At 38.5% G+C, this 72,089-nt stretch overlaps 1 long non-coding RNA gene across 1 annotated transcript; it reads right to left on the bottom strand.

The window, feature by feature from the left end:
- Positions 1–40,748: 40,748 nt before the first annotated feature.
- On the bottom strand, positions 40,749–50,117 carry LOC130458324 (uncharacterized). Its single transcript, XR_008917484.1, has 3 exons — positions 49,893–50,117; positions 47,385–47,481; positions 40,749–45,620 (listed from the first exon to the last, which is right to left on the bottom strand). It is a non-coding gene; the product is annotated as an uncharacterized LOC130458324 (long non-coding RNA).
- Between the last annotated feature and the right edge of the window lie 21,972 nt (positions 50,118–72,089).

Below are 72,089 nucleotides of genomic sequence, written 5' to 3'. Positions count from 1 at the left end.
TGGCCTATTATGAATTTATTCTTGTTTACTCAACATTTTATATATATACATATGTATATATTGATATTTTGATTCTGATTTTGAATTTTTTTCCTTTCTCCCAAAAGTTTAACTTCCTTCCATTTTTTCTTTATTTTTTTCTCTTCTTTTAATAATTGACTCATACACCCCCATAACTCAACCATGTATCCTGAGCTGAACTGGGGTTTCCTAACACGCACTTCAAGGGGTGGGGGATTGTATTTTAATAAAAAATCTAAAATTTAAAATTTTGTTCAAGAAAGATCTTCAAGGAAAGGAGCTTGCTAACTCCTAAATCCAGAGAATGAACTGTTGCAGCAAGATGCCAGAAAACCTACACTACATCAAGAAGATACAGAATGAACTTTGGGTGTGGTAGTTTAAACTGAAGGTTGATTGAACATTTTATTTAAATGCTTACTCTTATGCCAAAAGGGAACTTCCCTCCTAATTGGTTTTTGTCAATGGGCCCAGCAAACTGGTTTTGCTGTTTTTCTCTTTTTTATTCCCCTCTTCTCTCTAACTATTGTCGTTTCCTCTTAGAAGGGAAAATTTTGTGTGCACCTGCAGTTAGAAAATATAGAAGTGCAGAATGATTATGCTTAGTGATCAGTTGGGGAGACTAGTCCCCCAATCATCATCAGGGGGATTGTGAATTTTAGATTTTCTCTATCCTGATAAGTCTTTTAAATACTAGCAACCAGGAATGTATACATCCATCCTTAAGGATTAAGTGTTGAGGAAGATGGCCTATGACAGACATGTGCTAGCAAGTGACAAATCAGAAACAACTGACAGACCCCCTGAGCTGTCCTAAATCAAGCTTAAGCTACCATTGGTACATGTGAGACACAGGAAGTGATGTAAAGAGCAGTCTATATATTTCACATCACTTCCTCTCTCAGGGCTCTCTCATAGAGATGTGGCTCTCTCTCTCTCTGGCTCATGTTGCTCATGGCAGCATGCTGGGCGTCTTTGCGGTTTGGGGTTTGCAGCTTGCCAGTGAGGTGACTGGGAGAAGCTCTGTAGCATGGGTAAGCTGAGGCATCTTCCCTGAGGACCTTGGTGAGTGATTCCTCCTTTCCTCCTTTCCTTTACCTCCTAAAGCACTATCCTCTTAGGAGGCCCCTCATCTTGGAGTAGACCTTGTGGCTAGAAGCCAAGCTAGTTTTAATCTTCTGAGGAGGCCTCATGGCTGAGTTCTCTGAACTTCCCTTGGTTTAAGCTAGGCCGGAGAAAACTTATACCCCTTTCTCTCTCTTCTTCCTCTTCTTCCCTCTATTATAATTAAACCATCATAAAAATCCAAAACTGACTTGAGTGTTTTATTGGGATTGAATTAATCCCTGGCGACCACTAGTATAATATATTCAGTCAATAACCACTAATTTTACCCCTTACAACTCCTCCCTTGAAACCACAATTTTAAAAGAACATTGAGGGGGCAGCTAGATAGATAGCACAATAGATACAGCACCAGACCTGGAGTCAGGAGGTTCTGAGTTCAAATGTACCTCAAACATTTCCTAGATGTGTGATCCTTGGCAAATTGCTTAATCCTGAAAGGGTTAAATTGGGAGTTTTGACAAAATAAGCAAACAGCTTTTAACAATTCTACTTTTAATGAAAATAAAGTAAAGGAGTAAATTAGTATTATCCTTTTATGCCAGAGAAAAGAAAACTTCTAGCAGCTCTTAACAATTAACAATTTAGTTTAATTAAAATAGAGATAGTAAAACAATATAATAAAATGGATATAGTAAAGAAGAAAAATATAGGAAGGAGGTAGAGAACGAAAATTTCCTAATGTCTACACAAATTACCCTATAACTACCTATAATTACTACCTAAACCTATATTTAACTATAACTGTCTATAACTACTGCTAATAACAGCCATCACAAAGTTCCAACCCAATTCAGCCCAATCAAAACCCACCCAATCAGTGTTTAATCCTGCCCCAATTAGGTCTATCAACAAAGACTAGCCACCTTCCAAAAAGTTCAAGAAAGAAAAAAACCTCTAAAGGCTAAAGCCAAAAAGCCCTCTCAGTAGACTCAGGCCTGCCTTTATATTCCAGCAATTAAATGCCAACCACCAACCCAACACATTCCCAGAGGCCAACTTCCCTGAAACTGCTAGCCCCAATTGTCAGTAACTGACTCCCAACTGTCAACAACTTTTCCTACCTCCCTTTCCGTCTCTAGGGTTCCTCCTTCCTGTCTCTATGGTGTCTACTTCCTGTTACTCTGGGCTGGTTAATCCCTACACATCTCTATGCGTAAGAGGACCTCCAGGTCCCCCGTTAAATAAATTAAAGAATTCTTTTTTACAATCCTTGTTGCCTAACCCTTGCCACTCATCAGTCTTAGAATTGATACTAAGACAAAAGGTAAGAGCTTTAAAATTTAAGTAAATAAATAATAAAATAAAAAGAACATTGAAAAACTAGAGAATATTCATAGGAGGGCAACTAGGATGAAGAAGCTTGAGTCATTGATACCCACAAAGGATACTTCTCATGTCCTTTTAATTTTTTTTAATTCCTAACCTTCCATCTTAGAATTGATACTAAGTTTTGGTTCCAAGGTACAAATAGAAGTAAGGGCTAGGCAATTCTCAGGGTCACATGGCTAAGAAGTATCTGAGGCCAGATTTGAAGGCAGGTTTACCACACATACTCTAGGCCTGGTGCTCTATCCTCCCTGCTACCTAGTTGCCCCTCTCAGTCTCCGTTACAGGATTCCCATCTAGGTCATGCCCTTTAACCTTAGGTGTCCCATAGAGTTGAAAATTGAGCTCTCTCCTTCTTTTCTTTAATCTCTGACAATAAAGTAACTCTTCACATGCATCTGGTCCCAGACCCTTCCATCTTCTTCAGCAGATTGTTCCCCCTTTAAATCTTCAAATTCCCCTAACCATTGACTCTTTCTCTATTACTTTCTTCTTCTTCTTTTTCTAACCCTTACCTTCCATCTTAGAATCAATTCTGTGTATTGGTTCCAAGGCAGAAGAGTGGTAAGGGCTAGGAAATGGGGGTTAAGTGACTTGCCCAGGGTCACACAGCTAGAAAGTATTTGAGGCCAGATTGGAACCTAGGACCTCCTGTCTCTAGGCCTGGCTCTCAATCCACTTAGCCACCCAGCTGCCTCCTCTCTACTGCTTTCAAATATGCCCATCTTCCTCATTTAACCTTCAAAATAATTACACTAGATGCTCTTATCAATTATCTGTCAAATTCTTTGAAAAGGTAATTATTTTTACTGCCTCTACTTCCTCTCCTCTCATTTTTCTATCCTTTGCAATATGACTTTCACTCAATTACTCAAATAAAACCACTCTATAGAAAGTTGCAAATGATTTCTTAATTGTCAAATCAGATAATTTTCTTATGTCTTTATCTTTCTCAACTTATCTACTATATTTGACACTAATGACCATCCTCTCTTGAATACTCTCTCTTCTTTGGAGTCTCCTGACACTACCCCCATATTCTGCATTTCCTCCTACCCATCTAACCTCCTTATCTCAATTCTTCTTTGCAGTTTCATCATCCAAATCATTCCCTCTAACTGTGGATATTTTCCAGGGCTTTGTCCCAGGCCCTCTAATCCTCTCTTTCTACACCTAATCAGTTCTCATGAATTCAATTTTATCATGTCTGACACTGATCTATATATTCATCCCTAGTCTGTCTCCTAAGCTTCCATCCTACATCATCAATTACCTATTGGATATTTCAAACTGATTATCTCAGAGAAATCTCAACCTCAACAGAATTCATTACCCTTCCCATCAAAACCCACTCCTCTTCCAAATTTCCCCATTTCTATTGCCAAATCTTGCTGTACCTACCTCCCCTTCCCTGACCCCCAAACACCTTTTACATTCATCCCTTCTATCTACTCACACCACTTTAATTCAGGCCTATCACCTCTCACCTCAATTATTGTTGCAATGACCTCCTAATCTCACCAATCCTTAAGTCTCTCCCCATTTCAATTAATCTTTCATTCTACTGACACCTAAAGCATAAATTTGGCCCAGTCATTCTTCTCCACAAACTCTGGTGGTTTTCCATGGCCTCTAGAATAAAATATAATCCCTTCATTGGAATTAACTCTGTCACAATTTCAAAGAACTCATTATGAAAAATGCTATTCATCTCCAGAGAGATCTAATACTCTCTGAGTACAGTGAAGCATATTTTTTCCTTTTTTTTTCTGCTTTCCCCAACCCCTACCCCATGGGTGGCTAATGCGCAAATGTTTTGCATGATTTCCTATGTTTGAGTATCATATTTCTTGCCTTCTCAATGGGGAAGGGGGATGGAAGAAATTTCATAATTAAAATTAACTTTTTAAAGATTTACTATGGGGAAATGCTTTTAAAAAAAATCTGTCACAACTTTTCCTCACCTATCTTTCCAAAATCTTTGTGATATTACTCCCTCTCTTGCATTCTGTAGCCCAACCAAACTGGTTTTTTTTTATCTGATCCTCACAGAGGACACTACATCTCCTATCTCTGTACCATTTCAATAGGACTAATCTCTTTGCCTGGAATGTACTCCCTCCTTAACCTCTGCTTCATAGACACTCTCCTCAAGAGACAGCTCAGGGACCAACTTTTTACATGAAATGTAAAATGCCCTACCTTTCAAAGTAACTTTTCAAAAATATTTATTTTAAATTTCTTCTCTTTATATTTTTATTCTATATGCTTTGATAGATACTTGTAAGCTCCTTTCAAATAGGAACTTCTCCCTCTAATTTGTATTCTCACTTCAGAGTTCAAATATCTGACATATTGGAGATGCTTAATAAATACTTATTGATTGATATTTATCCTGGAGAAAAGAAGACTCAAGGAAACACACTAGCTATCGTCCAGCATTTGAATGGGTGTCTGGTAGAGAAGGAATTGTGTTTTTTTCTGTCTGATGGAGAAGGCAGAAATCAAGAGCAATGAATGGATAGAAATTGCAAAAAAAAGGCATATTTAGGCTTGAGTTCGGGAAGAGACGTCCTAACTAGTGGAACCATCTAAAAGGGATTCCATTTGAGTTGGCTCAAGAGATGGTAGGGCTTCCTTTTTGTTTAAGTAGAGGCTTGTCAAACGTTGAATGGGTTACTGTGGGGATTCGGTGAGACCTAGATGCCACTCAGATCCTTGTGAAGTCCTTGCAGGCAGGGACCGCCTTTCGTCTCTTTTTGTGCCTGGAACATAGTAGGCACTTAATAAACATTTATTATTATTGATTTACAGCTCTCAAATACTATGAATCCGACATAAATGGATGGATGGATGGAAACATTCTGGGACTTCGTTTTCTCATTCATAAAATAAGAAACTTTGATTAAATGAAATCAAACATCCCCTTCAAGTATGTTCACTAAGAGGACGGATATTCAACAGAAAACTAGAGCCCCAAGCTGCAGTTTCAAGACTAAAGAGAAGTACAAAGACCAGGAATTACCCGCTTTCTTCCCAGCCTCAGCCCACCCACACCAGCAGTCTTGGGTTCCAGCTCAAGGGCGGAGCCTTCTCAGCTCCCCCGGTCGGGCCGCTGCGAAAACCCGGAGCGGCATAATCCAGATGGCCCGAACTCTAAGTACTGCGCATGCCCAAGAACAGCTGCGTTGAAGATTTTTCTACCCCCCACCTCTCCCCTCAGCTCTTAAAGGGAGTTCGAATTCGAAAGCTACCGCCGGGGCGTGATCAGAAAGTAAAACTCCACCCCTAGTGTACACCCTCCCGCCACCCCACCCAGCGGGATGGACCTTAATCTGAATTGTCTCCTTACTCCACCCGCCCTAGGCAATGTCCCGCGGGGTAAGAGAGAAAGTGAAGTTCTCAGCCGGAACCTTAGGGGGTCAAGCAGACTGGTCTGCAGAGCGAGGGAGAGTGGGGGGAAACGGCAGGAAGTGACGCACGACTGAGGTGACGGTGGGGGCAGGGGAAAAAAACAGGTCGCGTTGCCTGGGAGACGATTCGGCTGGCCTGCGTATGGTGTGCGTCATTCGATTGCTCTGGCCCTGGTGGCCTCGGTGTTGTGACTGGTCTCAGGCTCCCCAGCCTCCACCAAGCCAAGGCTATTGTTAGGATCCGTGAGACCGTGGCAGGGAGGCGTCCTTGACCCAGAGAGATGTCTTATTGTGGTCCACACGGACGAGGACCCAGCAATGATGGTTTATCCAGCTCTTACCTTTAGAGTCGCTACTGGATGGCTAGTGCTGGACCTGAGTTCAAATTCACTTCAGAGGCTTTACTATGTTTGTCCCTGGGCAATTTACTAGATTTCTTTCAGCCTCCGTTTCCTCGTCTGTTTATAAAATCCTCGAGATAATAGCATCTACTTCATAGGGTTAATGAGATGACACGTAAGGCGTTTTGCAAAACTCGCATTCTATATAAATATATATGTCATCCCCTTTTTACAGACGAACTAAGGAGCACCTGAGGGGATGGGAGGAAAGGGCTCCAAGTGTTCCCTTTACGATTAGCTACCAACTTCCTTGTTTGTTGCTTAAAGCCCTTCACCGTCCAGTTCCAACTTACTGCATCCTTTCAAGGCTTATTAAATAACATATTATTCATCATAGAAAGGCGGGGGTGGGGATGGGAGGTGGGGGGGAGTAAGAGGAGGGGAAGGAAAGCAGTTCTGCTTAGAGTCTAATGAAGGGAAACCACATGCATGCAGACAACAATGCAAAGCAAGATATCCATCTTGATATATGAGACTTGTAGATCATCTTGGATGGAGAGGAATGGTTCTTGTAGACAACAGGATTTTACCCAGAACCTGAAGAAAGTCAGAGAGACCAGGAGATAGAGGAGGGAGACAACAGGGGGAACAGGCAGTGAAAATGCTCTGTTTGAGAAACAGCAAGAAGTAAAGTGACATTGATCACAGAATGGCGGGGGTGGGGGTGGGGAACTAGATTGTAAGAAGACTCAATTCCAGATAGGAAGGAACCAGGTTGTGAAGGACTATGAAAACTAAACATGGTTTTAATTTTAGGTCCTGGAAGTAATTGGATTCTATGATATGGTCAGACCTTAGTTTTAGAAAGATCAATTTGACAACTAAATGGAGGATGAGTTGGAGTGGGGAGAGACTTGATGGAGGGAAACCAGCAGGAGGAAATGTGATGATGGTCTAGAGTGGTGGCACTGCCAGAGGAGAAAAGAGAACATAGAGAGATTTATGAAGATAGAATCCACAGGACTTGGCAGTTAATTGTGAGAGAGTTGAGTTGAGGATGAGACGTAGGTTGGGAGTCTGGGTACCCTCTTAACAGTAATAGAGATTTTAGGGAGAAGGGATGGTTTTGGGGGGGAAATGAGTCCTGTTTATGTTTAGTTGTGGATGTCTATGAGATACCCACTTTGAAATGTCCAATAGGAAGCTGAAAATGCAAGATTGAAGGTCATAAAAGAGGTTAGGAACTGGAGAAGTAGATCTGAGAATCATCTACCTAGAGAAGACATGCATTTATCTCAAGGGCCACCTTCTTCATGAGGCCTTTTCTTCCCAATTATCCCAACTTCTGCCTCAGGAATCAACTTGTCTTGTCATTATATGTGTCTCTATCTCTGTGTTTATGTGTAAAATGTGTTATAAAAAGTATCTTGGTATAGTGAATAAAGAACCAATCCTGGAGTCAGGAAGACCTGGGTTCAAGTTTGTTTTCTAACACATTCAGGCTTTGTGACCCTGGAAAATTATTTAAGTTACAATGTCTTGGAAATATCCAAAGAGAGAATTAAGCTGGGTTCTGTAAAGTTGTTTTCTTTTTTAATATTGTGATAAATATTTCAAAACAATTGGTTGCCTTTGTAATCTTGTGCATTTTATTTTATTCATTTAAAAAACATTCTGAGAAGTGGTACATGAAATTTACTCCACTGCCGAAGGGGTACATGACACAAGGATAAGAGTTTTCCTCTAAGACTAAAGTTACAGAGAAGATGCCAACCTGCATCAATAGAGAATATTTGCTGTAGCAATGGATTGAAGATACAGTCTGAATGAAAACTTCTTGAGGCCAGGGAAGAATTCAATTTTGTCTCTGTAACACCTAGCAAAGTTCCTGGGTTGGGAGCCTGTGTGACCATCTACTGTGCTTGATTGGTGTTTTTTAATTGGTTGAAACTGGTACTAGTTGATAGGATTCATACTCAAATTGGTCTGTGATTAATTGATATGGGCATTTCATTGAACTATGCAAAATTATAGCCCATCCTGTGCCACATCAATTTGTGTATGACTGACCTCTGACTTTGTGATTTGTACACTCACAATAAAGTTAGACTAAGAAGATTTGGGCCCAGTCTTTTTCTTTACATGTATCACCTCACAAGATTCCCTGGGGGTCTGCCCAACATTCTGAAAGCTTTCTTTTCTTCCACTTGACAATAAGACTATATCAAGGAAGCATGCAGTTAGCTATCAGTTTTTCTTTGCTTGGAAACTGATGATCCTGATGGGTGTCCCTGCCTTTAATCTCTTCTGTTCTTCAATGCATCCTTCCTCCCAGCTGCAAGTCTTAAAGCATCAGTTTGAACATTTCAATCACTTGTCTCAAGAAGGCAGTGGCTTCCTATTGCCTATATAATGAAACAGTCTCCTCTCTGATATTTAAAGGTCTTCATAGATTAACTCCAGCCTATATCTTTCCAGGTTTATGATACATAATTCCCCTTTAGACTCCCTACATTGTGGCCAAAGTAGGATGTTGTCTTGTGACATAATATCCCATATCTTGTCTCAATGCTTTGCATAGACTGGCCCTCACCCCTGGAACATAGTTCCTGTTCACCACCATATCTTAGAATTCCTATTGTCATCTCAAAACCCAAGTACCAAGGCGATTGGATCCTCTTAGAAAGTAATTCCTCTCACCCTGGTCTATTTGGCTGGAGGTCAATAAATCAAGAGGCAAGACTCAGAAATACAAAATTTAATAGCATTAGCAGATAGGTAAGTTTGCCAGGGGGGTAGCAATTTTGCAGACAGAGGGTATTACATACATTCCTGTGTGTGTGTGTGAGTTTTCACATAGTAGCCTATCAAGTGAGGCTGTTTAGCTACTTTCCTACTTTCCTTATTTGGGAAGTTAGTTAAATTGGATAGGTGTCAGGTAATCTGGGGTGGAGGAAAATGTCTTTTTCAATACCATATGATTCCTCATGACCCCATTTGGGTTTTGTTGGGGGTTGGTCTTGGCAAAGATACAGGAGTACTTTGTCATTTCCTTCTCCATCTCATTTTATAGATGAGGAAACTGAGGCTAAGGGGGTTTAAGTAAATTGCCCAGGGTCACAGAGCTAGTGTCTTGAGGGGGGAGGGGCGGGGTTTGATCTTAAGAAGAAGGGTCTATTTGATTCAAAGACCAGCACTTTACCTACTTTACCCCTTAATTATCTTACTTTTCAAGTAAATTTGGTGTAGTTTAAGAACTGATCTGTTCAAAATAAGGGTGTTTCCTTATAATGTAGGTAGGACCTGAGATCCAAGATAGTGGAGGCCTCCCTTTAAGATGGAATTAAAATAGACTTTATTTACACAACCCTGCAGACATAGCACACAGGTTTTGTATATTTCCTATATAATGTCTTTCCTAATTATATACCCTCCTCAAAAATTATTTCATATTTATTTTTTATATTTTTAGTTTATGTGCATGAGTTATTTCTACACAATAGTTTATAAACCTCTTAAGGGAAGGAATAGGCTCATTTTTCTTTCTTTATCATCTGGGCATAGCATATGTCTACTATAATAATGAAAATAAATGTAATATGTAATAATTAAAATGCTACATGTACTATTTAGAAATTGGTTTTATTAAGTAATATTAGTAAAAAAATTGTTGTGGTTGCCATTTATAAAATTAACTCTTAAGTCACAAGGATGATAGTAGCTTTTAATAATTTAATTTAATATAAAATATAGTATAAGAAAGAGAGAAGGAAAGAAGGAAGTAGAAAATTTTTTCCTAGCCTACCACTCTAAAGTCTGATCTGTAGAATTTCAGCTCACTCCCTGACAAGGTTCTAATCTCTACATGGAAGTTCAGTAGTCTCTTCAGAGCAATAGTCACCCACAAGGGTATCTTCCACCTGAGTCACCAACAATGACGATGAGTAGAAGAATCAATCCCAGAAAACTCATGACAAAGCCCTCCATCTCTTCTACCATCTCATCTTTTATAGCCCTTTTCCCCACGTCCCTTCGTGTCTCTCCAAGCTATCTATCACATCTCAGGAACCAATCAAAGTCTCTCTTACCCGGACTCATAATTTCCAGCTCTTGTTCCTAGGGCTCTTAACCTGTGACATCTGTTTGGAGAGTTCCTGCCATGCTAATCAGATGGATTGGATGAGAAGAAAGTTTACCTTGAGAGGAAGAGGTTCTCTTTCCGTACTACCACAGACTAGGCATTTAATAAATACTTGTTAATTGACTGAGTCAATGACTCCAGTATTCCCCCCAGGAAAGGAAGGCCTGTCTTTTTAAATATGAATAATGCTGGTCTCCCTTGCCTGAGGGAGTTTCTTCAGATTCAGATCAAACACAAATATGTCCTACTTGTCCTCATCAATGACTATTAATCATGGAATACTATGATGTACAAAGAATTAAAAGTGAGTACCATTTAGCACAATGGAGAGGCAAGTAGGTGTGAGCATGCTGTAACATATAAAAATGTGATTATCATTATTAGTAATTGTTGTGATTATTGAGAATACTCATAATAGAAGATACACCATTTATTACTGATGATGCTCCAAAGACCTGTGATTTTCTCTTCTGGAAAATAATGGTTTTCAAGAACTCAAAAAACTCTAGCCAAAAAAATTTTTTTTTTCTTTCTCCTTTAGTTCACCTAGCAATGAGCCTACTTGATCTGGGACTGGACTGGGACTCAAAAAGACATGATGTACAGCAGTCAATTTTTTAAGCCTTTTCAACTTAGCTGGGTCTACCTCAGGTTGGCTTTGGTTAACATCACCTTCAAGAAGTAAAATCACCTCTGAGCTTCAATGAGGCATTGGAAAAGGACTTATCAGGGAGCAAAATGTTTGGACAAGTGTCACACCTCATTTACTTCTAAGAAACTATATTAAAGAAATGTGATTGCCTAGGAAATTTAAAAAAATTTACTCTCAGGGGCAGCTGGGTAGCTCAGTGGATTGAGAGCCAGGCCTAGAGATAGGTGGTTCTAGGTTACAATCTGGCCTCAGCTACTTCCTAGCTGTGTGACCCTGGGCAAGTCACTTGGCCCCCAATTGCTTATCCCTTACCACTCTTCTGCCTTGGAACCAATACACAGTATTGATTCCAAGATGGAAGGTAAGGGTTTAAAAAAAAAATTTATTCTCAATGGTAATGCTACTATATGATTCACTTAGTCTCCCAAATTTTAAACCCTGCCCTTATCTTTGATTCTTCCTTCTCTTTCATATGTAATATCCATTTGTTACAAAGTCCTCTAAAACTGCTCTAACATCTGTCCCTTTCTGTATTCCTAGTGCTACTACCTTGGTATAGGTCCTTCCTACTCTACTTAGAATATAGCAATAGTCTCCTAGTAGGTCTTATCTCATCTGTATGCATAGATCTAAGTCACTAAAATATCACTCCAAATTCTTAGCATGGTACAGAGGTGACCCTGTGTTCTTTTTTTTCCATCCTAAGGGAGAAGAGTGATAAGGGCTAGCCAATGGAATTAAGTGACTTGCCCAGGGTCACACAGCTAGGAAGTGTCTGAGGTCAGATTTGAACCCAGGACCTCCCATCTCTGGACTTGGCTCTCAATCCTCTGAGCCACTTAGCTGCCCTGACCCTGGGTTCTTGATGAAAGTAGAATGCAAGCTCTGGCTGGTCCTAATACACTCATAACCAAGCTTCAGATGTACAAAGGCCATGTACTAATTTGAAGAGGGGTTACAGTATTCACGGATAAAGGGAGTGTCCACAAAGATAAAGAAGTAAAAAATAAATCCTTAAAGCAGCATAGATCTCCTCCTGCCACTTATCTCAGAATTCTTAAGTAGCTCCCCATTATCTATGAGGTTCAAACTCCTTTTGTCTGGCATTCAGGATCCTCCATAACCTGGTATCATCCTACCAATTTATTTTTTCTCATACTCTTATCCTCCATGTAAGCACTACTTCAGGAAAACTAGACTACTCTGTGTCCCCCAAATATAACACGTATTTTCCCAATGCTGTACCTTCACCATGTTATTCCTTGTGCTTGATATTGTCAACTTAATTGAATACTCCCCTACATATAAGCCCTATTTAAATGCCACCTCCTTCATTCTGAAGAATTTCCTGATCCCTCCAATCAATAATGACCTTTCCTCCCTAAAAATCCACTTTGATATTACCATTCCAATGCATTTGTCATACGTTATTATTTATTTTATTTCTGTTATAACATCTAGATAGACATCGCATTAACAAAGAGTAACCTCTATGAGGGCAGTGACCACGCTTTCTCTAATTTTATATCTCCCCAAGTACCTAGCACAGGTAGAGAGCTGGAGGGGACCTCAGAGACCATCATCTAGTCCATTACTCACATTTTACAAATGTGGAAACTGTTGCCACAGGGACATTGAAAAACTCACCCAAGATCACACAGGTATTTAACATAAATGTTTAATTGATGCTTGTTTATTTTAAATGAAATGATATGTTGCCATATCTAAATGTATCAAAACATTTTAAAATTGTAATTTGAATTTTATTGTTATATCAGAGCCTTTCTTCTGACATAAAAGGAATTTCTAAATTTCTGTGACTCATTTTCTCCCATCTAAGTATCTGACATGGTCCTTCAAAGGTAGAAATCAGCTCTTACTTATAATTATTTAGGTTCACAATGGCTCGCACATAGAAATAGTTTTATTTATACATCAAGAGGCAGATAAAAAACTCATATTGAAATCCCCAGAGACCTGAACCAGATCTCTGACAGTACTTTCCTAGTGGAGGCTCTTCCAGGTAGGCAGGGAAATCAGGAATGGGACTCTTAATGCTCAATGTTATGGTCCTTCTTGAGGTCACTCTTATTCCTAGGAGTTTGAGGAAGCAGGTCAGAGGTCAATATATTTTTTTAGCCTTCTCTCTTTTCACCTAGATCCCACAGCTCCAACTGCCAGGTGGCTATGGGAACCTGCCTTCTATTCACCCAATTCTACTGAATCTCTCTTTCTCACTTCTGGTCAATGTAGGATGAATCCCCACCTTTTGGCTGTGCCTAGGGAATCTGCCTCTTTCTCTCCAAAGAGTTTTCCTGGGGCTCAAAAAGGAACTATTTCTTTTTGTCTTTCTCCTCCCATCTTATTCCAGGAAGCTGACAGGATTAAAAAAAAAATGAAGAAAGGTAGCCTAGCTTTATCAGTTCTCAAACTATTTTAACATCATCAAATAAAACCATCAAAACAATCTAGTATTGGCTAAGAAACAGAGGAGTGGACCAATGTAATAGATAGGCACTCAACACATAGTAATAAATGGTTGTGGTAACTTAGTGTTTGACAAACCCAAAGATCCCAAGCTTTTGGAAGAAGAGCTCAATCACTACTCAGCAAAAACTGCCAGGAAACTGGAAAGCAATATGGCAGCAATTGGGCCAGGGATTCAAATTAGCCCAGGGTTAACTTGAAGAAGCATTAGAAAGGTGAAGCTAAGAGTTACTCTGCTTCAGAGGAAAAGGTAAATGCAGCCTTCTTTGACTGTCTGGGAGGGGGAGGGGGTATAGACTGGGGGGTGAAGCTGAAAACATCTTCTTATGCCTACTCCTTAGTCAACCTCCATGGACTGTACTACTGAAGAAAACTTTCTTTAGGGCTATGGAAAGGAGAATAAGACAGGAGTAAATGAGGCAACTTGACCCTAGACCAGTCTAAGCTGAGAGAGAAAAAAAGGTGTTTGACTCATTTTTACTTGAGGGTTGAAAACCCCCCAGATCCAGTTTAGCCTACATTTTGGGAAGTTTATAAAATTATAAATAATCAAGCCAATAAAATTCTCTCTCATTTTTAGTTTGAAATCTCTAGCTAGGAGCTTCTCACCTCCACCCACACTCCCAACCTGGCATTGGAGACAGAGCTTTTTATTTCCTCTATATATACTAATTCCAAGGTGTTTTCTCCTTAAAATACTGCCCTCACAATTAAGGATATATATGAATCCAAAAACAGTTAGAATAGATCATATTTTTTATAAAGAGAAATCCAGCTTTGGTCCTGATTAAAATGGAAGGTGTAAACAAAGCTTTAAAGGGCAGGGAAATTTTTTTTTTTTTTTAGTAAAGCCTGTAAGGTTTAGGTCCTAGAGAAAGATCACATCTCTCCATCAGGCTTTTAGAGATATCTCTAAGGAGTCAAGAGTGATTCACTAATGCCATTGGCTCAAGCCCCCACCAATGTGCTTCTGTCCCTATACCACACCCTTAAAATTGTCAACTGAGAATCATTTTAGTTAGTCAGACATAAGAAGTGGTTAGGGGTATTTACTAAGGTGGTAAAGTCAGAAGAGTTACTACAAACATCCTCCAAAAGCCTGAAACCGCTTCCCTGAAGTAAATATGGAATCTAGGGAAAATTGGGCTTAACCTCAGAAAGCATAAATCACCAAGAAATAAGTCAAGCTCTCAGGATTGTTGTGAGAATAAAAGAAGATAATAATTGTAAAGCACTTAGCACAGTATTTGGCACAGGGTAAGTACTATACAAATGTTATTATTGTGCACATATTATTTGTACTTAGTTGTTGGCATATTGTTCCCCTGTTAGACTGTGAGCATCTTGAGAGCAGGGACTATGTTCTGCCTTTCTTTGTGTCCCCAGCATTTGCTTATTATCTAAAATGTACTTGGTTTTTAATAAATGTTTATTGATTGACTGATTGATCCAGGATGTTGCTAAGACCATGGGAAGATGGGAAGCCCATGATTCCACAGACCCTTCAAGGCTCTGAAGGTATTTATTCCTCTGGCTTGGGGTGGGAAAGGAGGTGGTAGAAACCCAAGCCCTCTCCTTTCCCAAGGCTGTTGTTCAGGGGTGTGCTGGAAGCCAAGGGTGACAAAATCCCTCAGCCAGTTGGAACAAACTTCCCATCTGGTGTCATTTTGCTTCAGTCAATTTCTTTCAAAGACTTTTTACACTTAGTCTAAAGCCTATGAAGGAGATATATTGATTGATTGAGCTTTTCACTTAGGTTAAGTGGAATGATTTGATGAATAAATCAGTGATCCTACTTTTTACATTAAATGCTACATCTCCCAGAAACTCAGACAGACAGGCTCCAAACATTCCGCACAGCCCACAGGAGTCTTGTCTCAAAATGTAGTTACTCAAAGATTCATGTCCCTCTACATAAGTAAAAACGAATCCAAAATGTGAAAAAGAAAATGGTTGATAGAAAGGGACTGTAATACCAGACATCACCACCAGATGCCATAACAAGTTAATAGATTCTATATTTACTATACCGAATTACTCAGATAATTGCCTTTATCCTTCATTTCACTGTTTTACTGATAACTAATCCATTTAGTGCCCCATTTCCCGCAACAAATTCTAGACAAGGATAAATCTTTATTTGGGGAGGGTTTGTCCAAAGTTGGTGGATAATTTAGATTGTTTTTTTTTTAAACCTGATTTATTGAAATTATGAATCAACCGTTTTTAAAATCTTGGGCAGTAGAAAATAACGGTACTCAGTTGTTGACCCTTAAAATGAAATTCTGACCACTTCCGTGACTTCCTGAGTTTGAAGGTCTTACAGCTCCAGTGCTCAGATCAATTTCCTATCTCTTGATGACAGGTTGTAAAGTTGAAAAATTTGTTCCATGCATTTTGCTTATCTAATCTCACCCTTTACCTCCAGTCAATTGGGTTTTATTCCAGTTCCTTCCATTACACTTGCTTTTTCCCTTTGAATTTTGACATTTCATTATGAAGCAAATAAATACAGCATGGAAAATATCCTACTTATTTATATTTCTCAAAAAGTCACTGGCTGTTTCCTCATCTGTAAAATGAGAAGGTAGCTGAGATGTTCACTAATGGCTCTTTCAGTTCTAACATTTTGCATTCTAGGATTCTGAGTATTCCTTTGGCTTTGACTATTGAGATAGCCTCAGGGTGCTTTAAGCTAGTGCCCAACTATATGGCTAGCCTTTTTATACCTTTCCTCTTTGGCACAGACAACTTCGGAATTCTGTTAAAACTACTTTGCCTCAGGAAAAGGATTGTCACCCCACTTTTTTTCCTTTCACATGAAAATAAGTAGTGTCAACTCCCAACTCCAGAGAAAATATATATATTTATATATATCACATTTAAATACATGAAATAAATGTAATTGATTAAAGGATTTCTCCACACAAAATATGCCCTTAAACCTACCCTTCCTTTAATAGAAGGAAGCAGAAAGGAATCATGAAAACAGTAATGAATTTAGTGTCAGATGATTTGGATTTGAATTGAATCCCTTGAACATGGTATTTAAACTCTCAGTTTCTTCATCTTTATATAGTGATTTCTCTGGACTCACTGTCCCAATACAAGCCTGGCTACATATATCCCTCAGAATTTTAAGGTATCCCTGAGGAGTTAAAGGAATGATTCTTCTCAAATTGCCTGAGCCCCCATTCTGATGTGTTCCCCCTCCACACTATCCCCAGTGATTACCACTTCAGTTCAGAGGCAGCTACATGGTGCATTAGACAGAATGCTGGACTGAGAGTAGACCTGAGTTCAAAACCAAAGCCAGACAGTTACTAGCTGTGTGACCCTGACCAAGTTATTTTACCTCTGTCTGCCTCAGTTTCCTCCTCTGTAAAATGAGGATTAAAAATAGTACCTACCTCTCAGAGTTGTTTTGAGAATTAGATAAGATATTTGTAAAGCACTTAGCATTGTGCCTGGCACATAGTAGGCACTTAATAAATGTTTATTCTCCCTTCCCAGTTGATTTAACCAATCAGTTGGTTTTTGTAAAGTGATAGATGTTACAAGTACAGGGGCATATATATTTCTCCCCTCCAGCAACTGGGGGCATATTTTTCCCTATCTTGATTCATGGAGAAAAGAGACTCAGATTCAATTCAATTTCTAAATAGTATTTACCAAATAGGTTTACTTCCAAATGTAGCATGCTCCCTGGAAGAGCCCACACACACACACACACACACACCTCTTTTCATCATGGAAGGACCAGGTTCCTCAGGTTCTCCAGGGTCTAACTGCTGGGCTGGCTAGTCCCAAAAAGTGGCATGGATTCTAGTTCTTGGTCCTTTGGTAGCTCACCATTCTGACCTTTTAAAATTCATCAAGTCCAAGCAATTTCTAATATTCATCAAAAAGCAGGACAGAACAAATGAAAAAAGCAAAGAACAGAGGTCTGGATTCATAAACCATGCATTGGCTTTGATGGGGAAGGCCTGAGGCTTCTCTCTTACATCATTTTTTTCTCTCTTACCAGAGCAGTCACTAGGCAGAAAATGGGGATTGTTTAGAAAAGGAATATCAAAAGAAGAAAGAAAAGATCCATATATACAAAAGTATTTATAGAAACTCTTTTTGTCCTAGTAAAGAAGTAGAAACTAAAGAGGTGCTCATCATTGGGGAGGATGGCTAAACCCCCCCCCCCCAAATGTACTTAATATTATATTATTCTGTAAGAAGAGAAGAAAGAGGTGGTTTTGGTAAAACTTGTGAAGTATCATATTTTTATTGTTATCAAATGAGCCAAAGGAGAGTAAAGTGAAAGGACCAGGAGAACAATTTATAATATAACAATATATTGTAAAAATAAACAACTCTGAAAGACTTAAGAACTCTTATCACTGCTGTGACTAACCATAAGGGCTGAAGATGAAGCATGCTACTCACCTCCTGGGAGAGATATTATAGAATTTACACTCATTTTTAGACATAGTCAGTGTGGGAATTTGTTTTGCTTGACTATGCATATTTGTTAAAAGAGTTTTGTTTTTCTTCTTGGGGAGAGGTAGAGGAAGAAAATAAAATAAATGCTGGTTATCAAAAAAAAAAAGAAAGATAATCTGCCTCTTCTCTTTTGGGAAGGTGATAATCTACCATGATTCTTAGTCTCATTTCAAGAATAACTCAGATGGCTAACTCTTGCCTGAGGCCTTCCCTAATCCACAATTATTAGTTTTTTTCCCTCTTGATGTTACCATATCTTACTGTGTATATATTTTATATTTACTCATCCTTGCAGGAGAATGTAAACTTCTTAAGGGTGAAGCCAGGTTTGTTTTTTTCTTTGTATCTTAAGAACCTAGCACAGTGATTTGCACATAGTGGTTGCTTACCACTATGAAGGTCTTTCCCTCAGAGACTTCTTTTTTCTCTGCAGGTAAAATGAGGCTGTGAGCCTAACTTAAAAAAAACAAAAAGCAAAGGAAAACAAATTAAAAAAACAAATTGATATAGGCCTAGATATAGGCATTCTCACAAAACCTCCTGCCAAAAGCAGCCTTGGCAGGTAGTAGCAGCATAGCAGAGAAGAAATCCAGTAAAGAGAATGACTCAGAAACAGGGCAGATTATAGCTGTGTTCTTCAAAGAAAGCAACAAAAGGTAGCTTTAGAGGCATAGAGGAATGGAAGTTGCAGACGCTGAGTGGAGCCACAATGCACATTGTCCAGTAGCTATGATGGTAAGTTGTCTGGGTCATGTCCTCTCTCCCATCTGTGGCAGGAATCTATGAAAGATTGTGCTCCTGTGGGTCTGAAGAGTCTTTCTTTTGTGACTTTCTATATTATTCTGTCTTAACTAAAAGTTTTGCTATTTAAATTAATTATATTCTGTTAGAGTGCACGGGTTTGGGGGCTTGAACCATAACTGATTATGATTACCTAAAATATTCTACTCTGAACTTGTTGGGTAGCAACTGTTTTTTTTTTTAAATAATATTTTATTTTCCCTGAATTACATGTAAAAGCAATTTTTAAACATTTAAAAAAGTTTTGAGCTCCAAATTCTTTCACTCTTTTCCACCCTCCTTCCCTCTCCCACCCCTTCTTCCACCCATAAGATGGCAAGCAGTCTGATATATTTCACATGTGCAAGCATGCAAAACATCTTTCCGTATTAGTCATTTTATAGAAAAGATTGCAAATGAAAACAAAAAAAAGAAACAAAAAGTGAAATATAGTATGTTTCAGTTCATATTCTGACTTGACAAGTTATTCCACAAAGGATAGATGGTATTTTTCATCATGAGGTGTTGTCTTGAATCACTGGCTAAGAATAACTAGGTCATTCATAGTTGTTTGTCAAAAAAATATTGCTGTCACTATTTATAATGTTTTGTTGCTGCTCCCTTCCCTTTGCATCAGTTCATGTAAATCTTTCTAGATTTTGCTGAAATAATTTCTTATAGCACAATAGTACTTCATCACAATTTGTACAGCCATTTCGCGATTGATGGATAACCCCTCAGTTTTGAATTCTTTGCTGGATAGTAACTAATGTAGCAAAAAGGTAACAGTTTGTTGTTGTTGGTTGTCTCTCGAACCGAGGATGACGATTGTCTTTGTGCATTTTTGTGCACAAAGATACCTGTGCATGAAGATTTAAGTGGAAAAGTCGATGCACAGAGACAGTCCCACTCTCTCGGCGTTGGAAGCCTGGGTCCATTGGCACGAAAAGTCATTACACCTGGAGACTTCCTCAGCTGCATTGGATGGCCATGTTGTCTTTTGTGCTCCATCACGTCCTAAGCACTCCACAGTGCCTTGCTGCATCGCCATCTCAGCCGTTGAACCTTCTTGTTGGTTTCTTCCGCCTGTTCCGCTGAAGCAATCTTCACATGCTGGATGAGCAAAGCCCTAGGGTAACAGTTTACTTAGGTAAAGGCCAGGTAGAGAGGTTTTGTTCTTATATAAGCCCAGGAAGGAAATAGTGATAGCATTCTTTTCTCAATCAAATGAGCTCTGAACTATTTTCTACCAACAACAACAACAAAAAAAATATATATATATATATATAGGAAGAGGGGGAAGCTGGGTGGCTCAGTGGATTGAGAGCCAGACCTAGAGATAGGAGGTCCTGGGTTCAAATCTGGCCTCTGACACTTCCCAGCTGTGTGTGTAACCCTGGACAAGTCACTTAACCCCCATTGCCTAGCCCTTACCACTCTTCTGCCTTGGAACCAATACCCAGTATTGATTCTAAGATGGAAGGTAAGGGTTTAATATATATATGAAAAAGAAAAAATGGATGGTGGCCAGTCTAGGTCTACAGTAGACCTTGAAGTTGGGGAAGAATCTGTCTGTTGTTGGTCTGAGAGGACCAGTGGAAGCAAATTTGTTTTATCCTCTGTCTAAGGAACAGAGGAAGTAGGGAAAGACAAAAAATTTCCAACTCCAGGGCTAACACTCTATCCACTGTGCCATTTAGCTGCCTCAGGAAAAAAAAATAATGAGTTCTGTTTTAGACATGCTGAATTTTAGATGAGTATGCCACATATCTAGTTTGTGATGGTTATGTAAAACTGGAACTCAGGTGGTAAACTAGATAGACCCGAGAATCATATACCTAGAGATGATCACTGAACCTTTAGAAGTTGATGAGATGGGGCCAGCTGGGTAGATCAGTGGATTGAGAGCCAGGCCTAGAGATGGGAGGTCCTAGGTTCAAATCTGGTCTCAGACACTTCTCAGCTGTGTGACCCTGGGCAAGTCACTTGACCCTCATTGCCTAGCCTTTACCACTCTTACCACCAATACACAGTATTAACTCCAAGATGGAAGGTAAGGGTTTAAAAAAAAGTTGATGAGATAACCAAGTGAGAGGATTTAGACAGAGAAGAGAGGAGTAGAATGGAGGGGAGGGGAGGGAAGGGAAGGGAGAGAAAAAGGTTCAGGATAGAAGCTTGGGAAGCACCTAGAGTTAGTGGGTGTGGTATAGACAAATACCCAAAAAGAGACTAAGAAGGAATGGTGAAACTCTTAAGTAGAACTATAAAAGAAAAGTGTCATGAAAACAGAGAAGAGTATCTAGTAGGAAAGAGTGATCAACAATATAAAAGGCTATAGAGGAAACAAGGTTTAAGAAGGTGATGTTGTCCAGGGTCATAGAGGTAGTAACTGCTTAGATGTTGGGGATGAATCCAGGTCTTCTGACTCCAGAAAAAGAACATGGCATAAGAGATAGAGCATTAGCCTCAAAGCCAGGAGGACCTGACTTCAAGTTTCCTTCTGACATACTGGCTATATGATCTTGGGTAATCATTTTACTTTTTAGTACTTTTTTTTTTAAACCCTTACCTTCCGTCTTGGAGTCAATACTGTGTATTGACTCCAAGGCGGAAGAGTGGTAAGGGCTAGGCAATGGGGGTCAAGTGACTTGCCCAGGGTCACACAGCTAGGAAGTGTCTGAGGCCAGATTTGAACCTAGGACCTCCCATCTCTAGGCCTGGCTCTCAATCCACTGAGCTACCCAGCTGCCCCCTACTTTTTAGTACTTTAAGCAACCAAAGCAACTATAAATTGCAGAAAAAGATGTCAACTTGCATTAGGAGAGGGAGTTTTCTTATTCAAGACTGCCCTATATCAAGAAAATTATAAGTCTAGTTCCTACACCATACTTTCTGCCATGCCACTCAGAGTTATCACTTTTGCCCATATAACCTCCTAACTAGATCGTTAGCTCTTGTCCTGGTTCTCTGAATGTTTGGTGAGTGTTCCTTATATCTAACCAGTTCCAGCCACTTGCCATCTTCCTACCACCACATATATACACCTTTTCTACCCTTTGCTCATAATAAATAAAAATAATAATCAAATATCTAGAAATGGTACATAATTCATTTATCCTATGGTTCCACTGACCATCTGTGTGACTTCACTCTTTCTTGGACATCTATCATTCCCCTACATCTATTTACTCCTACTAGAATGTAAGCTCCTTTAGGACAAGAACTGTCTCTCTTTTGTGTTTGTGTCTTCAGTGCTTAACTGCTCATTTATAAATATATAGCCATCTTCTGAAAGGGTCACTCTAGGAGTAGGAATAGTAAGGCTTATTATCTTGAGTAAAAACCTTGTTGGTGAAGTGAAAACTTCATGATAGATTGTCATAGAATGTCCTTTAAAGGTGAATGGGACTTCAGAAGACCTTTAGCTCAATCCACACTGGTTTAGGAATCTCTGAAAAGTTAGATTACAAATGAATGTGGAATCACAATCTTCTGAAGTCAACTATTCACTTCTTGGATAACTAATTATTAGAAAGTTTATTCTTATATCAAGCCAAAATTTGATTATCAGCAACTTCCATTTATTACTCCTACTTCTGCCCCCTGAAGCTCAGAAGGTCCTTATTTCTTTTGACAAAACTAGCATCATTCCAGTTATTGAGATTTGCAACTTCAGTCTTTTTCAACTCAGTCTCGCTCACTCCACATAGTCAATTACTTGCCAACTCTTGTTGAATCTACCTACAAAACATCTCTTTCATATGACCACTGGATAGCAATATATGCCTGATTGATCTCTCCCACTCCAATCTATCCTCCATACAACCATTAAATGTTTTTCCTTAAACAGAGGTTTGGTCATGTCACAGTCCTGAATAACTTCAGTGGGTCTTTATTGACAATAGAATAAAGGACAAAACTCTTTGCTTTGCCATTTAAAGCCTTTCATAATCTTGCCACAAACTACCTTTCCAGCCTTATAACATATTACTTTTTCTTACACATGTTGCAGTTAGCAAACTGATCTTTTTGATGTTCCTTGCTATCTCAGACCTGTGCCTTTGATCTGGCTATCCCCTCGATGTGCCTAGAATGTACCCCCTTTTCATCTCTGCTTCTAAGACTTCTCCATTTCCTTCAAGATTCAACTCAAGCATCACCTTTGACATGAAGTCTTTTAAGGTTTTCCTCACCAACTATTATTTTAGTATATGCTTATATATGTATATAGATATATACATATGTGTAAGTCTATATATATACATATATAGATCTATACTTATATATGTAGATGTCTCTCTGTATGTAGATTATATGTGTGGATATATGTGAAAAGGAGGTATAAAAAGAGATCAGCATGGTCTAGCAGTCATTCCCTTCCTGGCATTTGGAGAGATTGGTTCCAGAGATCCCTGCCTTAGCTTGGAGGAGACCTTTTCCCTGGATCCTGCATGGGCTTGCTAGGTGAGTGGAACTCTGACTGAAGACACCACTGGGACTTCTGGCTGAGGGTTAGTGGAAAATCCATGTAGGGACAAAGGACATGGGGAAGCCCCTGCGGGGCTGAGTCTCACTTCACCAGAGAAGGGATGGTATGCTTGTAAAAAATCTGTCTATTTAGCTACATTTTTCCACTTTTACTCTTTCCACCTCTTTGTAAACAAAGTCGCTAAAAGTCATTTTGACTTAAGCTATGATATTTTAAATTTGGTGACCACAATATTACTTTATAACTATCATATTTAGCATAAAACTGAAATTTAAACTCATACTAGATATTTCTATATGTATTCAGATTATATATGTAGATATTTAAGTATAAATATATATGTATACACATTGCTATATTAGTGTACATATGTGTGTATATACATACATACACATATATGTCAGACCCGCTGTTGCCCCTGAGAGAATATAAGTTCTTTGAGGTTAGGGACTATTTCATTTCAGTCTTTGCATCCCCAGAATATAGAGGACACTTAATAAATTCTGTTTGATTAATTGATTGACAAAACGAATATAATCCTTCTTCCATATCCTTTAAGTGCTTGAAGACAATTGTAATGTCTCCTTTAAGAGAATATGGATTGCAAAATGTCAGAAAACAATTATTGAAAATTGTACTGACATGTAATCTGGAAAAATAAAAATAGAAAATTATTAAGTAGGAAAAAAGTCCTTCATGAATTTTTCTCTAGTGTAAGTGTTATGTGTCATTGCTTACACTGAATATGGAAATGAGTATTGTACAATAACTCACATATAAACTATATCATATTACCTGCAATCTTGAGGAGGGAGGAAGGGAGGAGAAAGCGTGGGAAGAAAGGAAAGAACATGAATCACAAAATGTCACAAAATGATTATTGAAAATTGTACGAACAGGTTATCTGGAAAAACTTAATTGGAAAAAAATTTCTCCTTTAAGTCTTCCCTTCTTTGAACTAAATATCCCCATTTCTCTCAACTAGTTCTATATGTGTGGTTTTCATTTTTCTCCCCATTTTGGTCATTACTCTCCTTTAGGAATTTGCCAGGTTTTTTAATGTTCTTCTTAAAATGTGACACCCAGAACTGATGAAAATATTCTTCATTTGATCTGACTAGGACATAGGACAGAAGGATCGTCATATGCCTTTTTCTGAACACTGTGAATAAGCAAAGCATTTTTAAAAGTGCTTACTGTATACAAAGCACTGTGCTCAGGTTCAGGGGCTACAAAAAGAAAAATAAAACAGTCCCCACTCACAAGAAGCTCCCATTCTAATGTTTCTATTAAATGCAATCTAAGGTCACATGGAACTACATCCACCAATGAGGATTAACAACTCATCCATGTAATATTATATAATAATGATTATTATAAAAGCCAACATTTATAGAATACCTCCAATGTGCCAGGCACTGTGCTAAGTGCTTTACGAATATCTTATTATGGGGGCAACTAGGTAGCACAATGAATGGAGCACCAGTCCTGGAGCCAGGAAGACCTGAATTCAAATGTGGTCTCAAATATTTTCTAGCTGTATGACCCTGGGCAAATTACTTAACCCCAATTGCCTAGCCTTTGCTGCTCTTCTGTCTTAGAATTAAAAGTAAGATAGAATTTAAGGATTATTTTTTAAAATATCATTTAATCCGCACAACCAATATAGAAACTAGGTGCTCTTATTATTCCCATTTTTATAGGTGAGAAAACTCAGGCTAACAGAGATTAAGTGACTTGTCCAAGGTCTCCCAACTACTGGGTCTAGGCATTTTTTTTAATCCACCTAACCATACCAACATCATAAAACCTTTAACTCTCCATTTTGCCTTTGATATCTAGAAAGACTTTGTCAAATACCAAAGGCCAAATAGACTGTATTTCTTCAACCTTCTCTTGATCTGCCAGTCTAGGGGGATAGGCATACACCTTTAATTTCACTGGTATGGGGAACTCCCAGTTGAGGAAAATTCTTCTACCAATGCAGGTCAGTACCTTTTCTGCTTCTTATAGTCTTAGAGTTGCCTTGAGCACAGAGAAGTTAAGGGACTTGCCCAGTGTCACACAGGCAGTATATTTCAGAGGCAGAACTTACACACAGGTCCCCGTGGCTTTGAGGTGAGCTCTCTATCCATTACATAAGATTATCTGCCTCTCATATCAGTCTAGTAACCTTGTTTCAAAGGAAGAGGAAAGGAGATTCATCCCTAGGCATGGTCTAAACTATACTCTAGATTTTATGAGAATGAATTTCAGAGTTCAGAGGGAGGATGTCAATGAAACAGATTCACAAAGCAATTTCTTCCCAACAACCCTGACAAGTAGATGCTACAAGTATTAGAATCCTTATTTTAGAGAGGAGAAAGGATGTTAATGGCTGGCCCACAGTAAAATAGATAAAATTATTAGATCCAGGACTTAAACTTGGGTTTCTAAAACCAAGACCTGTGTTCTTTCCAATAAACCACCACAGCTTAAAGAGTTTATGAAGGAAAGTCTATGACTAGGAGGCCCTCAAGAATAAAATTCTGGTAACAGTCACAAATGATTCTTATAAGAAAGAAAGGAAAAGAATGTATCTGAGGAATGTATGAAGAAATGTATCAGAAGAAACCACTGCATACTCTGGAAGCATATGGGGGAAATTTAGGTGATGTAAAACAAAATATAGCACTAACAACTATTTAAAATTGCAAAATTATCATATTTGCCTAACTTGATAACATATGGAATATGTAGCCACTGAGTCTTTACTTGAAAACTGGTGTAGGACAATAAGAAGAAAAGAAGAAAGGAAGGAAGGAGTGAAAGACAAAAGGAGGGAGGAAAAAAGAAGGTAAAAAGGAAGAATTTATACAGTACCTATGATGTGCCAAGCACTTTACAAATATTAACTTATTTTATCCTTACAAGAATCTTAGAAGGTAGGTTTTATTATTATCTCCATTTTATGGTTGAGGAAACTGAGGCAGAGGTTAAGTGACTTGCCCAGGGTCACATAACTTATAAGTGATTGAGGTCACATTTGAACTCAGGTGTTTGACTCAAGGCTCCTACAGAATCTTTTTGGAGGCAGGAGCAGAGGCTTATAGCACTTTGGTGACCTTTTCGCAAGCCACTTGATTTCAAATACTTATGGGTTTCAGTTTCCTCATCTATGACAAGAGGAAGGGGAAAGGTTGGGTTGCAGATTTATTAAGAACTATGTTGAGGGGGCAGCTGGGTAGCTCAGTGGATTGAGAGTCAGGCCCAGAGATGGGAGGTCCTGGGTTCAAATCTGACCTCAGACACTTCTCAGCTGTGTGACCCTGGGCAAGTCACTTGACCCCCATTTCCTAGCCCTTACCACTCTTCTGCCTTGGAGCCAATACACGGTATTGACTCCAAGACGGAAGGTAAGGGTTAAAAAAAAAAAAAGAACTATGCTGAAATTGCTAAACCATCAAATGACCTCATTTGTGCATATATGATTAAAGACACCCAGGAGGAGAAGGGCAAGAAATGTGAAGTTGTCTTGAAAGCCACAAAGTCACATAAACATGTGTTCAAAGACTTCGTCAATGGCTTTCTACACACATCAGCACTGGTCTGTGCAGATCCAAGCAAGCCTTTGGTCCTGCATGTAGATGCGTGCCTAGAAGGCATGGGAGCTGCCCTATCCTAAGGAAGCGATGGTCACTTGTAACAAAGTACATTTGCCAGCAGAAGTCTGACTGACAGTGACACTCTGTGCCCCTCCCACATGCTGGAGTCCTTGGCTTTGAAGTAGGCTCTACGCCTGGAAAGTTCAAAGCCTGCGTGTGGGGAGCAAAATTCTGAACGTGAACTGCCTACAATCCACTGACATGTGACCGTCTGAGAGACTGCTCATGTGAAATGTACCTTGCATATAAGTGCACTTTTTTTCATGCACAGGTTACTCCTGTGATTAAATTCTGCTTCTATTTTATTATTTTGTAGCATGTTTCTTTGCTTATATTGTTTATGGCATATTAAGACCTATATACTATTTTCCTCATCTCTTTGCTTATATACCAATGATTATCCCTTCATTTTTTATAGGTCTGACAATAATATTATACTTTATAAACCTTATTTTACCATTTATGATTATTTACTTGTGGGCTATGGATATGAATTATTCTGATGATATGTACTATATACGGTATATAATATAAACATTTAGGCACTAGAATACTGCCAAATGATGTTTTTGTAATGCTATGTCTACTGTATGTATTCTTAATGTATATTTCTTTTCAACAGTAATGTGGGATAATTACCTAGAACATGAAGATAAGTAACCTAGTTATTGCAAGGTCTTGATACTTATTTTTATACTTGTGCTGTGTAATTACATATTTTAAGTATACCCTGGCCAATTTTTGCAAAGGACTGCAAAATTTCTGACCCCAGGGAGGATTGTAACACTTGCATTGTGAAAGCTGCTATAGAGACAAGAGACTCAAACATATGCTATCCCAGTGTTCACCAGGTGTTGATAACTTTGAATATAACCTTCTGGGACTGTAGTTTGGTTGACTTCTGAGAGAAAGAAGCTGGAAATTGGAAAAAGCAGCCATTCTTCCTGTTACCCATCATAAAGAGAGGAAGACAAGAGAACTGAAAGGGGCACCCAACCTTTGGCTGTCAACTCCCCTCTTCCAAGAGGTAATGAGTAGGCAAATAGAATTGCCTGCTACCCCTGCCCAGGAGCTGCTGAATGGGCAATGGGGAAACTGAAGAACAAATAGTAGAACTGTATATTGTCTACCCCTTGACTATTTAAAAAAAGACCAACTCGAAGCTCATATTTCCATTAAGCTAGTGGATGATATCCTCTCCCAGGATTGTTGAGAGAACCAATGAGATAATATTAAAAAAAATTTAGCACATAATAAGGAAAAAGACTTGTACAAAAATATTTATAGCTGCACTCTTTGTGGTGGCCAAAAATTGGAACATGAGGGGATGCCCTTCAATTGGGGAATGGCTGAACAAATTGTGGTATATGTTGGTGATGGAATACTATTGTGCTCAAAGGAATAACAAACTGGAGGGATTATATGGGAATTGGAACAACCTCCAGGATGCAGAGTGAAAGGAACAGAACCAGAAGAACCTTTTACACAGAAACTGATACACTGTGACACAGTTGTATGTAATGGACTTCTCTACTAGCAGCAAAGCAATGATCCAGGACAATTCTGAGGGACTTAAGAGAAAGAACAGTATCCACATCCAGAGAAAGGACTGTGGGAGTAGAAATACAGAAGAAAAACAACTTCTTGATCACATGGGTCGATGGGGATGTGATTGGGGATGCAGATTCTAAGTAATCACCCTAATGCAAATATGAATAATATGGAAATAGGTCTTGATCAATGACACATGTAAAACCCAGTGGAATTGCTCATTGGCTACAGGAGGGAACTGGGAGGATGGGGAGGGAAAGAACATGAATCATATAACCAGGGGAAAATATTCTAAATTAACTAATTAAATAAAAAATTTCAAATAAAAAATAAAAGTTCTTAGCACAGATTCTGGAACACAGTGGGCACTATATAAATTCTTGTTCCCTCCTTTCTCTAATCAATCCTTCACAGATCTGTCCAAATTATCTTCCTAATGCACAGGTATGAGTATGTCATTTTCCCTACTCAAAAAACTTTGCTGGCTATTTCCTATATGGTCAAATACAAAATGATCTTTAAGGACTTTCTTGATCTAGTTTTGGACCTTTTTAGCCTTATTTTATTCTATTCCCATTTATTCTACATTCTATTTATCCACTGTTTATCTATTCATCTCATCTTTCCCTATTGCCCCATCCATTTCTATAGTCTAGCCATATCGTTGGATTGCACTCTTTCCACATATAAGTTTATTGAAATCTTTTCCTTCCTTCAAGTTCTAGTATATATAATGGAAAGAGCACTATACTTCATGTTAGAGATCCTAGGTTCAAATCCCAGGTCAGCTACTATTTACTTAAACACTAGAATTAGAGTAAGTGACCTCTAAATTCCTTTTCAGCTGTAAGTTTATGATCCTATCACCAAGTGTTAGCTCCTACATGGAGTCTTCTCAAATTTCTTACAATATTTTTAGACTTCTCCTTTGCCCTTATCACATTCACCTTGAACTATCTTTACTCATGTCTATATCTTTTCAATTCCCCAATTCCTCACATTTATCCTATTCAGCTCTACCTCTGCCTTGCACCTATCCCAATCTGTCCTCCCCTTCCTTTGTGTCCTCTGAAAACTGGGTTCTATTGTGCCCCTAATTAGATTTTATTGTTACCAACTGTTGTACATAATCCACATATATTTCAGACTGCTTCTTGACTCAATACTATATTAGTCCTCACCAACTCAAATTCTAAGGTAATCCAGGGACATGTTTGAATATTTCCACACTAATTACCCAAACTGTAACTTCTATTGTTAATCAGTTATGTTTGGTCCCTTTCCCTAGTTCATTAAATATTATTCCTTTTAATAAACTAGAGAAATATCTTTTCCCATAAGCAGTAGTTGCTCATCTCTCTCATATCAAAAACCCTAATCTCCTAGGCTCAGATAAACTTCAGAATTACTGGCTAGGCAATTGATTAATGGTATAACATAAAACAATAACATAGTTATTTATATTTTAGTTGTGAGAAAGATCATGGCTGGAGTCACCTCTAACCTAAATTACTTGATTCTTGACTTCTGATTTCTGGAACATGGTCCTACCACTTAGCTCTTAAGGACATCAGCCAGGGTCTCTTAAGAATGTCCTTATTTTTTCATAATATGAGGGTTAAACTCATTTTTCTCAGAGGATAACTTGTTTCTTTTCATCTTCTAGCCTTTTTCTAGCTTTGATAGGTAACTCTCCACAACTACAGTTAAACAGTCTCTGCACAGATTCAACACAAAATGACAAACTCTTCACAGATGACCATTAAAGCTCACTCTTTTTAGGGATGACAATTAAAACTCTCCATGTCCTTACAGAAGAATAACCATCAAACTATCACTCTTTAAGATCCCACTGCTTTTTAAAGATATAATAGCAGTGTCTATATTTTCTGTGGAAGAGGCTATAAAAGGTGGTATTATGATTGTTAATGAACTGTCCTTTCTATTAGAATTCTTCCTTTCATGCTCCTAGTCTTGTAGTCATGGAAACCAGCCTCCCCCAGAAGACACTGAATCCATGGATACCCTTTCCAGTCAATCCCCACACACACTGGACCAGAAGGAGGAGTAGACATACCGCTTGCTCTTCACTGACACTTCCAGACACTCCCCCTGGTGCCATCACTTAGCAACCTTTTCTCCTTTGAGGTTCACTTCAATCAGAGATCCTTCTATCCAGATCCTTGTGACAGTTCTGTTTGCCCCCAGGTTGTTTCCCCTCCTTTTCCAAGGTGCTCAGTACCTTGCTCGTAGTTCTCTTCTTCTCCTTAACCTCTGCCCTCCTATGTGAGCATTCAATAAACATTGGTGTCCTTTCAAAGAGCCTGGTTTCTTAATTTACAAACCTCCTCAGTTTCCATGACTAGTAGCTTCACTATGGCTCAGCTATACAAAGGAATGGTTGTTATAACCCAGAAGAGATTCAGCTGCACAATCCAGGACTCTGAAATTCCTCAGACTTGCCCATATTTCCTGACCATTTATCTTTACCTGTTTCTCATCCCTCAAAACCTATTCTACCTCATTTTAACCTACAATTATTCCATACTTCTCTGCTTTCCTAACCCAGTGCCCCTTCTCTGGCCTTACACTTCCTTCTTTTGAAAGCTTGAGACTATAATTAATTCATCATTTGATAAACATTAAGAACATACTATGTGCCGGGCACTGTGCTATGAATTGGAGACACAAAAAAGAGGCAAAAGATCGTCTTTGTTCTCAAGGGGCAACTTGGGCCTAGACTATCCCTGTTTGGGGCCTACAGTCTCTTGGGGGAGAAAAAAGTAAACAAATGTACAAGCAAGCTAAATACCCTATAAATAAGAAATAAATAAAAGCAGAAAGACATTAGAATTAAAAGGGTTTAGGAAAGGCAGTTGGGATTTTAATTGGGACTCAAAACCACGGAGATCAGTAGTCAGAAGTGAATATTTCAGATATGGGGGACAGTTAGAGAAAATCCCCAGAGCCAAGTGATAGAGCATCTGGAACAGTAAGGAAGTCAGCATCACTGAACTGAGAAGTTTGTGGCAGGGAATAAGGTGTGTGAAGACTGGAAAGGGTAACAACTAAGTAACACAGTGGATAGAGCACTAGACCTGGAGTCAGGAGGACCCAGGGTTCAAATATTGCCTCAGATACTTCCTAGCTATGTGATTCTGAGTAAGTCACTTAATACCAGTTGCCTATCCCTTATTGCTCTTCTGCCTTGGAACTTCTAAAATAGATTGTGAGTTTTTTTTAAATTGGAAATGAAGGTGGGAGCAAGGCAAAAAAAGACTTTAAATACCAAATAGAGGATTTTGTATTTCATCCTGGAAGCAATAGGAAGTCACTGTAGTATATTCAGTAGCATGTGCCATAATGGGACCTGTGTTTTAGGAAAATCACTTTGGTAGCTGAACAGAGGATGGATCGGGGAGAGGAGAGAATTGAGGTTGGCAAACCCTCCAGCAGCTTATTGCAATATATAGTTAATCAGTTTATATATGTAACCCACATCCCAAAATGCATTAGCATTAGACCCTCTCTTCATTAAGAAGATCAATAACCTGAATAAGGGACAGGGTGGAATTGGTGAGAATGGAAGAGAGGAGAGTTTCAGACTCTTCTTGTTGCTTGAGTCTCTTTGGATATTTCTGGCTTCCAATTTTGAGAGAAAACATGGAAGAAACCAACCCTTATATATATATATATTTTTTTTTCCTCTGATTTGTTTTTGCTATTGACTTGAATAAGTTCTTGAGCTAACATAACCTTCTGATGTTCCCTCCCAACTGCTACCCTGCAGTCATTAAGGTTCAAACTAATGAATCTTCAGAATCTTCTTGGATGTCTCAAAACAGTGTTAGGAACCTCAGTGGACCCTCCCTGTCTAGAACCTACAATATCACATTAGTCAGCCACTGCCTGCTATTGCTTTTCAGGATTTCCAGGATCCTTACCCTGGATTTTCTAAATACTTTGAGGATTTCTCAGAGGAATGACCTGCTCTTGATGCCTATGGGCCCATAACCTTGTTGGTCACACATGTACTATGCCTGGTCATACTGGACTTTCATAGCTAAAGGACTTTATTTCCTATTGTCCCTGCTTCTGGCTGACTTTTCATATGATTCTTGGGGAGAGAGGTCACTATTGTACTTTCTCACTGGATTTCTTGATCTGGTGTGAACTCTGAGGTTTTGTTGGGCAACCTACTTTCCATTGAAGCAGCCACCTTTGTCAGAAGTCTACCTTTTATTTCTTAGAAAAAGACGTCTCTTCTTCTTCACATATCACTGACTTCTCACCCTCTGTCTGGTTTCTCATGCCACCACTCAGCCAAAACTGTTTTCTTCAAAGTTCTCAATAATTCCTTAATTGTTAAATCAAGGCTTCTCCATAGTCTTCCTGCTTCTTAACTTCCACACACCTTTGGATACAATTGATCTGTCACTCTACCTGGATACTTTTATTCTACTAGACTTTCATGATACTGCTCTCTCCTTGTTCTCACACCTTTTGAATTACTTCTTTGTCTCCTTTCCCGTATTATTATACACATAACTTTGTCTGGATGTTCTGACATTGGGTAACCTTTTTTACTCTCTTCGTGATTTTGTCAGCTTCCATGAGGACATCATCCCTCTCCTTAGTCTCAGTCCTACAGTGCCATTTTCCTAGACATATTCACATGGATGCTTCATTGGTATCTCAAACTTAATAGGTTTAAAAAAAGAAATCATTATCTTTCCCCTCAAATCCACTCCTATTCCTTAAGTTCTCTATTTCACTTAAGAATACCATCATTCTTCCAGTTATGCATGTTTAATCTCATGAGTAAACTCTTCCTTTTCTCTTACCTTCCAATCAATTACCACTTCTTTTGATTCTGCCACCTCAATGTCTGTCACACTTTGTATTACACTAAAACTGTCTTCCTTGCCATTCTTCACACAGTATTTTATCTCCCTCTTCAATGCAATTATAAAGGTTGTCCTGGTTGTTCTTTCTCCTCACTTCTGCCTCCTGAAACCCATGGGTTTTTTAAGACTTTGTCCACATACGTGAGGATATTCCTAATGTTCCTTGTTGTTTACATTCTATATTTCAGTATTATTTTAAATTTACTTTCTATATATTTTGTCTTTACTTACTTCTCCACATGTTATTTCCCCCTTGGAGAACATCAACTTGTAGACAGTAGGAGCTGTTATTTTTGCTTTTGTATTCCTAGAATCTAACATAATACCCAGAACATAGAAAGTACTTAATAGAGTCTGTTGAACTGAACTCAGTTGAATTGAACATAAAAGTAGCTTGAGGGCTTGGAAGTTGTTCTAGTGTGTTGTAATGATCTTAAAAAAAAGAATAGAAAGGGAAGGGCAGAAGAATACAGTAGTTAAGGGAAAAAACTAGGAAAATGATGCCACACTTGAAGTATATGTATAAAAATCTATACAAACAGGCCTCACTCTGATTTGAACTGGTCCCAGGGAGGAATAATAAACATACCCAATTGGGTACAGGATACATTTCACTTAATAGGTAGACAGGATGGAATGGGAAGGAGGGAAAGAGAGAATGCAGGGAGGGTGAATAAGAGGAGAGATTAGTCTTAAGCATAATAAACACTAACTGAAGATTGGATTTCAAAGAGCAGATTAAAAGAAAAGAAAGAAATGAGAACTGTTATTGAACTCTAAATGAGAGCAGAGCCAAGAGGGAAGTGAAAGCAGATTAGATAAAACCTAGAATACTGATGTTGAGCTCATTCATTTTTCAAAACTCTTTATAAAGATAAAGAATGGGCAGAGGACAAACTTAAGTGGCTCAGTGGATTGAGAGCCAGGCCTAGAGACAGGAGGTCCTGGATTCAAATATGGTTTCAGATACTTCCTAGTTCTGTGACCCAGGGCAAATCATTAACCCCCACTGCCCAACCCTTACCACTTTTCTCCCTTGGAACCAATAGGCAATATTGATGGAAGGTAAGGGTTTTGAAAGAAAAAGAAAGTGAATGGGATGAACTTGCCCATAAAACAGAATAAGAAAGTAGAATGGATTATAAAGCAGAATCCAACAACATTTTTTTCAAAGTTATTTCATTTTCCCAATTATATGAAATAATACTTTTCAGCATAAAAATTTCCAAAATTATCAGATCCAAATTGCCTCCTTCCCTCCCCACTCTCAAATATGGTAAGCAATTTGACCTGGATTATACATGTATTATCATGCAAAACATGTTTTCATATTGGTTATTGTTGTAAGAGAATACTCATATCGAACGACAAATGTGAAAGATAGTATTCTTTGATCAGTATCTGACACCAATAGTTCTTTCTCTGGAGGTAGATAGCATTCTTTGTCATAAATCCTTCAGAACTGTCCTGGATCATTGTATTACTGAGAGTGGCTAAGGCTTTCACAGTTGATCATCATGCAGTATTGCTGTTACTGTGTACAGTGTTTTCCCAGTTATGCTTATTTCATTCTGCATCAGTTCATGTAGATCTTTTCAGCTTTTTCTGAAATCATCCTGCTTATTATTTCTTATATAGCACAGTGGTATTTCATCATCAACATATACCACAATTTGTTCAGCCATTCCCTAATTGATGGGCATCTCCTCAATTTCTAATTCTTTGTCACTAAAAAAAGAGCTGCTACAAATATTTTTGTACAAGTAGATCCTTTCCCCTTTTTTATGATCTCTTTGGTAAACAGACCCAGTAATGATATTACAGGATCAAAAGGTATGTGTAGTTTTATAACCCTTTGGGGATAGTTTCAAATGGCACTCCAGAATGGTTGGATTAGTTCACAACTCCACCAACATTTCAATTTTACCACATCCCCTCCAATATTTATCACGTTCCTTTACTTTATTGGTTAAGCTAATAGGTATGAGGTGGTACCTCAGAATTGTTTTTATTTGCATTTCTCTAATCAAGAGTGATTTGGAACATTTTTTACAAATGATTTTTGATAGCTTTGATTTCTTCATCTGAAAATTGCTTGTTCAAATCCTTTGACCATTTGCCAGCTGGGGAAAGACATGTATTCCTATAAATTTGACTGAGTTCTTTATACATTTGAGAAATTAGACCTTTATTAGAGAAATTAATTATAAAATTATTCATAGTTTGTTGTTTCCCTTCTAATCTTGCTTACATTGGTTTTGTTTGTATAAAAGCTTTTTAAGTGAATATAATCAAAATCATTCATTTTACATATTATAATGCACTTTATCTCTTGTTTTGTCATAAATTCTTCCTTTCTTCATAGATCTACCAGGTAAACAATTCTACAAGATGTCATTTATGAAAATATGTTTTAAGTGGAAATATGTCCCTAGAGTTAAGATAAGGGACTAGAGAAAAACCTATAATGCTTTAGTTGAAGTTAAAAAAAAAAAGCAGTAGTAGAAATTATAATCTCAGACAAAGCTTATAGCAAAAAAATTACTTAATTTAAAAAGATAAACAGAGAAGTATATTTTGCTGAATAGAAAAGTGAAAAATAGGCAGTAGAACTATAATTCCCAGGGATTTGCACTTATTCCTCTCAGACGTTGATAAATCTAAACAAAAATCAGTAAAGATCTGAATAAAATTTTAGAAAAATTAGATAAGATAGACCTCTGGAGGCAATTTACCAGAAATAAAAGGAAGTATGCATATTTCCCAGCATTGCATGACACCTTTACAAAGAATGATGATGTATTAGGGCACAAATACCTCATAAATATTTCAGATAACAATGCACAATAAATTGTATTCAATAAAAGGCTATTAAAGAAATAATTAAAATTTATTGGAGTCCAAATAATATTTTTAAATGAGGGAGCAAAAAACAAATCCTAGAAACAATCTGTAATTTTAATAAAGATAATGACAATAGCACATCATATCAAAATATCTGAGATGCAGTCAAAGCAATCAGGGGAAATTTCATAACTCTAATTATTTTTTCATCAATAAGAGGGAGAGATATCAGATGAATAAGTTGGGCCTAAAACTAAAAAACTAACTAAAAAATTACCCTCCCTATTAAATACCAAAATGTAAATCCTGAAAATAAAAGAATAGATGAACAAAATTGAAAGCAAAAAAGATCCCATTGAATTAAAAAAATAAAATAAGGAAGTAGGTATTGGTCAGGGGGATAGAGTTTTAGACCTGGAATCAGGAACATTTAAGTTGAAATTTGGCCCCAGACACTATTAGACCTAGCAGGTCATTGAACCCCTGTTTGGCTGAGTTCCCCAACTATAAAATGAGGCTAATTGTTATGAATATTTGTAAAGAATTCTTAGCACTGTGAACTTTAAAATTACTCCACCCTACTTAGACAGTACTTTAGGGGAAGATAAAGTTGTAATCTCCTAATTGAACAATGAAGGTGCTTAGTTCTTACCTTATAGTGAAGCTAGAAGTTTAAGCTAATTCTATTTTTTTTGTTAAGTACCTATAAAGGTTAAATTAATCACAAAAAGGTCAAGTAACTAACAAAAGATGAACTTAACAAAGAAGTGTGAAGTAGCTCTAAATATATAATCAAATCAAAGGTGAGAACTAGAAGTATGGCCAGTCCTGGAGAAAGCCTTTGATGTGATTGGTAGATATGAAAATTTAGAGGAGGAACCACAAGGGTGAAAAGGTCTATATGAGCAGCCTGGAGTTCAGTTCAGGTGTGGAACTCAGCCTGGAGGAGCTCCCTCAGACTACTTCCTTGAGACAGTCTTGTGGTGACTTGGAAGACTGGCTTCCTTTCCCTTCACTCAAAGAGGCCACTTTGGCCAAGGCCTTTAACTCCTGGCTGGCTCACCACTGAGCCGGAACAGTTTAAATTAACTCCTTCCTCTCTCTCTCTCTCTCTCTCTCTCTCTTTCTCTCTCTCTCTCTCTCTCTCTCTCTCTCTCTCTCTCTCTCTCTCTCTCTCTCTCTCTCTCTCTCCTCCTTAATTCCTTCTCTCTCTATTAATTAAAATCACCATATTTTCCAGCTGACTTGGGAATTTTATTATTTGGGATTTTCCCTGGCGACCAATTAATTTAGATTTTTAAGTCACAACTATAAATTATCCTTACAGCACAATGCCAGGCACATAGTAGGCACATTTTCTCTCTTTTTTTTTTTACCTTTCCCTTTCTCTTTTTTGGGGGAGAGAATGCCAATAAAATAGATATATTATTTATTAGCTAACTTTATTTTTAAAAAGAAGAAAAAAAACCCAATTTTCCATCAAAAATGAAGAAGGAAGAAATTACATATTAGATCTATGGATAGGGTTAAAGAAAGGATAGTGTGAAAGGGAATTTTTTTTTATCTTAACTTAATAAAGTACTTGGAGTTCTCTACCCTTTTAATTTAATCAGTCAGGAACCTGTGAATCTTTTTGATAAAAGTTCACACTCTCAGAGGACAGGAGGTAGATCCCACAGACACTGCCTCCTGGGCAATGCTAGGCAAATTGTGAGACTTTGATTGGTTCATGAAATGTGATAGACCAGCCCACAGTGAAAGGAAGGAGGAACCAGAGAGACAGGAAGTGATATGGAGAAAACTGCTTTAAAAAGTGTGAGCTGGATTTCTTCATATTGGCAATTATAGGGTATTTAGTTAGGCAATATTTTCTACCTCCTTCCTACATCTCCCTCTTTACTATCTCTTCCCTGCTATAATGAAGATACTTGCATACTCATAGTTTAATTTTTATAAACGGTGACCACAACTTTTAAAAACTCTTATATTTGGCCAAACAAAATTTAACTCTTACAATGGGGAGGATCGAGAAAAGTAGAATGGACAAATTTGATTGCATAAAATTTAAAAGTTCTTGCACAAATAAAAGCAATGCAAGGGGCAACTGAGTGGCTCAGTGGATTGAGAACCAGGCCCAGAGATGGGATGTCCTGGGTTCAAATCTGTGCTCAGACACTTTCCAGCTGTGTGGGCAAGTCACTTAACCTCCATTGCCTAGCCTTTATTGATCTTCTACCTCAGAACCAATACCCAGTATTAGTTCTAAGACAGAAGGTAAGGTTTAAAAAAAATCAATGCAACTAAAATTAAAAGAGAAGCAAGAGAGAGCGATAATTTTTGTATTTGATAAAGATCTCACTTTTAAAATATACAGAAAACAGATTAAAATTTATAAGAATAAAAGCATTCCCTCAGTTTATAAATGGTCAATGAATATGGAAAGTCAGCTTTTGGAGAAAGAAATATAAGCTATCAATAGCCACATTAAAAAATGCTCCAAATATAAATTTTTAAAGCTCTGAGGTTCCACCTCATACCCATTAGATTTCCAAATTTAATTTTTAAATTTTTTAAAAAGAAAATGACATTAACACAAATAAAATAAGCTCTAAATAACTGGGAAAAAATTAATGGCTCATGGATAGACTGAACCAATATAATAAAAATGACAATTTTTTCTAATTTGTTTATTAAGTGCCATACAATCAAACTACTCAAAAAAATTACCAATAGAGTTATTGTAAACATTTAAATTTGGGTTTCTATGCTAATATGAAAGATTTAAAGTATTATTGTGGTCACCAATTTAAAAATATTATAGCTTAGGTCAAAATGACTTTTAGCAGCTTTATTTACAAAGAGGTGGAAAGAGTGAAAGTGGAAAAATGTAGATAAAGAGACAGAAAGTACTGCCTAACTGCAAATACCCTAAATTTAATCCTAATGTCTCCACACCTCAAATGCAAATCTGAAAGTGAATCTCATCAGAATCCAAAATCTTAATTAGGAAGTTGAAATCCAGAGAGCCAGGAGATACTGAAGAATATGTAGAGAACCTTCAGTGCACAGGAAGCTAAGACTGCCAAGAATCTCACCAGAACTCACACTGAAGGGAGTGTCCCATCAAAGCACCAAGGAGCAGAGAGGGTCTCCTCACCAAAGAACCAAGGAAGGAATCACTACACTCACCATTGAAAGCCAACAGGATCCAGGGAAAAGATCTCCTCCTCCAGTTCCACTCACCAACGCAGAAAGAATGACTGAATCCTTGAGCTGGCCTTTTAAAGCTTTTTTCTCAAGGTCATTTTCTGTTGCTCCCTCACTTTTGGGGGAACCAATCACAGTCTTTCAATTTGTCTACCACTGCCAGGGGATGGGATGGGGGCAGTAGCCTTTGGAGGTGTGAGCTTACTCTAGTGACTCATGAACTCTCATACTTAGTGTCAAGTAGGGGTACTTTAAATTCTTCATTTGTTTAGCTAAAAATAGACAAGGGGAGAATTAATCCCATCTTTACACTAGAAAAAATAATAAAATTAATCTGGAAGAACAAAAGACCTAGAATATCAAGGGAATTAATGAAGGAAGTGGCTTAGTTGTACCAGATCTCAAATGATATTATAAAGTGACAACCATCAAAACAATCTGTTACTGGCTAAGGAATAGACAGAGAACTAATAGAATAGATTAGGCATTCAACACACAATGGCAAATTATCATAGTAAACTAGTGTTTGACAAACCCAAAGACTCAACTGAAGAATTCCCTATTTAATTAAAAAAAAGCTACTGGGAAAACTGGAAAACAGTATGGCAGAAATTATGCATAGACCCATACTTCATACCAAGGTAAACTCAAAATGGATATATGATTTAGAAATAAAGGATGATACAATAAACAAATTGGGGGTGTGTGTGTGACCAAAATAGCTTCCTGTCAGGTGGACTATGGAGAAGGGAAGAATTTCGGTCAAAACAAGACATAGAAAATACTAGTTAATATAATACTCAAGCACAGTTCCAGAGGACTCCTGATAAGACACTGCTTTCATCTCCTAATAGAGAGGGAATGCACTTAAGAGTGAAGACAGAGACAGAGACTTTTTTTAACATGGATAATTCTGGAATTTATTTTGCTTGAATATACATATGTTTTGTTTTTCTTACTTTCTCCATGATGCAATGAGAGAGGTAGAAGGGAGAGAAATAATATTTTTGCTTGGAAAAATAAACTTTTTATTTAAAAAAATCATTGGGGGCAGCTAGAGAGCCCAGTGGATAGAATGCCAGGCCTGAAATCAGGAAGACCTGGGTTCAAATTTAACCTTGGACACTTCCTAGCTGTGTAACCCTGGGCAAGTCACTATACCCTATTATCATGCCCTTGCCCCTCTTTTGCCTTAAAAATGATACTAGAACAGAAAGTAAAGTTTAAAAAAAAGTCATTAGTAATAAAATTCATGCCACTTGTGTCAAAATTTTTAACAATTATAATACTAATTATAAATAAATATGATAGGTTATGTTTGGAAATTAATATCTGTTTTCTTTTTGTTTTTATTAGGCAAATGCAATACATTTTCTCCCTATAGGTGGCAACACTTGTACAACTTTGTGTTTTTTGGCTTAATTCTTGTTTCTTGGGAGCAAAAGTGCTGCTACAAAAGGAGTAAGAGTGCAATTTAGAAACAGAATCCTTTAATTTCAGATCAGAAAGGGACCTTTAATCATGGGTTGCTAGATTCACAGGGCGAAAAATGTTAGAGGTAAAAGGGACTTCAGAAATCATCTAGTCTAACTCCCTCACTTTATAGATAAGGAATAAAAGAAAGGAACTCTTCAGAAATAACTTCACATGAACTTAAAACATAAAAATGTTCACTTAAACCAACTCCACTTCAAAAAAATACCTTAGGAAGCTGACTCTAAAATTGCTGCCTGTTAAATGTTATGTCAATAGAAACATAGAAATGTCAGGAGACTTGGGTCAAAAACAAAGGAAATACTGTATGGCTCTGCCGTGGAACTTGCTCTGATTTGGGAATGATGGTTAATGCCATCCCACATCAGAAACACGTTCCAGAACCACAGATCATGATCACATTCCCACCTCTCTCCCTAGGCTATCTTGACCGTGCAATCAGCACACGTTAGAACATTTCAGCCCTGGACCACAGGTGGCCAGATGCTGAAATCCTCTCTACTGAATTCCTAGTGCATCAACAAGGCTTGAGAGCTGGGGCCCAGAGAGGCTTGTGGAACACGAGAACGCATCCCTGGGTATTTGGTTGCTGTGAAGTAACCACACTTCTTACTGAGGGCTGGCTTCTGGCTCTCCCAGTTCGTTACATGCCAGGGTTATGTGGTTATCTTCTAACCACTCTAAACCATGCCATATGGTATTCCTTTCTTGGCCTGCCAGAGGTTATACAAAAAGAATGGAGAACTGGGGGCAAAGCAGTTGTGATTTATTTACCCTTTGTTGGTGATTGTTTAGCTGTTCATACTTTGGGGGAATTTTAACCTCTAAAACTCCTATTTCTTTTACTTATTGTACCTGGGGCTTTCTGTGGGTTGTTGTTGCTTTATTCTAAAAAGTTTTCTACTCCTTTTAGAGCACTTAAACCGAAATACAAACAGCAGACTATTAAATCGCTGGAACTTTGGTTCCCGTTGTTGAAGATTTCTGCTTCCAATTGAATTGGATGATGTCAGTTCTCAGAACAGTCTGTACTTGAGACGATTGTACCTCTAAAGATTTGGGAGTCGAGCAATGTGAGTAATAAATTTCATCTACCACATCACTTCATTGAAAAAAACCAACAAAAACGTGCTCCTTTAGAAAGGCTTTAGGCAAAAGAACAAAGCCCAGGAAACCCTTCATTGAGTTCTTAAGGTTCCTGTACAAATTCAGGCAAAAGATATGATGAAAAGATGAGCCTTTCATATTAACTCTAGGACATCATCTTTTGAGCTACAAAAGGAAAGTGAATTTAAAAAAACCCAGAATACTATATAGGAGAAAGGATCTAGGGAGAGGAAGGACTAATGTAGTCTTTTTTTTTTTAACCTTTACTTTATATCTTAAAAGCCATACTAAGTCTTGGTTCCAAGGCTGAAGAGCAATAAGAGGTAGGCAATTGAGGGTAGGTGACTTCCCCAAATTTGTACAGCTAGGAAGTGTCTGAGGTCACATTTGAACCCAGGACCTCCCATCTCCAGGCCTGGCATTCTACCCACTGAGTCACTTAGTTGCCCTAAGAGACTAACATAATCTTATCATCAGGAAGAATACTGTTTCAAACAGAGACAAATACCTAATTAGCCAGTGGCTCACAACACTCTGGAGTTTGACCAGAATTGTATTAAAATGTATTTGAAAAATATTTAACAATGTTTTGCATGATAATACATGTATAGCCCAGAGTGAATCAATGATCAGCTCTGGGAAAGGGTAGGAAAGAAGGGAGGCACCCAATATGGATCACATGACTTTGGGAAACTTATGTGGAAATTGATTATTAAAATAAAAAATGCAATAAAGAAAAATATTTAACAAAATAAATAAAAATACTATAAACCTAGATAATGCTAATTTGTATTTTTTAGGTTAATATGTGTAGTCCTCTGGGATCCTTAGGAATGGGTTTAGTGACCCCCTTTGTAATTTGATTTCTACCACACTCCTCATTTAGGGTAGAGCATGCTGACTGAAGTAGAAGAAGCAAGATTCGAGGCAGAGAGGCTAGTGAACTAGTCAGTATTATAGAGTGGAAGATGACCAAAACTCAGAGTGAAGAAGAGACATTGAAAAGTGTGATATGGAAATCACTTTAAAAGACTGATATATATTAATTTAAGGTCGCCAAGGAATTCAGCTATGTAATTCCTAAATGAAAACTCAAGTCAGCAGTCAACTTTTTATGGAGTTTTTAATTACAAACAGGAGGAAGAAAGGTATGTGAGAGAGAGAGAGAGAGAGAGAGAGAGAGAGAGAGAGAGAGAGAGAGAGAGAAAGGGGAGAGAAGGGAATAGGGCTTAAATACCCCCTCTGCTTAGGCTGGGCCAAAGGCCCAAGCCCTTAGATAGCTGGGGCAAAGAAAAGAGATCAGTCCCTATCACTCACGTGACCAAAATGGAGAAACGGTCTCAGGGGCCTCCACCTCCAGCCTCCTTCAGAGCAAAACCTCTCAGAGCAAAACCTCCTCCTCCTCCTCAGGCCCCACTATCTTTTTTCAAACCATGAAGTCCCCTCCCCTCAGTTCTCACATCTACCAATCACTGTCGATGTCTCCCTTGTGCCAATGGTGGCTCTAGCTTAACCCAGGACCACCCAGAGGTCTGTTTCCTTTGCACATGTCTGTTGAAGGTCATATTCTCAAATAATTAAATCTTGATCTTTGTTGCAGCCCTTCCTAAATCCTGTTACTCTGAGCAAGGTGGAGATTGTAAGTTCCAAGACCTGGTTCTGTCATTCCAAGTATCTCTATTGTATCAATTCTAAAATCAATCATGACTCAAAGAACTTCCTGTTCTATGCTTAAGCATAGGTCAAAGCCCTTTCCATTGTTTAGCAAAAGGTTTCTGTCCTAAAGTAGTCTTAAGTAGGGAGGAGAAGGACCCTCCCATGCCAAGGAGTTTCATATTCCAATAGAGTTCTTACTATCAGTAGGAGATTTTTTCAAGTATGAAATTTCCCAATGGGGAAATTTCCAACATTCATAAGTCTAAGAAATTTTAAGGTTTACAAAAGACAGAAGGTTCATGAAGTAATGGAAAGAACACTGCATTTAGAGTCAAAAGACTCGGGTCTAAATTCTGTCTGGGCTACCTATTGGCTGTGTAAGCTAGAGCAAGTTATGAAACCCCCTTTGATAAAATTGGCTTATCAGTGTGGAATCTGTGGCCCAGAACTACAACTCTGGACTGAAATGGACCAATTTATCTAAAGTTTGGATTAATCTATGGAACTTCACATTTGATGCCTTGTTCAGGAAACAGAGGAAGAGAACAGGACTTGCCTCACTCTTCTGGATATCAAAGGAAGGTTCAACTAATTAATCTCTAAAGTTCCTTTTCTGATCTAAATCTTATAATTCACTCAAGATACTGTCACTAGCTTGATGAAAGTAAAACCAACAAGCATTTATTAAGAAAGAATTATGGGGGGCAGCTGGGTAACTCAGTGGATTGAGAACCAGGCCTAGAGATGGGAGGTCCTAGGTTCAAATTTGACCTCAGCCACTTCCTAGCTGTGTGACCCTGAGCAAGTCACTTGACCCCCATTGCCTAGCCCTTACCACTCTTCTGCCTTGGAGCCAATACACGGTATTGACTCCAAGATGGAAGGTAAGGGTTTAAAAAAAAAACAAAGAAAGAAAGAAAGAATTATGTCTCAAGCACTATGCTAAGCATTTGGAGTATAAAGAAAAATTTTTTAAAACCAGAGTCCCTGCTCTCAAGGAGCTCACAGTCTAATAAAGGAGACAACATGCTAACAACTTTGCACAAACAAGATGACAACAGGATAAAGCAGAAATAATTTCAGAGGGAAGGAACTAAGATTAAAGAGGGTCAGGGATGGCTTCTTGCAGAAATTAGTTGAGACTTGAAGAAAGTCATGGAAGCCCCAAGGCAGAGTTGATGAAGCAGAGAGGTCTAGGCAAAAAGAACAGACAGTAAGGAAGTATGAAGACAAGTAACACAATGTTTCGTATGAGGAAAAGCAAGGAGTTCAGTGCCACCGGATCAGAGTATGTGGAAAAAAGTAAGGTGTAAGAACAGTGGAAAGGCAGGAAGAGGTATGAAGGGCTTTCAATGACAGTATTTTATTTTATATACTGGAGGATGCAGAGGAAAGGAAAGGAAATTTTAAAAAAAAGTTATTTATTTACCAATTACATGTAATAATAAATTTCCACATGTTTTCTGAAGTTATATAATCCAAATTGTCTCCTTTCCTCCCTTCTCTTCCCCCTCTCAAAGATGGCAAGTAATTCAGTCTGGGTTATACATGTATTATTTTGCAAAACCTATTTCTATACTGTTCATTTTTGTAAGTGAACAATCATATGAATAATTTTGTAAGTGAATAATCATAAAAAACTAAAACCCCCAAATAAACCAGTGAAAAATGCATGCTTTCATCTTCATTTCAACTCCAACAGTTCTTTCTTTGGAGGTACATAGCATTCTTTGTTGTAAGTCCTTCAGAATTGTCCTGGATCATTGTATTGCTGATCACAGCTGATCATTCCATCATAGCGCTGTTACTGTGTACGATGTTCCCCTGGTTCTACTTATTTTACTCTGTATCAATTTATGTAAGTCTAGGAAAGTAAAATTTTAAGATGATAATATGCTTGAAGCAAAACTCAGGGCCTGAGAACAATCTTTAGTGATGCTGAAATAAATTGGAAATAGGAAAAAATTTCAGTTGGAAAATCCCAGAGTTCAGTTTTTCCCATATCAAATCTAAATTAGGAGTCATAGATACTGTATGGCAGTGTGGTGTACAGGAAAGCATTGGATTTAGAATTAGGATGACAGAGTTTTGGGGTTCAATCTAGGTGAGCTTAGAGAAATCACTGCATGTTTCTAAGATCTTCAATTTCTCCTCTGTAAAATAGTCATAATAGTACTAGTTCTATCTTTCAGGATCATTGATTAGGAGGGTCAAATGAGAACACATATAAAAAGCTTTGTAAGATATAGAGGACTACATAGGCTATGAGCTTTCATGGTGTAGTTTGAGGTCAGACAGTGTTGACACCCTGCATTTCCTGTTTTGGGCTTATTATATAGTCTTCAGCATGAAGCAGCCCTGAACTTGGAATCAGGAAGATCTGTGCTCAAATGTGAGCTTGGAGACTTCCTAGCTGTGTGGTCCTGCTCAAGTCACTTAACCATAGTCTGCCTTAGTTTTCTAATGTTTAAAGTGAGAATAATAATACCACTTGCTTCCCTGGTTTGTTGTAAGGATCAAATCAGATTTTGTCTTTAAAGTACAGCATTTTAACACAGTATCTGGAGCACCTAGCTGGTATGGTGGATAGAGTGCCAGAGCTGAAGTCAAGAAGAAGACTCATCTTCCTGAGTTCAAATCTGATCTCATACACTTACTAGCTGGATGAGTCATTTATCTCTGTTTGCCTCAGTTTATCATCTGTAAAATGAACTAGAGAAGGAAATGATAAACTACTCTAGTATCTTCACCAAAAACCCCCAAATGGGGTTACAAAGAGTCAGATATGACAACAACTGGTGCAGCTTAATGAAAAAATGTTTCATAAATGTTTGTTGTTGTTATTATTTAGCACATTTCCACTTTGAGCTATGACTGTCTCCCGCTCATGTCAGCTCACTGGAGATTGTTGACCCACAGGGACTCTAGTAATAGACCCACATAATTTTAATTTCCTTCTTTTACAGTCTAATCGAGGAGAAAACATGCAAACAATTATGTACCAACCAGATAAATTAGCAGTAATTTCAGAGAGAAGGGACTAAGATTAAAGAGGACCAGGAATGGCTTCTTGCAGAAGTTGAGACCTGAAGGAAGCCAGGGAAGCCACAAAGCCCAGTGGATGAAGCTGGCTCACCTGCTCATGTCAGCTTAGTAGAGACTGGAATCCCCTAGTTACTTTGGATTCACATGACTTTTACTCTCCTGCCACCTGGCATCTTGCCTATTAATGCTGTGTGTGAAGATTACTCTAAGATAATCCTTTCAGTTCTTAGATTCTATGATTCTTTGGATCTTTGGATCACTGTGATAAGAAAGGCAGGGCAGGTGAGGCATCTAGGCAGCAGCTGTTGCTAATTACCCTAAGGAGAGCAGCAGCTACTTTTGCCTTTTTGTTGGCATCTCCTAAAGACCTGGAGAGTCTTGGGCCAATGCTTAGACTATCCCGTTCTAGAGGCTGTTCCGACAGTCAGTGCAGTTTGAAGCTGTTGTGGTTGGTAAATTTTTTGTTTGTTTGTTTTGGAAGGAGAGAAAGCAAGAGAGCAAGGTAAGACCTTATGGCAGGGTAGTATAATCAGGAGGGGTATGATGACGTGGGTGGCTTTCCCTTCTTGTTCCATTTGCTGGTGGGTCCCTAAGGAAAGGATGGATCATTGGACTTTGGTATAAACTGCTGAGTTTTCCCATACAGAATATACCTACCAATGGGCTGAGTAGGCAATGAACGATTTTGTGGCATGGATCCATGATAGCTGCATCCTTGAAAACTTGTGAGCCTTTCTTTTTTCTTTTGGCTCACCTAGTTAGAAATTATGAGACAAAGACACATGTAAAACCCATGGAATTGAGTGTCAGCGAGGGGGGGTGAGAGAGGAGAGGGAAAGAACCTGAACCATGTAACCATGGAAAAATATTCTAAATTAATTAATTAAATATAATTTTGCAATTTAAAAAAAGTTGTGAGACACTGGTAAAGAGGGGTCCCCAAATTGTGGCACGACATTATAAACATCTATCTATCTATCTGATTCATGAACTATGACAATAACAAAAATGTTGGCTAAAATCAAATTCCATTTTACTATAGATCCTTTAGGACATTTGCTTTATAATGACAATGTGAACTGAAACCTGAACTCATAGTTCTAATGCCTTAGGCAAGTCCTTCCGCCTCTTTGGATCTCATTTTCCATCTTTGTAAAATAGGAGAATTGGGGGCAGCTGGGTGGGTGGTTCAGTGGATTGAGAGCCAGGCCCTGAGATGGGATACCCTGGGTTTAAATCTGGTCTCAGACACTTCCCAGCTGTGTGACGCTGGGCAAGTCACTTGATCCCTATTGCCTAGCCCTTCCCACTCTTCTGCCTTGGAACCAATACATAGTATTGATTCTAAGATGGAAGATAAGGATTTTAAAAACAGTAATCATAAATAAATTAAATTAAATAAGGGCATTAGATTAGCTGAATTATACTATTTCTATTGATCTAAGATGCTATGACTTAATGAAAGTGTCCTCTTAACAGCATCATTTACATCCCTACTTAATTTTTGCTGTCCACAACTAGCATTTTTTAGTCAGTCAACTAGTATTTATTAACTATGTTAATCTAGCACCTACTATGTATCAGACACTGTGATAATTACTGAAGTATAACTGGGGAGAAAAAGACATTTCTTTGAATCAATTGAGCATTTTTCCCTTTACATTTTAAATTTATATTTCTATCATTTGTTTTTATGTTGCCTTTATTCCTTACTGTTTTCCTTCTCTTCTCCCTTGCCCAGAGAGTCATGCCTTGCAAAAAATAAAAATTAGGAGAAAGAAAAACAGTTCAGCAAAACTAACCAACCTTGTTACAATAATGAGCCTGTTTTAAGGCTGGTGACAATACATTGACCCCTCAGGTCCACCTGATTCCCTCTTCTGCTGGCTTACCAAAAAAAAAAAAATAGGATTATAAACCTTAATCACTCAGTCAAGTTAGGGAAATTCCTAATATTTAGGCAGAGGTTTGGCTCTTTGTTTTAATTTAAATTTATATTTATCCCTAGTTGATCTCCTTGTGGTTGAGGCAATATTTAGGTTACCAGAAATGTGGTGGTAAAGAAATGAGCAGAGAATGTTACAGTGTCTGTTCATAGACAAACACTGGGAGTGGATATTAGGGAAATTTTCTTGGAATTTATCTCAGACTTTGAGGAGATGAATATAATTGAAGGTTTCTGGTCTGATATACCTCCTGGATCGTTTTCTGCCTTTTCTGCCTCAGCTCAGTAACACCTTCTCCTTCTCCTATTGCCTACTGCCTCTGTGCTGCCAGATTCTTTTCTGGCTCAGCTCTTGAGGTCTTCCTTCCCTTTACATCTCTGGGTTCTCGACTCATCTTCTATTCTATACAAAACCCACAGGATCATGACTGTGTCTCCCCAGATAATACTAACACATTTCCTGTATGACATCATTAAGCAGATTTGTTATACCTCATTGATATCCTTTGGTTAATGCCATGAAGATGTTTATGTCTTATGAATAATAATAATAATTGTACAATTACTAAAGTTATTGATTCAAAGGCTTTATGCTAACTTGTTGGATCATTGAAATAATCTTGTAGGGCAAGGGCTATTGTTATCCCCATTTTACAGGTGAAGAAGCTACAGATTCAGTGAGTTTCAGTGACTCGCCAATACAAGTACCATAGCTGCTAAGGGTATGAGACTAGATTCAACACAGATCCTTCAGATTCCAAGTCCCTGTCTATTTCCTGCCCCACTTCTACACTTAGTTTATATCTCATTGACTTTTTCAATCAAGAAACCCAAACTCTGGAATTACTGAGGTAGGAAGCACATGACACCCTTTTTAAAATACCACCGAAGCCTTTGTCCGCAGAGTGCTTCATCCAGTAATCTCCCAAGAAACTCCTCTCAGCTTTGCTCTTGGGATGTCAGAAAGATGCTTCTGAATCCTCCTCCACATGGTCCACCACCATACAAGTTATCGGAAAGGGTCCAATGCTTGGAGCCTGCCCAAGAGGCCAGCTTTTAAGTAAAGAGGAAACCGAGAATGACAATGAGGTGGGCTATTCTTCTTGCTTTCTCAGTTTATTGGGAATCCCAGAAATGACCTGTCTCTCCTACCACCCTAGTCCCATTAGTCAGCCGCCACTAGCTTTGGGATGGACTTGTTTCCCCATGATAGCACTCACCTCAGACCAGTTGTCTGAATCCTCAGACACCATCGCTGGTTTGCTGGTTTCATTTGGACACTCAACAACTCTGTCTTCCTCTGATAGGAGCCAAGCTCGCCTCTCTCCCCCGGGGCCAATTAGGAAGAGTTGGAATCTCAAGGACAACCTGGGGAAAAGAAAACATCCAACCCAGTAAGCCTACATGCCGGTTTTGTCTACCTTCATTTACTGCCGAGTGCTATCATTCTTAAACTGCCATTGTTCTCTTGGGCCCTTGGACAAGTAATAATTAGGGAGATATGAGAGGATAGAGCAGGAGCAGTGCTTACAACAGTGTGGAACATGCCAAATGAATGAAAGAGGTAGGAGCAAGTTTCTAGAAAAAAGATAGTATTTCTCTCTGCTAACTGCCTGGCTGAACCTAAACATGACCCCAGTGAAGGAGAGAAGTAGCACAGAAGAGCTAGAATAAATTAGATAAAACAGGCGTCTACAAGGTTAAATGGAACAAACAATTGGATGGTAGAAACTGGGTGAATATGAAGCTATAATCATGAGGTGTGTGAGGCCAGTATTAATGGAAACTGGAAGAGTTTAGAGTTCCTGCTCCCTTAGAATGATTTATCCTCTTTATCTTCTGCTGTTTATACCTTGCTAATCTCCAGTCCATAGCACCAGCCCCAACAGGGTTTTGCCCTATTACAGTAAATTTAGAAGTCCTTGTAGTCCCACAATGGCTTGAACAGTAGAGATGAACATTTGGTTACCAAGAATAATTCGCTAAAATGGGAAGCTATGGCACTTTTTAGCTGTGTGATCCCAGGAAAATCACTTAACTTGTCTGAACTTCAGTTCCCTCCTCTGTAAAATAAGGATTACAGTGGCCTCACAGAGTTGTTGTGAGACTCAAAGGAGATCAGGTAGGCAGAGTACTTTGTAAACTTTAAAGGACTATTGAGGATCACAGAGTCAGAGAGGAAAAGGTCCTTATCACTCTCCTGGCCAAATGAGGAAAACAAGACCCAGGGAGGCTAATAAAACAAGAGCTAGATTTGGAACTCAGTTTCTCTGGCTTCAAATCCAGTGGTCTTCCATGTAGCCCTTCAATGCAAGTGACTGTGATTATTTTTTCATTCACATTCCTTCTCACCCTTGACTCTTGCAGCCTAAAACTTCCTGCTCTCCTACCATCCCCCTCAAATCTTGCTGGGAATCTCCACCTTCTGCCTCTACTAGTTTCCTGTCTTCTCACTGCCTCATGTCAGCAGGTTGCTCTGTTCATCCAAGTTTTGCTTTTGTTGTAACTATTTCATGACTCTCCCATCCTTGCTCCTAAAACAGAATCAGGTTTGACCTGAATCTCTGAGCCCTGCCCAAACACAGCTCTCACCCAACCACATGCCCAGCCCTACCCTGGAGGCTAGCCAGATGAGGCAGTAGTTCCTTACAGCTAGAACTCACATTATATCCTTTACATGTAATCAACACCTTGGCTAGTATATAATTTCCTGTAGGAGCTCCAAACAGGTGTCAACGTTACTCTTTATTCCAGTAAGCTACTGTAACAGGGGACCCAAACCTACTTCTCTAAGACCTTCCTCTTTGGTAAAGATTGTGTTTTGTTTTTTTAAACCCTTACCTTCCATCTTGGACTCAATACTGTGTATTGGTTCCAAGGCAGAAGAGCAGTAAAGGATTAGGCAATGGGGGTCAAGTGACTTGCCCAGGATCACACAGCTGGGAAGTATCTGAGTCCAGATTTGAACCCAAGACCTCCCATCTCTAAGCCTGACTCTCAATCCATTGAGCCACCCAGCTGTCCCCTAAAGATTGATTTTTTCAATGCTCTGACTCATGCAAATGAAGTTGAGCCTGCTTACACTAATTCCCCCTTTCCTTTATTGGGCTCGGGGACAACTTTTTCCATCTCAATTGTGTCAACATTACAGACAATGGCAAAGCTCTCCACTAGCATCAGGAAATGAGCATATGTGGCCCTGGCATGTAGTGGAATGAGTGTAGGACGACAAGTACAGGCTCTGAGATTTATTGATGCTAATATATTTATTAGCTGTGTGACCTTGTAGAAATCCTAAACCAAAGTCCGATGAGACTCTCTCTTTATTGGTAAACTGGCAAAAATGAGAGAGCTCATTCTCATCCAGTTTTCTTCAGGATTCTTTGAACTTCAAGACATTTTTGGCTTCCAGAATAGAGAAGGAAGTTGGAAGTGGCTTCATATTACTAAATAAAAGACCCGGGAAAACATGAGTGGAGCTAGCAGTTTCTGTCATGTCTCTATTCCAACTAGCTACAGTAGAGACTTTGGAGAGTTTCCTTTTGGGTGAGTTTCCTGCTACAGACAGGGGAGGCCCTGCCAAATGTGGGTCCTCTTCACATGGGAGCTCTGTTTTTGGTCACTTATGTTACTAGGAATTCTGGTTTGGGGGAAATAGTATTTTTTTTTTTGAGCAAAGAAAACCCATTTATCAAAATTGTAGCAAAACAGAAATCGGAGAATCTCTATTGAGGACAATAAATACCTGCATTTGAGGGTGAAGGAGCTCTTACCTCATTGGGAGGGAAGTAACTCAGCTCAACCAAAAGAGAGTCCTGGATTTCACCCAAAGGGAAATTCCCCGAAGTCTTAACTAAAACCAGCTGGGATAGAGACATGATAGAGGCTGCCAGATTCTCTCATGTCTTCCCAGAACCTTTTCCTTTAGCAATCTAAAGTGGGCTTGGCCTCTTCCATCTTCCATCTCTAAGCAGGAAGCCAGAAGTACTGGGGATCTCAAAGAAATATATTGCTGTATGGAAACCCAGAATTATAAGATTTAGAGCCAACAGGGAACTTGGACATTTAATCCAATCTTTTCAGGTTTAGAAATGAGGAAAAAGAGGCCCGTGGAGGTTTAGTGAATAGCCTAAGATCAAATAGGTAAACTGGTAATGGAACCCAGGCCATCTGACTCAGAATCATCCAGTGGTTTATTTGTTTTTTAACTCCAGTTATAACAAAATACCTCCCCTATTGCAGACGAAAGCTGCTATACCCAAGGGGGATGCCCAATTTTCTGGAAGACAAGAATGAGTAGCAGAAAATCTTTGTGTGAATGGCTAGTCCATTCAGTTTGATGAGTGTTAAGCAGATGAAAAGTTCACTTTGACATGGAGGATCTTCAAAAGATCAGGGAATTGTCCAACATTGCCTTAAATAGTGGCTTTAGGGCATAGCTGGGTGGCTTAATGGATTGATAGCCAGGCCTAGAGATGGGAGGTCCTGGGTTCAAATCTGGCCTCAGACACTTCCTAGCTGTGTGACCCTGGGCAAGTCACTTGACCCCCATTGCCTAGCCTTTACCACTCTTCTGCCTTGGAACCAATACACAGTATTGATTCTAAGATGGAAGGTAAGGGTTTAAAAAAAAATAGTGACTTTGGCTAGATGGGGAAACCCAGCTAGTGCCTCATTCTCTATTATGAAAAGAGAGGACATGCAACTGGGAAGATGAAGCAAATACAATGAGGGAGGCCCACCAACTCAATCAGTGCTGATCTCTGATCCTGCTCTCATCACAACTCCTTACTGTTGATTTTTTTAAAAATTATTATCATTGGTCATTTATAGATATCTCATGTGTTAAAATTCATTTGCCAAAATATGAGTAACTGCAATTTTAATTACTAAGGTCATACTAAATGGTCAAATTTGGACCCAGGACCTCCCATCTCTTGACTTGGCTCTCAAACCACTGAGCCACCCAGCTGCCCCCCAAAGCCACGGCAGTGTTGGACAATTCCCTGATCTTTTGAAGATCCTTCATGTCAAAGTGAACTTTTCATCTGCTTAACACGCATCAAACTGGACTAGTCAAAATAATTTGAATCTTCAGTTTTTGTGGCTTGTCCATTCTGTCTTGCTCATTTTTTTAAAAGTGACCTCAGTTCATGTGTTCTTCTGGTCCTGCATTTTTTTTTCACCTTGTATTATTTAATAATGGACTTTCCAAATCCCTTTTCCTCCTCCTTGTCAATCTTAGTAGCATTGTATGAATATATCACAATTTATTTAACTATTCTTCTACGGTCAGACACTTAAGTTTGCAGAATTTATTGTGATGCAAATAAAAGTGCTATAAATACCTTCAAAAAGCTAGAACCTTCTTTTTTTCTTTTTGATAGATTTCCTTGGTTATATAATATATAATAATTGAGTCAAGAGGTGTGACTTATTTTTAACATTTTCCTTGGGGTTCTCAATTTGTTTTATTAAATTGGTCATAACAGTGCAGTTCTACAAGTAATGCATAGAGATACCTGTTACTCCACATAGTGCCAATATTGTTTTATTGTTTTTGTTTTTCATATTATAAATAAAAATTACTGTGTATTAGTTCCAAGGCAGAAGAGCAGTAAGAACTAGGCAAAGGGGGTTAAGTGACTTGTCCAGGGTTATACACCTAGGAAGTGTCTGAGACAAGTTTGGACCCAGGACCTCCTGTCTCTTGGTCTGACTCTTAATACAGCTGCCCCATTTTTTTGTTTGTTTTTTAGTGTCTTTTATAGTCTTAATTTTTCTGATTTGTTTTTTTCTTTCTTTTTAGATTGTTAATTTTTAAAATCCTTTTCTTTAATTCAGGTTTGTATTCCAATTAGATGGTTTCGTTCCCTTTATTTCAGTTCTTAACTTTTCTTCTTCGGAAAACCAGCTAATGCATTGGCAACTTTCCAAAGCCCTGAACACCCACCAGGGTTTTAGACTTGCTCTATAAACAATAAAAATTGTCTAAAGGCCTAAAAACTTAATGAAATCCACTGATAACTGGTAACATCCTCTACTTAAAGCCATGATTAATTCCCATCCCCATGTTGTATTAGTTATGCCAGCAGGTCAGCTGGTCTTCAAGCTCTATTCCTTTCTCCAAATTTAGCACTAACCTTGCCGACCATGTATGCCATAGTACATAGAATTTTTGACTTCCCTAGATTCAGGAAGATCTGGATTCAAATCATGCTTCCAGCACTTGCTAGCTGTGGAACTAGGCAGGTCACTTGAAACTTTAGAGCTTCAGCTTCCTTGCCTGTAAAAAGAAGATAATAATACCCATGGCACGTCTGTCGTGGGATTTTGGAAGACTTGAATGAAAAGTATTTAACAAGCATTAAAGTTTGATAAAAGTAGACTATCCCTATCTGTGGCTCACTGACAACTTCTCTAAGCTAGGACTTCCCCCTACTTATTCTTCTGAAGACTTTAGAATGGACTGGAGGCTAGACCTGGGAACGTGTTCTGCCACCAGGGTTTAGGCGACATCTCCGCTCTGTTCTGAACTGACACTTCTATTGGTACCCAGCCAAGGACCTGTTACCACTCCGGTGTTCTCCTCAGACTGCCCTGGATCTGTGACTTAGAACTGGTTAGTGAGCAATAAACTTGCCAGGTGCCACCTGTTTCGACAGCTTGTCCAAGGTTGTGGTGTTCACTTCTGGGGTTTGGAGCTCCTCTTGACCTGGAGCATAACTTCTCTCTGGGCTAGAGTGTTCCAAAGTGTATGCTTCTGGCCAAGCCTCATCTTTGGCGTGCACAGATCACTTTACCTATATCCTATGCCAACCTGGGCTAGCAAAATGACTTCTTGCGACTTTTTTCTTAATTTTCCAATTAGGATTCAGCCTGGTACTTTCTAGCTATTTGGAGGCATTTCAGGGGGAGAGTTTGCTATACTTTTTCCTACTATTCTGCCATCTTGACTCTGCCCTCCCCTAGGCCCTTTGAGTTCTAAGTGTGAGCCTACTCTCCTGAAGGACCATGTGTGTATGCAGGAGGAGTACAGCCTTCCCTACCCCCAGGCATGGGAGAGGGTGTTTTGTATCACACGCTAATCTTGAGCCCACTCTGCCAAAGTGTAACTTTTGTCCTTGCTATATCTTCTTAAGAGACAGAGAGAGACAGAGACTGAGAGAGAGAGAGAGAGAGAGAGAGAGAGAGAGAGAGAGAGAGAGACAGAGAGACAGAGAGAGAGAGAGACAGAGAGAGAGAGAGACAGAGAGAGAGAGAGACAGAGAGAGAGAGAGAGACAGAGAGAGAGAGAGAGAGAGAGAGAGACAGAGAGAGAGAGAGAGAGAGAGACAGAGAGAGAGAGAGAGAGAGAGAGACAGAGAGAGAGACAGAGAGAGAGACACAGAGAGAGAGACACAGAGAGAGAGACACAGAGAGAGAGAGAGACAGAGAGAGAGAGACACAGAGAGAGAGAGAGACAGAGAGAGAGAGAGAGACAGAGAGAGAGAGAGAGACAGAGAGAGAGAGAGACAGAGAGAGACAGAGAGAGAGAGAGACAGAGAGAGAGACAGAGAGAGACAGAGACAGAGAGAGACAGAGACAGAGAGAGACAGAGAGAGAAAAAGAGGGAGGAAGGGAGAGAGACAGAGAGAGACAGTGAGAGGGGGGTGAGAGAAACAGAGAGAGAGAAAGAGAGACAGAGAGAAACAGAGAGAGACAGAGAGAGAGAGAGAGGGGGGTAAGGGAGAGAGGGGAGTGAGAGGAGAGAAAGGGGAGAGAGAGAGAGAGAGAGAGAGAGAGAGAGAGAGGAGAGAGAGAGAGAGAGAGAGAGAGAGAGAGAGAGAGAGAGAGAGAGAGAGAGAGAGAGAGAGAGAGAGAGGGAGGGAGGCAGAGAATGAGAGAGTATGTGTGTGTTTTTGCATTCATGTATAAACCTTGCATTTTTTAAAGCTAATTTATATCAACTGGTTAATTAATATTGGAGGGAGCACATTGGATGAAGGCTTGTGAGCAATAGTATTAGAAACCTGATGACAGAACCCTGAGGGGAGAGGTAGTCAATTGCTCCCTGGGGCCCCAGATTTTCAGTAAAATTGAGAGAATGGGAGAGTAAACCCAGAAGACATAAAAAACAACTTTCACTTGACCCCTGAATTCAATCCAACTATACATCAATATCAGTTCCTAGGGGCAGCTAGATGCTACAGTGGATAGAGTATCAGGCCTATTGTCAGTAGGACCTGGGTTCAAATGTGGCTTCATACACTTCCCAGTTGTGTGACCCTGGGCAAGTCACTTAACCCTGTTTGAGATGCTAAGACAGAAAAGTATATTTATTTATATAAATATGTATGTGTGAATGTATATATAAATATCTCTTCATTGTAAAGCTTCTAGAAATCATTGTAACTTATGATTTCAATTCTTCACCACTATGTTCTCTAACTCTTTGAAATCTGGTTTTTTACCACCCTACCTACTTTACTAATTTGCTTCTTCAAAAGATATTAGCCTAATTGTAAAACCCAATGGCCTTTTCTCAGATTTCATTCTCCTTTTCCTCCCTAAAGTAACTGGCACTATTAAATGCTTACCTCTAACCAGGCACAGCAACTTAATCTCTCCCTCCAGCTGGTTCCTCACACTGGAGATATCTCTACTCCTGTAGCTTTTTCCTCCAATTCATGAGCTCCTCTTAGGAACCTCCATCTGAGAAAGTAGCCAAAGTAGATATGTTCATCTCTAATCTTGCTCAGCTCCTGACTCTCTGACCTACTTTTCTTCCTCCACCCTAACATGAGGCAACTGATTATCCAGTTTCTGCTCTAAGCCTTCCAGTAACTCACTCCTTACTGAGAGAGGATATTTTTGCTTTGGGACATCTCTATTAGAAAAGTTCCCCTAAAATATATATCCCTACAACCTCCCCTCATGGCTCAGTTATGCACGGAATAAAACAAATCTATCTACACTTCTTCAATGATAATCATTCAGCTAACTAAAGATAACTTATTTCACACAATCACCAAATTTCAGATTTTTCAGTTTTGTTTTTCTTTCTTCAAAGAAAACTTGGTATCCATCAAATCCAAGGGACCATAACTTTCATGGGAAAAAATATTACACAATTATTTTCACTAACATTCAACTAAAATTTAGCATTTCCTTCAATTATGCATGTAGGCAACAACATAAAAGAGTCCATAGATTTCACCAAATTGCCAATAGGCTCCATGACCCCCAAAAGTTCAAGAACTCTTGATTTAGTTCAAACCATACATATTCATCTCACCGAATTCCTCTTTTCTCCAGGATTACCATAGCCAGTTCCTTCAATTTTATTCTTCACATCTTGTCTTTTTTTTAATTAAAAAAAATCATTCTGAGAATCCAATCTGAAAAAGCATTTATTAATTTTCTATTTGTGCTATTTAGTACCCTAACATGATTTGATCAGATGGGCCTCTCACCTCCTTCATTCTGGCCAATACCTATTGTAAAAAGGAATTCTTTAATCCTGTTTTTAATTTCATGAGGATCTGGAGGTCCTCTTACCATAGAGATGCATAGGGATTAACCAGCCCACAGTGACAGGAAGTAGAAACTATAGAGACAGGAAGGAGGAACCATAGAGACAGGAAGTGAGATTAGAAGGATATAAAAAGGACTCAATGTCAGTTGGTCAGCTTGTCAGTTGCTGACAGGTAGGGCTGGCAGTTGCTGGGAAGTTGGCTGCTAGGCGTGAGTTGGTCATTGGGGGTTGATTGCTGGTGGCATGGATTGGTGATTAGTTGATGGTTGGCTTTTAGTTGATGGAATATAAAGGCAGGCCTGAGCTTACTGAAAGGGCTTTTGGCTTTAGCCTTTAAAGGGCTTTTTGCCTTTTGGGTTTGGGGATTTTTTGTTTGGGCTATTAGGATTTTTTTCCCTTCCTTGAACTTTTTGGAAGGTGGATGGTCTTCATTGACAGACCTAATTAGGGTTGGATTAAACATTGATTGGGTTGGTTTTGATTGGATGGGTTGGGTTGGAACTTTGTGGAGTGGTTGTTAATAGTGTTAGTTATAGGCAGTTATAGGTAGATATAGGCAATGTATAAATGGAGATTTTGAGTCTTTGGACTTCATCCCCCAGAAGTCCCTTAATATTTCCCACAATTCCCTTTTCCTTTTTCTGTATCCCTGTGTTTGTGTGATTGTAGTGGCAGTAACTCCTCCCTCTTCCTCTCTTGGACCTTCGACTAGGCTGAAGTCAGGCAGTTCTTTTATTTTAGTTATTAATAATAAAACTTTTAAAATATATTTAGCCATTGATTATTAATTTTAAAACTCACATTTTGGCTTACCATGAAGTGATTACAAAGTCTCAAAAATTTTTGAACAGATAGCCTTACAGTAAAGATAGTAAGTCACTGCCCACCATGAAGTCCAGTGGCGGTGTGTGCCTGCTCTCCTGATGCCTGCCACTGCCTGCTGTTTCTCCTGTCCATCTGCTTGGCCAGTATTCCTCACCACTCTCCACCCAGTTTGGAGCCTCCTCTTGCAGAGACCAGACTTACCACAAGAGCCTGCCAATCCCAGCCATTTTTTTCCACAGAGGGTAATGTATAAAAATCTTTTCACTCCATATATGTGTTTCTAGCCTGCCATAGCCATTTTTCAGCGTGAAGAAAAGAACCGCACACCTAATTTTCAAGTAGATTTTTTTTTAATGCTGATTCTGGACTTCTAGTTTAGAAAGCTGTTACTAAAGGTTTTTCACAGGGAAGGCAGTTAGTTCCAAATCAGTAGATTTAAATTCAATTTTGGGGAATAAGCCTGATTTTTTTTTCTTCTTTCTCTTGACCCAAAACACCAAGGAGAAGTATTTTTTTCTCTCATATGCAAATATGCTCTTGTTTTCCCTCAAAGATTTGCTTCTTTCTGTTTACTCTTTAAACAAACCCCATTCAATGTCTTTCAGGAAAAATGCTATTGCAAAGCATGCTTGAAACTCTGAAACAACAGTTTGAGTTGGTAGAGCAAAAAAAATGCAGTTTGGATCTGCTTAATTCTTATCCTGGGACTTTTTATTTTCATTGGAGATTTCCCACTTTATTTCCTTCTCCTCAAAAATATGCCACAAGCTAGCATGCTTATGCTACAAACCAACCTGAAATATTTTGACAAAGTTCTAAAAGTTTTAAATGCTCTCAACATGCAGAGTGGAGTTTCTCCCCTGTGCTTCTATGAAAAAATTCAAACCTCTGACAAATGAAATCTAAATGGATAATAAATATGGGGGGAGGGGAAGGAAACTTTAAAAGAGATCTGGAAGCTTATTGCTAACTATTTTGAGTTTATTCTCCTATAATGGTGAACAAGTCTATTGGGATTGGTGAAAAGGATTTTGACTGCAGTGTCTGTCTGCACCTTCTCATTGTTTTATATTATTGTATTTACTGATTGCTTTAAGGTTTAAAAATTGTTTTGGTTTATCTATTTTAATTTAATCAATATCTTTCTGTTATACTGAATCATTTTAAGCTACTATGTTTTACCTATATTGATCTTTTATTATGCTTTTACCTCTTGCTGAAGAACAAAACATCACTATATAAGCCCATAAACATCTTGCCTAAAACCCTTGTCACTAGATCCATTGAAGATCACATGTTGCCTTTGTTAATTGTCACATAAATGATGATGGATGGATTTCAACAAAACTGGTTAAATTGTGTGCAACCTTTGGAGAATTTAATGAGCTAAGAATTTAAATGGCAATTCTAAGGGGTCTTCAGAAATAATTTTAGTAACTTATTTGAAGCATATGTCAACAGTATTGAGAAGATTTTTCTTTAATTTTTTAATTTTGCAGTAATATAAGTTTAAAATACATTTGTTCTAATATTAATGCATTCCCCAAAAGCTTTAGACTATAAAAATGATGCCATTGATTGTTTAAAAGAATTATGGGACTTTGCTTCATGATTCTCTGATTCCAGAAGAAGGGAATATACAAAAGAGCCACTGTACAGTACTTAAAAAGCACAGAGCACCTGCATAGTGCCTATGGAGCACAAGGTCAAAGAGACCAGATCCCAGTGGGATTGATGTAATTTTGAACCAAGACAAGAGGACTTGAACTTGTTTGGGGTTTGAGGTTGCGGCTGTTTTGACATATGTCAGAAGCTGGACTTCCTCTGAACCACATTCTATCAAGTGCCTACTTTTTGCTGCCATCCTGGCTCCCATTTGCTGCTGAAGTCTAGTCCCTTTTCTGTCTTTTATAGTGTGGCAAACTTTCTATAATCCTGGCTACTGATTGGGTAAATGCATAATTGCTTAAATCATTTTAATTGGACCCTGATTCGAGGACCTTATAGATTTGTTTTTCCTTTACTTAGATTTATTTTTAGACATAAGACTTTTACATTTTGTATTATATCCACAAGTTGTGTTTCTCTTTTATTTGGATTTTTTTCATGTTTTTGATTTTCTTTTGTTACCTCGTAACTCAGCCATGAATCCCTGAGTGATCCTCATGTTTGTTACTATTCACCTCAGGGGGCCAAGTTATTGTTGTAAACTTTTATATAAATTTGAGCAATTTTAGGATAAAAAACTTGCTACCTCCCAGAATCCAGAATGCCCCATGAAGATAGGTGCCTGCAGAGTCCACATGCTGCACCAGAAGATCCAGAGTGAACTTTGGGATGTGAATTGAAATATGGGGGGTTGAAATGCCTTTGTTTTGAATGTATACTCTTTATGCCAAAGGGAACTGTCCCCAAATTGGCTTTTTGTCAACCTAGTATTCATTGATTTTGTTCTTTTTTCCTTTTATCCACAAATTATTGCAATTTTAAAGTTGATTATGTTTCCATGAACCTTTTGGGGAAACTGGTTTCCCAATAGGATCACAGGGGAGATATGTATAAATGGAGATTTTGAGTCTTTAGACTTCTCCCAGAAGTCCCTTAATATTTCCCACAATCCCCTTTTTCCTTTTTCTGCATCCCTGTGTTTGCATGATTGTATTTAAGTGGCAGTAACTCATCCCTCTTCCTTTCTTAGACCAGGCTGAAGTCAGGCAGTTCTTTTGTTTTAGTTATTAATAATAAAACTTTTAAAATATAATATTTAGCTATTGATTATTTAAAACTCACGCAATTTTAGGTAGTAGTTTTGGATAGTTTAGGATAACTAGTATAAACATTAGGAAATTTTCTTTCTCTAACTCTGTCCTATATTTCTCTCCTTTAGTATATTCATTTTACCAGCTCTATTTTAATTAAACTAAATTGTTAAAAGCTGCTAGAAGTTTTCTTTTCTCTGGCTTAAAGGGATAATATTAATACTCTCACTAAAACTTAAATTATTAAAAGCAGCTCTCTTTTTGTCAAAATCCCTATTTTAACTCTTACACTGTATATGATTTTCAACTGCTTAAGATGGCCTTAGTTTTCTTGACTTTGTTCATTCATATTGAGCTCATCCTATGTCATCCAACATGTTAATTAGCTCTCCCATCTGTGAGCTATCCATAACCTTGACAAACATGTCATCCATGCCTTCATTCAAATCATAAATACAAATATGGATAAGCAGAGGAGGACCAAGTAATGATTCCTAGGCCACTCTGTGAGAGACTTCCCTTCAAACTGACATTGATCCATTAATCATTACTCTTTGGCAATGCTTAATGCATTGCTCTTTAGTGGCTCCCTAAGGCCCAACCAATTAAGTTTGAATGACTTTGTGTGGCATCCCAAATCCTCCACAATCTGGCACCATCCTAGCTTTATCACCTTTTATCATACTCTTTCCCTTCGTATATTCTACCCCTTAAGTTATCTAGGCTACCATCTGTCCCTGGAACAATCCCTGCAAATTCTCATCTCTATAACTTCATTCAGACAAGGTACACCTTATGCCTAAAGTGTCTTCCATCTCTACTCTTACTGGGTAAATTCCTATACTGTTTAAAATCCATCTCAAAGGTCCATCTTTCATGTGATCCTTCTCAGTTAAAAAGGTCCATTTCCACTTCTGGTCAAGATGGCGGCTTAGAGAAACCTAAAGTTCAGATCTCCAGAAAACCCTTCCCAACCGATCTCAAACTATAAGCTCCTAAGGCGCCGAAATTCAAAACAATCAACAGCATAGACCCTGGGAATCCTCCTCCTGGACCTGGACCTGGATCAAAAGGTATGGCCCCCCTCAAAAGCCAGAAAGCAAGATCACTCGGACCTAAGGGGTAGGAGCTCAGAGTCCAAGGCTCCGGGAAGCCGCAGCCCCGCCCCCCTCAGAGAGCAGGGTCCTATGAAACAACAGCAACCCTCAGGGCCGACAAAACAGCCTCACAGCCAGCTATTCTGAAGGCAACTTCCGGAAAGTAACCCGACCCAGTCCAGTCGAGGGGACACCTTAGCAGCAGGGAAACAGAGAGAGCTGGGGGAGAGTGTGGCCCCCTGGTCCGACCCTTCCATTTCAGTTCCATTGAAAGTCATTGCCTTAAGGCATACTCAGTTTAACCTAGGGAAAGGTCATAGAACGGACAATCTGCCCAGGACTAAAGCCTCTGAACACCAGACAGCGACAAGAAAAGCTAATCCTCCCCATTCGGAGATGGCAAACTCCACAGAAGCACAGAAGCCCCCAAATCCCAAGAAAAATAAGAAGAAAGGGGCGACTTTGGACACATTCTATGGAGCCAAAATACAAAATACAGAGGAGATAGAAGATGATACACAAGAAAATGCTCCAAAACCTTCCAAAGGAAATGGAAACTCTCCACAAACCCATGAAGAATTTGAATCAGAAATGACCAAAAAGATGGAAGCCTTCTGGGAGGAAAAGTGGGAAATAATGCAAAAGAAATTCACGCATCTACAAAACCGGTGTGACCAAACTGAAAAGGAAAACCAGGCTTTAAAGGCCAGAATCAGGCAACTGGAAGACAACTATCGTGTAAAAGAGCAAGAATTAATAAAGCAAAGCCAAAATACCAAGAAATTAGAAGAGAACATAAAATATCTCACTGACAAGGTGACAGATCTGGAAAATAGAGGGAGAAGAGAAAATTTAAGAATAATTGGACTTCCAGAAAAGCCAGAAATAAACACCAAACTCGACATCGTGATACAAGATATAATCAAAGAAAATTGCCCAGAGATTCTAGAACAAGGGGGTAATACAGCCACTGACAGAGCTCACAGAACACCTTCTACACTAAACCCCCAAAAGACAACTCCCAGGAATGTAATTGCCAAATTCCAAAGCTCTCAAACAAAAGAAAAAATCCTACAGGAAGCCAGAAAAAGACAATTTAGATATAAAGGAATGCCAATCAGGGTCACACAAGACCTTGCGAGTTCTACTCTGAATGATCATAAGGCATGGAACATGATCTTCAGAAAGGCAAGAGAGCTGGGTATTCAACCAAGAATCAGCTACCCAGCAAAACTGACTATATACTTCCAAGGAAAAGTATGGGCATTCAACAAAATAGAAGACTTCCAACTTTTTGCAAAGAAAAGACCAGAGCTCTGTGGAAAGTTTGATACCGAAAAACAAAGAGCAAGGAATACCTGAAAAGGTAAATATTAAAGAAAGGGGAAAGGAGAAAATGTTATCTTCTTCTTTTACTCAAACTCTCTTCTATAAGGACTACATTTCTATCAATCTATGTATACTAACATGTGGGGAAAATGTAATGTATAAATAGGGGGGTAAAGAAAGACCAAATAGAATAATCTTTCTCACACAAAGATTCACATGGGAAGGGGAGGGGAAGAAAACTCCTATAAGAAGGAGAGGAAGAGAGGGTTTTTTACTTAAACCTTAATCTCAGGGAAATCAACTTTGAGAGGGAAAAACATCCAGATCCATTGGGATCTTGAATTCAATCTTACCCAACAAGTGTAGGGAGAAGGGAAAACCAAGGGGGGGAGGGGGAGAGGGAGAACAAAAAGGGAGGGAAAGAGAGGGGGGAGGGGGAGGGAACAAAAAGGGAGGGACTAAAAAGGGAAACATCAAGGGAGGGGACAAGGGGGACTGATTCAAAGTAAATCACTGGACTAAAAGGTAGAGCCGAAGAAGAAAAGGTTAGAATTAGAGAAGGATATCAAAATGCCAGGAAGTCCACAAATGACAGTCATAACTTTGAACGTGAATGGGATGAACTCACCCATAAAACATAGACAAATAGCAGAATGGATTAGAATCCAAAACCCTACCATATGTTGTCTTCAAGAAACACACATGAGGCGGGTTGACACCCACAAGGTCAGAATTAAAGGATGGAGTAAGACCTTCTGGGCTTCAACTGACAGAAAGAAGGCAGGAGTGGTAATCATGATATCTGATAAAGCCAAAGCACAAATAGACCTGATCAAAAGGGATAGGGAAGGTAATTATATTTTGTTAAAAGGGACTCTAGACAATGAGGAAATATCATTAATCAACATGTATGCACCAAATAATATAGCACCCAAATTTCTAATGGAGAAACTAGGAGAATTGAAGGAAGAAATAGACAGTAAAACCATATTAGTGGGAGACTTAAACCAACCATTATCAAATTTAGATAAATCAAATCAAGTGGGAGACTTGAACCAACCATTATCAAATTTAGATAAATCAAATCAAAAAATAAATAAGAAAGAGGTAAAAGAAGTGAATTAAATTTTAGAAAAATTAGAATTAATAGACATATAGAGAAAAATAAATAGGGATAAAAAGGAATACACCTTCTTCTCAGCACCACATGGCACATTCACAAAAATTGACCATACATTAGGTCACAGAAACATAGCACACAAATGCAGAAAAGAAGAAATAATGAATGCAGCCTTCTCAGATCACAAGGCAATAAAAATAATGATTAGTAGTGGTACATGGAAAACCAAATCTAAAACCAATTGGAAATTAAACAATATGATACTCCAAAATCGTTTAGTTAAAGAAGAAATCATAGAAACAATTAATAATTTCATCGAGGAAAATGACAATGGCGAGACATCCTTTCAAACCTTTTGGGATGCAGCCAAAGCGGTAATCAGAGGTAAATTCATATCCCTGAATGCTTATATTAACAAACTAGGGTGAGCAGAGATCAATCAATTGGAAATGCAAATGAAAAAACTCGAAAGCGATCAAATTAAAACCCCCCAGCAGAAAACCAAACTAGAAATCAAAAATTAAGGGAGAAATTAATAAAATCGAAAGTGATAGAACTATTGATTTAATAAATAAGACAAGAAGCTGGTACTTTGAAAAAACAAACAAAATAGACAAAGTACTAGTCAATCTAATTAAAAAAAGGAAGGAAGAAAAGCAAATTAACAGCATCAAAGATGAAAAGGGGAACAGCACCTCCGACGAAGAGGAAATTAAGGCAGTCATTAGAAATTACTTTGCCCAATTATATGGCAATAAATACACCAATTTAGGGGATATGGATGAATATATACAAAAATACAAACTGCCTAGATTAACAGAAGAGGAAATAGAATTCTTAAATAATCCCATATCAGAAAATGAAATCCAACAAGCCATCAAAGAACTTCCTAAGAAAAAATCCCCAGGGCCTGATGGATTCACCAGTGAATTCTATCAAACATTCAGAGAACAGTTAATCCCAATACTATACAAACTATTTGACATAATAAGCAAAGAGGGAGTTCCACCAAACTCCTTTTACGACACAAACATGGTACTGATTCCAAAACCAGGCAGGTCAAAAACAGAGAAAGAAAACTATAGGCCAATCTCCCTAATGAATAAAGATGCAAAAATCTTAAATAGGATACTAGCAAAAAGACTCCAGCAAGTGATCAGAAGGATCATTCACCATGATCAAGTAGGATTCATACCAGGGATGCAGGGCTGGTTCAATATTAGGAAAACCATCCACATAATTGACCACATCAACAAGCAAACCAGCAAGAACCACATGATTATCTCAATAGAAAAAGCATTTGATAAAATACAACACCCATTCCTATTAAAAACACTAGAAAGCATAGGAATAGAAGGGTCATTCCTAAAAATAATAAACAGTATATATCTAAAACCATCAGCTAATATCATCTGCAATGGGGATAAACTAGACGCATTCCCAATAAGATCAGGAGTGAAACAAGGATGCCCATTATCACCTCTACTATTTGACATTGTACTAGAAACACTAGCAGTAGCAATTAGAGAAGAAAAAGAAATTGAAGGCATCAAAATAGGCAAGGAGGAGACCAAGTTATCACTCTTTGCAGATGACATGATGGTCTACTTAAAGAATCCTAGAGATTCAACCAAAAAGCTAATTGAAATAATCAACAACTTTAACAAAGTTGCAGGATACAAAATAAACCCACATAAATCATCAGCTTTTCTATATATCTCCAACACAGCTCAGCAGCAAGAACTAGAAAGAGAAATCCCATTCAAAATCACCTTAGACAATATAAAATACCTAGGAATCTACCTCCCGAGACAAAGACAGGAACTATATGAACACAACTACAAAACACTCTCCACACAACTAAAACTAGACTTGAGCAATTGGAAAAACATTAACTGCTCATGGATAGGATGAGCCAATATAATAAAAATGACCATCCTACCCAAACTTATTTATCTATTTAGTGCCATACCCATTGAACTACCAAAATACTTCTTCACTGATTTAGAAAAAACCATAACAAAGTTCATTTGGAAGAACAAAAGATCAAGGATATCCAGGGAAATAATGAAAAAAAAAACACATATGATGGGGGCCTTGCAGTCCCTGACCTTAAACTATATTACAAAGCAGCAGTCATCAAAACAATTTGGTACTGGCTAAGAAACAGAAAGGAAGATCAGTGGAATAGACTGGGGGAAAGCGATCTCAGCAAGACAGTATACGATAAACCCAAAGATCCCAGCTTTTGGGACAAAAATCCACTATTCGATAAAAACTGCTGGGAAAATTGGAAGACAGTGTGGGAGAGACTAGGAATAGGTCAACACCTCACACCTCACCTACACCAAGATAAATTCAAAATGGGTGAGTGACTTAAACATAAAGAAGGAAACCATAAGTAAATTGGGTAAACACAGAATAGTATACATGTCAGACCTTTGGGAGGGGAAAGGCTTTAAAACCAAGTAAGACATGGAAAGAATCACAAAATGTAAAATAAATAATTTTGACTACATCAAATTAAAAAGCTTTTGCACAAACAAAACCAATGTAACTAAAATCAGAAGGGAAACAACAAACTGGGAAAAAATCTTCATAGAAACCTCTGACAAAGGTTTAATTACTCAAATTTATAAAGAGCTAAATCAACTGTACAAAAAATCAAGCCATTCTCCAATTGATAAATGGGCAAGGGACATGGATAGGTAGTTTTCAGATAAAGAAATCAAAACTATTAATAAGCACATGAAGAAGTGTTCTAAATCTCTTATAATCAGAGAGATGCAAATCAAAACAACTCTGAGGTATCACCTCACACCAAGCAGATTGGCTAACATAACAGCAAAGGAAAGTAATGAATGCTGGAGGGGATGTGGCAAAATAGGGACATTAATTCATTGCTGGTGGAGTTGTGAACTGATCCAACCATTCTGGAGGGCAATTTGGAACTATGCCCAAAGGGCGACAAGAGAATATCTACCCTTTGATCCAGCCATAGCACTGCTGGGTCTGTACCCCAAAGAGATAATGGACAAAAAGACTTGTACAAAAATATTCATAGCTGCGCTCTTTGTGGTGGCCAAAAACTGGAAAACGAGGGGATGCCCATCAATTGGGGAATGGCTGAGCAAATTGTGGTATGTGTTGGTGATGGAATACTATTGTGCTAAAAGGAATAATAAAGTGGAGGAATTCCATGGAGACTGGAACAACCTCCAGGAAGTGATGCAGAGTGAGAGGAGCAGAACCAGGAGAACATTGTACACAGAGACTAATACACTGTGGTATAATAGAACGTAATGGACTTCTCCATTAGTGGCGATGTAATGTCCCTGAACAATTTGCAGGGATCTAGGAGAAAAAAACACTATTCATAAGCAAAGGATAAACTATGGGAGTGGAAACACCGAGGAAAAGCAACTGCCTGAATACAGCGGTTGAGGGGACATGACAGAGGAGAGACTCTAAATGAACGCTCTAATGCAAATATTATCAACATAGCAATGGGTTGAAATCAAGAAGACATGTAATGCCCAGTGGATTTACGCATCGGCTATGGGGGGTGGGGGGTAGGAAAAGAAAATGATCTATGTCTTTAATGAACAATGCTTGGAAATGATCAAATAAAATATTAAAAAAAAAAAGGTCCATTTCCCTCTTGGATCTCGACACATTTTGTTTTGAGCCTCTTTGATTGACTCATTCTGCATTATAAGTTCTTTCTGTATGAGTTATATTGCCTACTAAACTCTGAGTACCATCAGTGCAGGAACTATGCCTTATCTAAATTTTGTATCTTCTCTAACACCCAGTTCTGCACACAATATATACTTAATATTTACTAGATTGGATGATATTTCTGGAATTTCATTGCATACCCTTCACTTGAGGAAGTATCCACACCAATCATGTTTGTCTCCAATGGGACTCCAGGTGGATACCTTTTCTTGCCTCATTTCTGCTCCTTTTCTTTAGATTGTGTTCCTCTGTTAAAAGGTGGACTCCTGGCAGCTGGGTATCTCAATGGATTGAGAGCCAAACCTAGAGACGGGAGGTCCTAGGTTCAAATTTGACCTCAAACACTTCCCAACTGTGTGACCCTGGGCAAGTCACTTGACCCCGTTGCCTAGCCCTTACCACTCTTCTGCCTTGGAACTAATAAACAGTATTGATTCCAAGATGGAAGATAAGGGTTAAAAATAATAATAAAAGGTGGGCTCCTTAAATTCATGGACTTCCTTTTTTTTTTTAATATTCCAAATACTTTACATAGTATATGGCCCCTGAACATGCCTCTTGTCTTGGGTTCCTATTTGTTTTGTAACTCATGTTTATTATTCTAGTTATCTGACCCTTTTGATTCATGTGACCCACCTCCTGTTTCTAGTGTATTATGATCTGAGATCTGATCACTACAGACTTTCCTTTCTTAATTAGACCAGCCAAGCCATCCCCATACACTTAGGATCTAAGGTAGCATCACAGATTAAGTATCTTCATCTAAGTACTTATGGGGAACAGCACAAGCCTGAGTTATATGACATCCGTTCTCTAAGTAGACATTTTTAATGGCTTACTTTGTGATGCAGATAAAGATAAATATATTAATAGATAACATTTATATTCCGTTTACTATCGAGTCTCACAACAACCCTGAGAGGTATGTGCTATTATTATTTCCATTTTTATAGATAATGAAACTGAGGCAACTAAGTGACTAGCCCAGGGTCACACAGTTAGGAAGGATCTGAGGCTGGATTTGAACTCACATTTTCCTGACCCTAGGACTAGAGCTTTAACCCTCAGCATACTGCCTAGCTGCAAGAAATTAAAGGAGAATCCCAGATCTTTTAAATCTCCTTTATAATTCCATCTTGAAACAAGCAAAGTTTGGCTCAATATAAGAAAGCACTTCTTAGTTTCTAGACACCATTTTCCGGACTACTTGAATGTGGCTTACTCACTTATTCCCAGTTTCCTCAATTCAACTCCCACCCTGCTCCTTCCACTGTGGTCTCTAGAACGCAAGTTTCCTAATGAACACACTTTCTTTTAACCTAAACTTTTTCTTTCTCACTCCTTCTATCTTCTGGCACTGATCAATAACTAGCTCCCTCCTGATGCTGCTGCATCCCTGGCCATTCTTTCCAGCACTGGTTGCATTTTACTCAACCTCAAGTCTCTGGTCATGTTTGGTATATTCTTTGCTTCCCACTCTCACTTCCAGACTCTCCCTCTACTGATATCATCCAGCAATTTCTTCTCTTCTGCATTTCATTCAATCCAATTTTATTATCTGCTCAGAATTCTGTTAGCTGTTAAACTCTTGGCACATTCTTCTTTCTTTTTCAGTGAGTTCTTACAGTTTTCCTCTCTACTCTAACTCATTCCCTCCTAATAGAGTACTTCAGCATATACACTGATGCTTCCTCAAATACTCTAAAGCCCCAATTCTTCAAGTTTATCTGTTCCCAAGTTCTACTTCTCTACTCTATTTTCACAGAGAGATGGTCATACCCTTTATATTTCCACAATCCTCAACAGTTCGTTTTCCATTTTCATGGATTCCAAAATTCCTCTCTTTAATCATGATCATATATAATTCCATTTTTTCCTCTTCCTTTGTGGCTCCTGATCCTATTCTTTGTCCTCACTTTCAATCCCTCCAACCCTAAGTTCTTCCCCAGATCATTGCCCTTATATTGGATACATTAGCCTCTTGTTTCTATCTTGATCCTTGATTAACCAGTTCTCCTCTATATTATCATCCCCACTGCAATCCTTTGTCCTCCCCTTTCTCATCACAACTTGTCAGACTTCAAACATGCCTTACTCCCATCATCTGCTGTTTTTACTCCAATATACATACCTTGATACAAAGCCATGAAAAGCCACAAAACCCTTTTGATTAAACCAATTTATGCTATGTAATTATACCCTGCCTGTCGCTGCAACAGGACAATAACTTTGTACCTCCCTAATTAATTTGTTCTTATCATGATGCCTATTTCAGATTTTTTCCTTCCTCATCAAGCTTCTCATTGTACCTACTACCTCACCTTTTTAGTTGAGGACTTCATCTCAACAAAAGAGGTTATTAAATACTTACTGCTTGATCACATGGGATGATGGGGATATGATTGGGAATGTAGACTCTAAATGATCACCCTAGTACAAATATTAATAAAATGGAAAGAGGTCTTAATCAATGACACATGTAAAACCCAGTGGAATTGCATGTTAGCTATGGGAAGGGGAGGAGAGGGAAAGAACATGAATCTTGTAACCTTGGAAAAATATTCTAAATTAATTAAATACATTTTTAAAAAGAGGTTATTAAATACTTAAAGCACCCTCTTCTCCCCTCTTCCTAATCTTATATCATTCAAACAACTCCCCCACCCTTTTTGTTTTTCAGTCTTGTTTCTAATAAAGACGTAGCCCTTCTCCTTGCCAAGGCCAATACCTTTAAATACGCCTTTGATCCCACTTCCTCCCATCTTCTCCAATAGATTGTTCCCACTGTCATCCTCATTTTCTATCTTATCTTCAATCTTTCCCTATCCACTGGTTTTTACAAACACATTCATGCCTCTTTTATTCCTAAAAATCCCTTCCTTGGTCCTACCATACATCTCTCCTCTCCTCAGCTCAACGCTGATAAAGGGTGATCACACTAGCTACCCTCCCCTTCCTCTACTCTCACTTCTAAAGCCTTTGAAATGTGGCTTTTGAACACATCATTCCATTAAAACCACTTTCTCCCT

Source organism: Monodelphis domestica, chromosome 3, assembly GCF_027887165.1.
Source record: "Monodelphis domestica isolate mMonDom1 chromosome 3, mMonDom1.pri, whole genome shotgun sequence".
NCBI lineage: Eukaryota > Metazoa > Chordata > Mammalia > Didelphimorphia > Didelphidae > Monodelphis > Monodelphis domestica.
Note: the sequence above shows the minus strand (reverse complement) of the source record. Positions and strands in the feature narration are given on the sequence as shown.